The following is a 68,710-nucleotide window of genomic DNA, read 5'->3' as shown; positions in this document are numbered from 1 at the left end:
CGCTGCTCCTGTGTTCCAATCGAGACCCACTTGGCATTCTCCAATCCTGAAGCAGCAATGTTAAACGCGGCTGACACCAATTAAAACTACGGCTACGTCGCGAAATGCCTCCGTGCAGAGTCGAGTCGTCAATGCTCGGGCTACAATCCGAGTTCCCACGTATACATGCGGAAGTGCAGACGGCATTTCATGATCCACATCAATCACATTGAGAAGTTAAAGTTGTGATGTCCCGTGGAAATTACATGCCTTAAAGTTTCATTACCGCTGTAAATTTAAAATAATTTTATTAATAGTAGGAAACGTCGTGTCCTGTGTGCATTCTAAGTATACCGACTGTACAACCATTTACATTCATTTCTATGCCTCTAGGTATTATGATCTATTTAACATGAAAGGCACAATCACAAAATCATGGCAGCATACAAAATTCTCACGTCGACTCATTGCAGAGCAATTTATTCAATTCCATTCTTTGCTTTTTTGTCGCCTTGCAATTTTTACCCTTATGTCTCTTTCCAAGTCACATTCGAGACCCTTAATTGACTGTTTCCCACAGCCTTAAAACAGCGAGTTCCAGATCACAACCACTTTGCACAAAATGTTTTGCCTCACATGTCCCTTTTGACTGTTGGCTATCACTTGGAATTTGTGTTCCCTGGTCCATGAACCATCCACAAATTGGAACAGCTTCTCTTCACTCCAGCTACATCCAACATAATTTTGCACACGTCTACCACATCTTCTCTGAACCTCTTTTCCAAGAAGAACAACCCCGTTTTTGCTGGAAATCCTCAGCCCTGGAACCATTCCAGTCAATGTCCTCGGTTCTCTTCCAAGGACCATCCTAAAGTCATGGAATAATACAACGCAAAATTAGTCCCTTCAGCTGAGCCCACACTAACCATCAAGTATCCATCCTCATAATTTATTGTCCCCATATTCCCATCACGTGGTCAGAGGGAGAACATGCAAACACCGCACAGCGCACCTGAGATCTGGATTGAACCCGGTTCGCTGGGGCTTTGAGGCAGCATCTCTACCAGATTTGCCACCGTGTCACCCCAAAAATGCAGGACGAATGAATCTTCTGTATTGTTTTAGACCTGAATATTTCCATCGAGGGTCGGAGGCCATTTCAGACCATTGCGCTCAAAGTCAGCTTAGACTCGATCTCAGTCCTCCAAAAATATTCCCTCTGATATATTCGCGCACAATCCCATCAATTTACCCTCAGATTCTGTGATGACCAGAATTAGAATCACAGAATCACAGAGAGTTAATGACAGAGAAGGAAAACATTTAGCTGAGTTTTCCTGTGTTGGCTGGAAAAGAGTTATCCAGCCAAATCTCATTCCTTAGTATTTGGGTCCTGGCCCATTCTAGTCAAACCCCTTCAAGTATTGATTCAACAATTTTCAGAACAGAAGAATAATGAGCTGGAAGGGACGGCTGGTCTGCTGTGTCGTTCATCAAATGCATATCTTATCTGTTCTGAGCTCCAGTTCCTGCTCTATCCCCACATTAATTCCCTTAAAACTAGAAAATAGTCAATGTTTTGAATAACTGCAATGACTGAATCTCCACATACTTCTGAGGTAGAGATTTACTAGTCTGAGTGATAAAGGTCTTTTCGATTTCAGCCCTAGATGGACAACCACTTATTTTCAAACTGTGACCACTTGTTCCAAACTCCTCACCCATAGAATCATAGAGTCACAGTTTAACACCACAGATACAGGCTGTTCAGCCTACTATATCCTTACGAACTTTCCCCCATCTACATAGAACATAGAACATTACAGCACGGTACAGGCCCTTCGGCTCACAATGTTGTGCCGACATTTTATCCTGCTCTAAGATCTCTCTAACCCTTCCCTCCCACATAGCCCCCTATTTTTTCTATCATTCACGTATCTATCTAAGAGTCTCTTAAATATCACTAATTTTTCTGCTCCCACAACTGCTGCCGGCAGTGCGTTCCACGCACCCACCACTCTCTGTGTAAAAAAACTTACCCCTGACATCCCCCTTATACCGTCCTCCAATCACCCTAAAATTATGTCCCCTTGTGTTAGCCATTGTCGCCCTGGAAAAAAGTCTCTGACTGTCCACTCGATCTATGCCTCTTATTATCTTGTACACCTCTATCAAATCACCTCTCATCTTCCTTCTCTCCAAAGAGAAAAGCCCTAGATCGCATAACCTATCATCATCAGACATGCTCTCCAATCTGGGCAACATGCTGGTAAATCTCCTCTGCACCCTCTCTAAAGGTTACACGTCCTTCCTATAACGAGGCGACCAGAACTGAACACAATACTCCAAGTGTGGTCTGACCAGAGTTCTATAGAGCTGCAACATCACCTCGCGGCTCTTGAACTCAATACCCTGACTAATAAAGGCCAACACTCCTGCAATTCTGCACTAATCCATCTGCGCCTTGCTATTTAAATAGCTGCTTAAACATCATAATTGTATTTGGGAGACCATCCTCCCCACACCCACCCCTATCAAGCCCTACAAGAATGTTATAATTTTCAATGAGATCCCCTCTCGTTCTTCTAAACTCTGGAGTAATCAGACCTTGTCACATTGATTGTATTCCAATTGATGTCAAGGGCTGAGCGCTTTAGTCGTTTGTCAGATATTTACAGAGAGATTTGTATTTCTAATGCCCGTACTCTTTTAAGAGCTTTCGTACATACGATTGCCTCTTTTGTTCAACCTATTTTGCCTCATTTAATGATTCTAACATTGTATTCCTTCTTGAAGCTGTTTTATTAACTATTATCAGCGCCCTATCTTTCCCCTCTCGTTCTTCTAAACTCTGGAGTAATCAGAACCTTGTCACATTGATTGTATCCAATTGATGTCAAGGGCTGAGCGCTTTAGTCGTTTGTCAGATATTTACAGAGAGATTTGTATTTCTAATGCCCGTACTCTTTTAAGAGCTTTCGTACATACGATTGCCTCTTTTGTTCAACCTATTTTGCCTCATTTAATGATTCTAACATTGTATTCCTTCTTGAAGCTGTTTTATTAACTATTATCAGCGCCCTATCTTTGTTGTCCCAGCCTGTATTTTGCCTTACATTCATTGGTCTTATTCATTCTTTTGAATATATGATAAACTTCTCGTCCTGCCCTGTTCCCACCTCAGCCCACATCTCAACTCCATCAGCACCAGCGTATCTTCCCAGGGGAACACTGTTCTGGCCTGTTGCACTGCAAACCATCAGGCCTGCACAAATCCTATCTTCCCCAAAACAGTCCCGATATCCTGATATCCCAGGAAAAACATCCTTCAATTTCGGCTGATGAGCCTTGCATCAGTAGTCGGGGCATTACTGCAGAAGATAGTAACAGGACTTACTTGCACTTGGAAAGGCATGGAGAATAAGGATAGTCAGCATGGATTTGTGGGGTTGTACCGTCTAACAAATTTGAGGAGGTGACAAAGATGATTGATGAGAGGAGTGCAGTGGATATTGTCTGCATGGACTTTAGCAGAGCATCCTGCATGGTAGTCTGGTTCCGGAAGTGAGAATATGTGGGATCCAGTGTGAGTTAGCCAGCTGGATACAAAATTCGCTTGGTGGAAGGGGCTGAAAGTCGAAGGTTATTTTTCACAGTGGATGCCTGTGACAAGTGGTGGACCGAAGGGATCGGTTCTGGGTCCATGTTGTCTGTCATGTATATCAATGATTTGGATAGGAAATTATGTGGCACAATTAATACATGTGCAAGCAACACCGAAATTATTGGTATAGTTGGCAGTGAGGAAGGTTTCTCCAAGGTCAAAACAGGATATTTATCCACTGGGAAAGTGGGGAAAGAATAGCAGATGAAAATGAACTCAGCAAAGTGTGAAGTGGGAACTTAAACCGGGGCAGGACATACACGGTGAATTGCGGGGAAGTGTGGTACGACGCAGAGACCATGGGTACAAACACATGGTTCTCTTAAAGAACAGAGGTAGCCAGGATAGTGAAGAGCACAGACAAAATGCTTACCTTCATCGGCTAAGGCATTATTAAGATTTAGTTAGGCTGCACCTGGAGTAGCAGAAAACTGAACAAAAAACAGGACGGGTCATTTGGTCCATGATGTTGACACGAACTAATTACACAAGTAATTAAATGGTTAATGAAATTAATCCCTCCCATCTACACAATGTCCATATTCCTCCATTCTCTGTATATTCATGTGCCGATCCAAGAGCCCCTTATCAGATCTTCTCTCAGCCTCCGCCGCTCAAGAGAAAACAAGACAAGTTTATCTAACCTCTCCTTTTAGCCCATGCCCTCTAATCCAGGCAGAGTCCTTTAGGGTTAGAGTTAGGTTGTGAGCTAGCAGGCAGTGGGAAAATTATCCCTCTAGTGTTCATTCATCTCGTTACTGCAGATTCAGTCTCATTGGACCCTGCCACTTTGATTTGGCCCACGCCTTCATTATCCTGGTCCCACTCCACTCACTTTTATTGCTATCTGTGTCTTATACCAGACTCCATATCTTAATAAGGTGGGATAGGGGTCCCATGTATTGTAGTCGTGTATGTGAGGTGGGATCGGGGGTCAACCTGTGTTTGTGGAGGGTTTTGGCATGTGTGGGTGTTGGCAGGGGTTTGTCGAGGAGTTTGATAGGGTTGAGTGATGATAAGACTAGGTATAGGGCTGGTGGTGGTGAATTTTGGAAGTTGTGTTTGTGGAGGTTTTTGGCATGTGGGGGTGTTGGTAAGTGTTTGTTGTGGAGTTGGCTTGAGTTTATAAGGGTTTGAATGGGAGTTGGCTTGGGCTTTTGGGGAGTTTGATAGGGTTGTGTGATGTTAGTATTAGCTATAGGGCTAGGGGTGGTTGTGGTGAATTTGGGACCAGAGTCTTAGAGTTTGGGGAGAACGTGCAGGAGTGTATGTTAGATCAGAAGGGGTATCTAATTGGCTGACATGTGTGAGGAAGCTGTCTGATAGTTTTGGATATGTATATAGGGATATCAGGATTTATGTAGGATGGCGGGGTGTGTAACCTGTAATGTGCTGTGTTGGGGGAGCAGGCTGAGGCCCGGGTGTAACTGTTTGGAGGTAATGTACAGGAGTGTATGTGTGGTCAGAAGGTGTGAGCTTTTCCTGGTCTGCGTTGGATGAAAACAGTTGTCTTGGACCCTAAATTAAATATATCATGATGTATGTGTGATTAGGGGGTGGTGCATGTGAGCTGGTATATTGGGGGTGGGTTCTATCTGGGTCAGGGTGTGAGTGTGTGGGAGTATACGTTGGATGATGGGGAAGATCTTTTTTGGGTTTGGATCCCCAGTCAGAGTCAAATCAATTGGGAACGTGTGACCCTAGTCTTTCTAAGCCTAATTTACTAGGCCCGATTGTTGTTATTTAGTTTTTAATTAGTTTCTTTAGACTTGTTTTAGACAGTTTGGGGAGTGGGTTTGTAATAACTCAATGCACTTCTTCTCTGCTCTGTTTCTCTGGGAGGTTGACCAGTTCAGGTTCGTTTCCAGGCCCAGTATCTCTAAAGACTGGATCCCGTGCTGGTGGAAATACCTGCTAAAAGGTCTGCTCTGGTCTTGCCCTGTAATCGTACTGAGGTGCCTTGTGATTCTTACCCTTAGGCTGTTACCTGTTTCTCCTATGTATAAGATGTGGCATTCTTCACACACTCAGTTGCATAGACTAGATTCTGCTGGCCACAGGTTACCCGCTGCTCTATCTGTGCCTATTTTCCTGTCGCTCTGTTGTGGATGCTTTTTGCTATTTTTATATGTTTACATGCTCTACAGTGTCTCCCACCACAATTTGGAGCTGTGTACAGTTTGGTAACTAATAGGTCTCTTGGATTCTTAAGCCCTTTCAAAAGCTGACACTATTGTGTATTCTCCCAGTGAGTTCACCCGCCCCTTCAATTGTTGGATGTGGGTCTTAATTAGTGTGTGGATATTGATGCTGATCCTACCATTCCCTGTTATCAATGGTAGCTTGGATATTGCCCAATTCTTTGGCCTGGGGTTTGTGAGGCCTCACAAGATATCTGATTTGATGTGTCTGAGTCTGCGTTTACTGTAACCTCTCTGTCTAAGGTCAGTGTAGAGGAGAGTCATTGCCTGGTTGAAATCCTCCTCCCTGGTGCAAATGCGGTGGCAGTGGGTCAGTTGTGATTTGATGATGCTCCTAAAGGTGTGTCTTGGGTGAATGTTTGCTGCGTGCAGGAGCGTATTTGTGTCTGTTGGCTTGAAAAAGACTTCAGTTGCTAGTTTCTGCCTACCATTTTCTGCTGCTCATTTAAAAACGGTGGTGTCTTGGAAATCAACTTTCTCTCTACTTGTGATGGCTTTCACTTTTATAGAGGGGTGATGTGTGTTTAGGATTTGGATGAATTCTTCTAACTCTCTCTCAGAATGTGTACAGACACCCCAGATATCATCTAGATATGTAGAGGCACATGAGTTTTTTGGCACATTTCGGGAAGACTGTCCCTTCCCCCTTTGCCATGTATATGTTGGCATAGGCCAGGGCAAATTTCTTTCCCATTGCCGTGCCTTTGACCTGTAGGTAGAATTCATCATTGAATTCAAAGTCATTCTTTGTCGGGCTCAGCTGGAAGAGTTTGATTAAAGCCTCGTCTGCCCTCAGCAGGTGTGGAAATTTCTGTAGGATCTCTCTGACTGCCTCTATGCCCCTGTCTGTCTCTATATTTATGTACAGGCTTTCAATGTCCATGGTGAAAAGTATGGTGTCAGGGGGCACTGAGAGGGAATTGACTATTTGGATGAATTGGTACGTGCCTTTGAAGCAACTGGGGTGTCACTGTGACAGTGGATTGAGGAAGGTGTCAATGAAGAAGGGTCCCTCTGACTCTGCTATTCAACCTGAGGGCTTCTCATTCCATCGAATGGACTGTACAGCGTCCTCAGGCAAAGTTAAAGGCAGAGGGGTCTGCTTCTTAATTAACACCTTGTGGTGCTCGGACGTGATGCTCCTGGCGAGCTCCTGCTCATCCAGCCTGGAATATCTAACGGTGAAGTGTCGACCATTCTATTTTTAGTTGACCTGACTGTGGTGTACAAGAAGATTGTACCCCATTGTTCAAGAAATGTAGCAAGGTCCGGCCAGGGAACTGCAGGCCAGTGAGCATGACCTCAGCTGTAGGGAAGTTATTGGAGGGAATCCTGAGCGACCAGACCTACCATCAGTTGGATAGTCAAGGACTGATCAGTAACAGTCAGCTCGGATTTTTCCGTAGGAGGTCACGTTTGACAAATCTTTTGAACATTTTCGAAGAGGTAACCGAGGGATAGAGGAAGGCAGGGCAGTGGATGGTGTCTATATGGACTTTAGTAAGGCCTTTGACAAGGTCCTACATGGCAGGTTGATCTGGAAGGTGAGGTTGCATGGGATTCAGGGGGAGCTACCGAGGTGGATTTAGAATTAGTTTAATGATAGGAATCAGAGTGATGAATGAAAATCGATTCTCTGAGTGGAGGCCAGTGACGAGTGGGGTGCCCCAGTGGTCTGTGTTCGGACCTCTGTCAGTCATTATGCATGTAAATGATGTGGATGTAAATGTACATGGCAGGATTAACAACTTTGCTGATGATACTAAATTAGGGCGTCTTGTTGATAATGAAGCAGGTTACAATGATTTCCAAATGGATCCTGAGAGGTTCGGGAGATCTGCAGATGAGTGGCAAATGAATTTCAACTTAGATAAGTGCAAGGTGATTATTTTGGACAGCAAACCAGGGCAGGACTTGAACAGTGAATGGCAGAGCCCAGACGAATGTTGTAAAACAGAGGGATCTGGGAATACAAGTGCACAGTTCATTGAAAGTGGCTGCGCATGTAGACAGGGTAATGAAGAAGGCATTTAGAATGCTGGCCTTCCTCAGTCAAGGCATCGAGTTCAGGAACAGGAACATTATGTTTCAGTTGTATAAGTCTTTGGTGAGGCCGCACTTGGAGTATTGTGTACAGTTGTTGCCACCCTGTTATATGAAAGACACTGTCAAGCTGGAGATAGTGCAGAAGAGATTTACGAGGACGCTGCCTGTACCAGAGGGCCTGAGTCACAGGGAGAGGTTGGCCACGCTGGCTCTTTATTCCCTGAAGCGCTGGGGACTGAGGGGGGACCTCGTCGAAGTTGATAAAATCATGAGGGGTGTGGATAATGTGGGCGTTCGTCGACTTTTCCCCCAGGGTTGGGGGGTCCAAAACTAGAGGGAACAGGCACAAGATAAGAGGGGAGAGATTTGAAAGAGAGCTGAGAGTTAACCTCTTTACACAGAGGGCAGTGAGTACCTGGAATGAGCTGCCAGAGGAAGTTGTTGAGGCGGGTACAACTGCAACATCTAAGAGCGATTTAGACACGGGAAGGGCTTGCAGGGTTATGGGGAGAATGGTACCAGCAGACAGGGTGCTGTGATTGGTGTGGAGTAGTTGGGCCGAAGGGCCTGTTTCCATGCTGTATTACTCTGACTCCATGACTCCTGCATTTCGTTCATCTCAACTCCGCTCCTCCCTCAATCACTCTCCCTCTCTCTCTCTTCCCACCTTCCCTCCTTCCATCTCCCTTCTCCAACACTCCACGATCAATTGTGTTGCTCAGGGATCAGTGGACGGTTCTGTGTTCTTTTTGACACATCTGAAGGACTTGAATGAAAATGCAGATGGGCGGGATGGAACTTGTGCAGATGACACAGTGATTGGTGGCGTTGTGGGCAGTGTAGACGGCCGTAAAAGAAAACAGCGGGATACAGATCAGTTGCAGATAAAGGCGGAGAAATTGCAGATGAGGTTTAATCCGGGCAAGTGTGAGGTGTTGCACTTTGGGAGCTCAGGTGCAAGGGGAAAGTACACAGTTAATGGCCAGAACCTTAACAGCACTAATGCACAGAGGGATTTGGGGTTCAAGGGCATAGTTACCTGAAAGTGGCCACGCAAGCAGGTTGGGTGTTAAAGAAGCCGTATGGTATGTTACCTTCATCGGTCGGAGCGGTGAATAAAAATGTTGGAAAGTCATGTTGCTGCTGTTTCAGACATCAGTTGTGTCGCATTTCAAGTACAGTGTGTAGTTCTGGTGGTCACACAATGGGATCGATGTGGCAGCTTTAGAGATGGTGCAGAAGATGTTCGCCAGGGTGTTGCCTGGGTTGGAGAGCAATAGCGACCAGTAGAGGGAGGACAAACTTGGATTGTTTTCTCTGGAGTGTTGGAGGCTGAAGGGAGATCTGATAGAAATGTCTCAAGTTAGGAGAGGCAGGCATCATCCAGAGAGTCAGATTCTTTATCCAAGGCTGAAAATATCAAACGCTAGAGGAAATAATTCCCCAGAGCCTAATGAGATACAATCCCATGTTATTGGAGAGACAAGAGATGAGATTGAAGAGGCTTTGATCAAGATCTTCCGGTCCACACCAGCCACTGACGATGTGCACGTAGAATGGCGAGGAGTTAATGTTGTTCCATGAAGTCAAGAAGTGAAATAGCGACATTCCTGGAAACGAAAGACCGGTGAGTCTCACGTAAGTGGTAGTGAAGTGATTGGAGAGGATACTTTGGGATGGTATTTATGAGCATTTGTGAAACAGGCTTATTTGGGTTCAGACAGCGGGGCAAGACAAGTCTATGAAGTTGATTCAGTAATTGAAGGAGGTGATGAAATTCGTTGATGAAGGTAGGGATGTGGATGTTGTCTTCATGGATTTTAGAGAGACGTTTTGGAAGGTCCCTCATGGTCGATTCATCAAGAAGATTACAATGCCTGCGATTCACGGTGACCTGGCCGTTTTGATTCAGAATTGGCTTGCCCACAGAAGTCATAGAGTAGTGGTCGATGGGACTTATTCTGGCTGGAGGTCCTTGCCAACTGGTGTTCCACAAGGATCCGGGGAAGAACTGATACTGTTGTGATATATCAAAAAACCTTGGATGAATATGTGAATCGTCGAGTTAGTAAGTACGCAGACGGAACAAAGATTGGTGGTGTTGTGGATGGTGTTGAAGATTGCCAATGGATACAGGGAATACAGATCTGTTGCAGAGATGGGTGGAGAAGTGGCTGATGGAGTTTAATCCTGCAAATGTGAAGAGTAGCTCTTTGGGAGATCAAATGTAAAGAGACAATACGTTGTGACCCTTAACCGTGTTGAAGTACAGAGGGATCTGATGGTGCAAGTTCAGAACTCCCTGAAGTGGCTGCAGGGGTTGATAAGGTGGTGAGGAAGGCATGCAACATGCCAGTCTTCCTGGGTCTGGACATGGAATATAAGATGGAACGTGAAGGTGCAACCCGCATTCAGCAGAGTGTGTGTAATTCTGGTCGCCACAGTGCAGGAGGGATGCGATTCTGCTGGGAAGAGAGCAGAGGAGACTCGCTGGGATTTTGCCTGGACTGGATGGGCTGAGCTTGTTTTCCCTGCGAGGTGATCTGAAAGAAATCCAACAGATTGTGAGAGGTACAGACAGTATTGATCTCGAAAATATTTGTTCCTTTGAAGGCCTGTCAAAAACAAGATGTCATCGGTTGAAGGTGACTGGAAGGGCTATGAAACGGGATCTTACTGGTCGGACTTTACGTAGATTTGGTCCCAAATCCATATAACAAATATAACAATTTGAGCCCGCATAATTCCCAAAGTGTCTGTCACCAGAGTCTGAATCATCCACTCCAGCCCTCGCCGTCGCACTGACGTCAGATTAAATGAATCAAAGTTCAGGGTTTCTATCTCCATCCCCTCATCCACAGCAAGGATTCATCTGCATCTTTCACTTTGAGGGAACTGTTCAGAATCTACAGACTTCTGGATCACACGTCCGCACACCATTGGCACTTCAGGGAGATCCCAGACCCTCTACTGGTCCATCTCACTGAGCAGCGATAATTTGGATTATTATTGTCACATGTACCAAGGTACAGTGAAAAAAAATTGTCTTCCACACAGTTCATTCAGATCAATTCATTACAACAGGTGCTTTGAGGTAGTACAGGGCAAAACAATAATTTACTGCAGAATAAAGTGCTACAGTTGCAGAGGAAGTGCCGTGCAGGCAGGCAAAGTGGTGGAAGGTCATAACGAGGTCGATTCTGAGGTGGAGAGTCCATCCAATCGTACGTGGAAACCGTTCAATAGTCTTATAACAGCGGGATAGAAGCTGCCTTGTGCCCGGTGGTCCGTGCTTTCAGGCATTTGTACTTCTGCCCGATGGGAGGGGGAGAAGAGAGCATGTCCCGGGTGGGTGGGTATAAATCCTGGACATCAGCACGCTTTTGTCTCGGTCATTTCACGTGTTGCTCCAGCCGTCCGGCTACAGAGGATGTTTGTTCAGTGAGTGTAATTAAAGTCAGTCTGCAGGGAGCCCGATTGTGTCACCAGGGTTTACCCCACTGCTTATAAAACCTGTTCCTTTCGATGAAGTCTCACAGCGTCAGTGGGAGCAGCCCCTCCGTCACTGACAGGGAGCGGCAGCTACACTGCGGAAGAAGATAACTGGGGAGCTGCGAACATTAATGTGGGATGTTCCATGAACGGAAGGAATCTGTAAATAGTAGCGTGTGAAGTTCTGGTCACCGACGGGAATCTGGGAACAGTGGAGTGAGGTGTTACAGGAATGGGTCGGGATCTGGAAACAGGAGGGTGGAATGTTACAGCGATGGGGCGGAGTGTATTCCCATATGCTGACAGTATTTTATCGGATTCTTCTTGGATAACAGTACAATATCGGATCATCTATGTAATCCTGACAACTCAGCTATTTAATGGACATTTTTTGGTACTTTATGCTCTCAGACCGCTACACGTTCTCTAACCCAAGAGTTAATACAAAACAACTATGGTCTCATTTCTATGGTCTCATTTCCCAAGAGGATACCGAGCTTTGCCGTCTCTCCACAAGGATCAAGTAAACAAAAAAATTATTTCGGCGGTAGATTCGGTCAATAAATGAATTGGTATTAAATACTAATCCTATCTTATGTCAAATGGATCTGTAGACAACAAGCGAAAATAGCAAAGGAAAATTTGAATAAAGCGAACAGCTTTCCACATGAATGTTCAATTATTTAAATAGTTATAGGAATACGTAAATGCTTATAGAATACACATCGTGCACACATTCTGTTTCCTACTTTACACAATATACATTTGATAAATGTACGATGCGGGGAGATCAGACAATGGACTCCGTGCCGGCGTTGCGCTCGCCTCACTCCTGAGAGACGGTCCAATTCTCCTCGCTAACCATTTCAGTTTATTAAAATAATAGCTTTCTAATTTGGGGTTTGATGTGTCTGTGTCTGGATGCAAGAATATCGATGTTCATGGAGCATTTCACACTCCGTCACTCTGACACTCTTGTCCCTTTAGCAACTATTGTACAGTGATCAGTAGGTTTGCAGATGACCCAAAAATTGGAGGTGTTGTGGACAGTGAGAAGGTTCTCTGATGCTACAGCAGGACATAGATCAGTGAGAAACGTGAACAGGGCATTGGCAGATGGAATTTAATCCCAAAATGTACACAGAATGAATGCTGATGAACAGAGAGACCAAGTGTTCAAGTCCACCGTTCCCCGAAAGTGGCAACACAGGTCAATAGGGTGGTGATGAAGCCATACAGCATGCTCGCCTTCACAGGTCTGGACATGGAACATGAGGGTGGGAATGTCATTGTGTGTCTTAGCAAAATACTTTCTGCCGGATTTAGACCTGTGTGTAATTCTGGTCACCAAAGTATTGGAAGGATGCCATTGCGCTGGGGAGATAGAGGAGAAGCGCTGGGAGAAGACCATAAGACATAGCAGAATTAGGGCATTCAACCCATCGAGTTTGCTCCGCCATTCAATCATGTCTGATTTATTTTCCCTCTTAACCCCATTCTCCTGCCTTCTCCCCGTAACCTTTGACCCCCTTTCTAATCAAGAAACTATAAGCCTCCGCTTTAACTATACTTAATAACTTGGCCTCCTCCACAGCCGTCTGTGGCAATGAATTCCACAGATTCACCACCATCTGCTAAAGAAATTCCTCCTCATCTTTGTTCTAAAGGGATGTGCTTCCATTCCGAGGCTGTGCACTCTGATCCTAGACTCTCCCACTGCTGGACGCGTTCTCTCCAAGTCCAATGTCCAGGCCTTTCAATATTCGGTAGGTTTCAATGAGATCCCCCCTCATCCTTCTGAACTCCACCGTGTACAGGCGCGTAGCCATCAGACGCTCGTGCGTTAACACTTTCAGCCCACTCCCGGGATCATTCTTGTAAACCTGCGCTGGACGCTCTCCGATGCCAGCACATCCTTCCATAGATATGTGGCCCAGAACTGCTCAGAATACTCCAAATTTGGTCTGGCCAACGCCTTAAAAAGCGTCAGCATGACATCCTCGCTTTTATATTCCAGTCCTCTCGAAATGAATGCTAACATCGCATTTGCCTTCCTTACTACTGACTCAGCCTGCAAGTTGATATTTAGGCAATCCTGCACCAGGACTCCCAAGTCCCTTTGCACCTTTGATTTCTGAATTTGCTCCCCGTTCAGAAAATAGTCGACACCTGTATTCCATCTGACAAGTGCATGACCAGACACTTCGACGCTGTGTTCCATCTGCCACTATTTTTTGCACATTCTCCCAACCTGTCCAATCCATCTGCAGACTCCCTGCTTCCTCAATACCCTCCTCCACTTTACCTTTGTATTATCCGCAAACTTGGCCACAAACTCATCAACACCATCATCCAGGTCATTCACATAACGTGAAAAATAGTGGACAACACAGACCCCTGCGGAACACCGCACGTCACTGGCAGCCAACCAGAAAAGGTCCCCTTTATTCCCACTTAGCTTTCTGCCAGTAAGCCAATCTTCTGTCCTTGCTGGCACCTTTCCTGTGATACCATGGGCTCCTGTCTTGTTTAGCAGCATCATGTGCGGTATGTCAAATGTCCTCTGAATATCCAAGTAAGCAACATCCACCGAGTCCTGTCTATCCTGCCTGTTAATCCCTCACAGAATTCCAACAGACTTGTTAGGCAAGCTCTCCCATTAAGGAAACCATGCTGACTTCAGCCAATTTTATTAGGTGTTTCCAAGTACCCCGAAACCTCATCCGTAATAATGGACACCAACATCTTACCAACCACTGGACTCAGGCCAACTGACCTACAATGTCCTGTCTTTTGCCTCCCTTCCTTCTTAAATAGAATTACATTTGTAATTTTCCAGTCTTCCGGAAATATTCCTGAATCTGGTGGCCCTAGAAAGATTACGAATGATGCCTGTGCAATCTCTTCAGCTACCTCTTTCAGAACCCCCAGGTGTAGTTTATGTAGTCCAGGTGATTTACCTACCTTCAGACCGCAGAACCCCTCTGAACACCAGGAAACCACTGTCATTAACTGCTGAACCCCGACATCGGCGCAACGAATAAAAGTCACTTCACTGATTTTACAGTCCAGTGACAACAATTAAAATGTTCTGTACTCTGGAACCAGTTCCATCTTTAAGGAAACTTCCGTTTTTCACAGACATCCATGGAACAGTACTAAAATATTACGATTCACCAAAAGTCACTCAAATGGTTCCAACAACTACCTGGGGGAAAGCATTGATTTGTATCCACATGTTTCACCCCCACCCAAGTTGTACGGATGTTTGTTGTAATAAATCGTGGTAACAAATATCTAGTTCATGTTGCATCAGTCAAAAGATTCAGCCAGGCAGTCTGAGATTCACCCTTCGCAATTGCCCCACTGGGGTCAGTGGATGATGGTTACGATTCCACACTAAGAACTTGGACAACATGGTCACAGAGACGCCCCACTGTGAACTGCTGGAAACCAATGGTATTCAAATCACTGAAATTGTAGTCCTGCAAACAGTTGTTTGACTCCATCCTTCCGTCAGCAATATTAACCCTCTCCCTAAACAGAAAGGCAGCCCCCTGAACGCGTCCCAATTTGCACTTCGCCCATCTCCATCATTCCATTTCTGCAATACCTCCCCGATGAATTTACGGTCTTTAATTCCCGACGACTCAGACACCTGACCTCTGATCACAGCTCCTCAATCGCCAACACGCAACATTCCCAGACCCCAGTCTGAATTACAGCCCCGACCAGATGTTGGATTCCACGTCCCCTCTTCCGCCACCGCTCACCGACCTGATCAAGCCCACGACTGACCTCAGAGCCTGATCACAAATTGACATTTTGCCAATGAAAACGAGACACCCGATTTTCTGGCTATGAGGATGAATCTCCCTTGAGGCAGTAGTACAGCGACGAAAACATTCACCGCCCATTTCACCGGCACCAAGTCAGCTCAGCCACAAACACCTCTCACTTCTGTGCACAAAACGCTGATGGAAAGTTGAAATGTTTCTGGGTGATGGGGTGGGAAAAAAGTCTGGTGATGGGGTGGAGGCAGTGATGGGGACCAATAATTTCAGATCAAGGGCTTGGGAATTGGTAACAAGTTTGCTGCCCATCTGCCATTTCGTTCCAACATTTATTCAGCCTTCATCCTGTGTTCAGTGGCTGACACCATTCCCAGTAATGCAACGACTCAAGGCGGTGGATGTCCAGAATTCCCTACCCTGGTGTATGGAGGTACATCACTGGTAACTGAAGATTAAGCGTTGAAAGATTTTGCAATTGAGGACTGTGTGCAACGGATCGAAGAGAAGATCAGCCAGGAACTCTGAATAGTGGGGCAGACCCGAGGGACCAGATGACTCGTCCCTACTTTCAGTTGTTTATTTTGTGAAAAATTCTCATCCTCAATTAAAATTCCCCTCAAGTCTTTGCCTCAATTTTTACAGGTGCACCGGGGAAAGCATCCTATCCGGATGCGTCACGGTTTGGTATGGTAATGACTCTGCTTGTGACTGCAACGGACTGCAGAGAGTTGTAGACACAGCTCAGTGCATCACAGAATCCAGCCTCCCCTCCATGGACTTTCTACACTTCCCGTTACCTCGGTAAAGCAACCAACCACCCTCTTTCCTCCCCTTCCCATCGGGCAGAAGATACAAAAGCCTGAAAGAACCTACCACCAGGCTCAAGAACAGCTTCTGTCCCGTTGTACATGACTATCGAATAGTTCCATGTACGTTTGGACGGATTCTTGACCTCAATCGACCTCGCTATGACCTTGCAGCTTTTTGTATGCCGGCACTGCACTTCTTCCGTTACACTATCTTCTGCAGACTGTGATTGGTTTTTTTTCCTCTGGTACTACCTCCAAGCACTGCGCCATGAATTGATCTGTATGCAAGACAGGTTTCTCGCTCTACCTCTGTACAATTGACAATAATAAAGCAATCAGATCTCCATCTCCAACTTCCTCCAACCTTGCAACTTACGGTTCCTTTAATTCTCTCTTCTTGACCATCCTACCATCACTGAAGCATCAGCAGACTCAAGACCTTGAACTCAGGAAGTCCCACTCCAAACATCCTTCACCTTCAGGAAGCTCCCGACAAACTGACAGTTGATCAAGCCCAACATTACTTCACATCTTTCAGTGAAGAAACATAACTACAAAAATGCAGAAAACGTGGCTCAGGATGAGAGGGGACCTGATAGAGGTGTATAAGATGATAAGAGGTATTGATCGGGTAGATAGTCAGCGGCTTTTCCCCAGGGCTGAAATGGTTGCCACAAGAGGACACAGGTTTAAGATGCCGGGGAGTAGATACAGAGGAGATGTCCGTGGTAAGTTTTTTACTCAGAGAGTGGTGAGTGCGGGGAATGGGCTGCCGGCAACGGTGGGGGAGGCGGATACGATAGGGTCTTTTAAGAGACTGTTAGACAGGTACATGGAGCTGAGTAAAATAGAGGGCTATGGGTAAGCCTAGTAATTTCTAAGGTAAGGACATGTTCGGCACAGCTTTGTGGGCCAAATGGCCTGAACTGTGTTGTAGGTTTTCTATGTTTCTCTATCCCCGGGGGCTGAGAATAATCGGTCGGGGATTTGTTGTTGGCTAATCCGGTGGGGAGTCATGGCCGGGGAGTGTGGACGGATTCATGTGGGTGCGAGGAGTCAGTACTGAGTGGGGGGTGATGCGGACTGAATGTTAAACACAATCCTGACTCCGGGTACCTGTCCTCTCTGCACATTGAAAACATGGTGACAGTGGGTTTGGGGTCAATGTGAACCGATTTCCACAGCAACTCTCCTGGAGGAAGTGACCTGGAAATAATCTTCACTGACTCATTCCACCTGGATCACATTTCCTGCTCTCAAAGAAAACACCGACGACAATGTCAAGTATCTGAATTATTGTGTTTCACTGATGTTGAATGTGGGGTAAACATTTACCAGGGAGATCTTCAAAGTTGCACCTTACAATTAAAAACGGAGAACTATGAAGTACCAATATAACTCTTCCAATTAGGACAGAATACACGTTTCACTTCACATCCAACAACACAGCATCCCCTCAGCATAGAGTCAGAAATACAGCACCGAAACAGGCCCTTCGGCCAACTGGTCCGTCCACCCAAGCTCGTGCTGTTTGCTCATGTCTGGGCCATCTCCCTCTCAACCTTTCTTACCAATGTAGCTGGCTGAACAGCTTAAATATAAAGGTGTCCACCCTTCACTCCCAGAGTCCATTACCCTCAATCCCCACGTTTCTCCAGTAGTTGCCGATGTTGCTTCACTTCCTGTTACGGTCTGGGACCGATCACTCAGTACTTGCAGTTGCTATGACTGTTGTCTTCCCTTCCTTCAAATTACCGTTATGAAGGATCAGACCGTGGCTTATTACTTCCTGTGAACTTCTGCTGTCTTTTCATTTTGTAAACTGAAAACGGCAGTCAGTTATGTCCACCCAATGATCTACACCTTGGCTGGAATCACTTCCAGGGCCCGGTTCCAGTGTATAATATGTAGAAACAGGGTGTTGACCATGTCCTTGTTCCAACCCGTTTAATAATTGAGAAAGACGAAACTCATCAAGTCATGCCCACACCAATATACTACAGTCTCTGCATCTATTGGAAGCAGTTCCCTTCCACATGGGTTTCCTGCCAGCCATGCCAAAATAATCAGTAAACTCTGCGAAACACTATTTAGATCCAATGGGAACAAAGAATCATGCACAAACTTTCCATCGGGATTCTCCACCGAAATATCCAGCGGATCCATACCCTGCTGTATCCTTTGATAGCTCCCCCCTCACAGACACTGTTCATTTTCCGGGCAATTGTGTTTTTACTGATGTTAATTGCGGGATAAAGAGTGTAGAGACTGCAGAATTGTGCTGGCAGCTCAGCACATCATGGAACCATCCTCCCCTCCATAGACTCCATCTGCACTTCCCGCTGCCTCAGTAAAGCAACCAGCAAAATCCAAGACCCACCCCGCACATGGTCTACCACCTCCCATTGGGCAGAAGGTACAAAAGCCTGAAAGCACCAGGCACAATATAGCTTCTATCCCGTTATTATAAGATTATTGAATGGCCCCTATTACGATGATAGACTCTTAACCTCAATCTACCTCGTTATGATCTTGCACCCAACTGTCTACCCGTCCTGTGACACTATTCTGCACTGTTATTGTTTTAATTTGTACTATCTCAATGCAGTGTAGTAATGAATTGATGTGTGTGGACGTAATGCAAGACATGTTTTTCATTGTACCTCTGTATGTGACAAAAATGAACCAATTTACCAGGGATAAATTCTTCAGAGTTACATCTTACCAATAAAAAGGAGAACAATGAATAGAACTATTACAATCAATACATAATACAGCAATTTCCGTGCACTTCGCAAACTTACTGATCAGACCACCGACATTTCCATCCACCGCGCCCAGACCATATCTCCGTTAACAGTTTGAATGACGACAGGCCCACAGGAGTGACTGTAGCAGCTCTAGCTGTGGGACTGGGGGAGGTCCCTTCACTGGAGAGGACAGTGGCCAGTAGGTAAAAACACACCCATCCCAGCAAACACCGTGAGGATACAGTGAAACACAGAAGTGGTCGCCTGGTATGTAACCTCCAATGCACAGGGTGGCAAGAGCTGCAGAGGGTCAGAGACGCAGCCAGCTCCACGGACACAACCCTCCCCACCATCGAGGGCATCTTCAAGAGGCGGTGCCTCAAGAAGGCGGCATCCATCACTGAGGACACTCACCACCCGAGACATGCCCTCTTCTCGTCCCTACTGTCGGGGAGGAGGTACAGGAACCTGAAGACACACACCCAACGATTCAGGGACAGATTTTCCCCTCCAACACATTTCTGAACAGTCTATGAACACTACTTCCCTGTTCCTTTCCCTCTAGTTTTGTAATTTACATTACATATTTGCACTTTACTGCTGGCACAAAACAACACATTTCACGTCATTTTTCGGTGATAGTAAACCCGATAGTGAAACAACAAGAAAGAGCGAACTGGGGTAGGGCAGGAGAGGATGCCCAGGATGGTGGTTGTTGTTTTACAGCTCCTCGGCATGGATCCGTTGGGGTGAATGGCCTGTTTCCGTGCTATACAACTAAATGGTGGAGGGGAGAGGGAAGCCTCTTAACTCAGGTCATCTAGGGTTCCCCAACTTGCATCTTAATTTGACTTTCCTAATACCGACTTGGATTTCATTGTGTCAAGTGCTTAGATGGGGTGGAGTTTGTCAGGTGTTATCAGAATGCTTCCTCAGTCAGTCTACCGAGTACCCTACTAAAGAGGGCAAATCTCGTCCTTCCATTGGATAGATGGGGCAGGACAAGTGACCGATGTGTCAGTGGGGGAGAACTTTGGGACCAATGACCATAGTTCTATCTGTTTTAAATTAGATGTGAAAAGGGACGGATTTGGTCCACGGGTTAAAAAATTTAAACGTGGCACGGCAAATGTTAATGGTGTCGAACAGGAACTTTCAAAAGTTGATCGCAGTAGGTTGTTTGCGGGCAAAGGGACATCTGGCAAGTGGACGCTTTCTGAAAACTGCTGAGTTCAAGATCTGCACGTTTCTGTGACACAAAAGGGCTAGGCTGGCAGGAGCAGGAATCCCTGGGTGAGCGATACAAGAATTTAGTCAGCGAAAGGCAGCATGGGTCAGATACAGGCAGCTGGTATCAAGTGAATCCTGGAGTATAGGGGATTCAGGAGTGTACTGGAGGAGATCAGAAGGGCAAAGCGGGCACAAGATAACTATGGCAAACATGGAGTATCCCAAGGGATTTTAAGTACATCAAGGTTGAAGAGTACAGGGAGAGAGTGGGGCCCCTCAAACACCCAAGTGGACATTTTTGTGGAGCATCGGGAGATGGGCAAGGTCTTAGGTGCGCATTTCTCCTGCTTCTCTGTGGAGAAAGACAAGAGTTGGGAATTTGAGATAGTCAATAGCATGTCTTGGGAAATAGCTCGCTTTACAGCAGAAGTGCTGAATGTCTTAAACACAAGGTAGACAAATCTCCAGGGCCTTATCAGGTATCTCCAAGAATACTGTGGGAGGCTGCAGAAGAGATTGCAGCAGCCCTGGCTGAGATATTTGTATCATTAACCACAGGTGAAGTACCAGCAGACTAGAGGGGAGTCCACTTTGTGCCTTCAGTTAAGAAGGGCAGCAAAGAAAAACCTGGCAACTATAGGCCAGTAAGTCTAACATTTGTAGTAGGCAAGTTACTGGAGGGGATTCTGAGGGATAAGATATACACGCAGGTGAAGAGCGAGTTTGTTTAGGAATAGTCAACAGAGCTTTGTGCATGGGGGAATCATGTATCACAAATGTGATTGTTTTATTTTGGTAGCCAGGAAGATCAACAACGACAGTGTGGGAGACATGGTCTTTACAGACTTGAGGCAGGCCTTTGATAAGGTTGCACATGGCAGGCTGCTCTGGAAGGTTAAATCACATGTGATCCAGGAGGAGTTAGTAACTTTCATGCACAATTGGCTTGATGGTAAGAAGCGGGGCGTGCTGGTGGGAGGTTGTTTCTCAGACCAGACGACTGTGACTCATGTTGTTCCCCAATGGGCACTGCTAGACCCCTTGATATTTATCATCTGTATCAATGACTTGGATAAGAAGATACAAGGCATCGTTAGCAAATGTGCAGGTGACACCAAGAAGAGTGGTATTCGACAATGAAGATCGTTATCAGGATTGAGAGATTGTGATCAGCTCAATAAGTGAGCTGAGGAATGGCAGGATGGAGTTGAATTCGGATAATTTCGAGGTTTTGCATTTTAGGAAGACAAATCAATGTAGTACTTTTACAGTAGGGCCCTGGGTAGTGTTGCAAAATACATGAACCTCGGAGTACAAGTGCATTGTTTCCCTAAATTGGAGTCACAGGTACACAGGGTAGCAAGGGCAGCTTTTGGAACACCGCCCTTCATCAGTCAGGGCACTGAGTTTAGAAGTTGGGATGTCATGCTGCAGATTTACAAGACATTGGGCTGCACTTGGGGTTTTGTTCTCAGTTTTGATCACCTCTAAAATGACAATAAAACTGGAAAGTGGAGGAAAGATTCAAGAGTGCTGCCAAAACTCAACGGCCTGAGTTTTAGGGAGAGGTTGGCAAGGTGATGACTTTTCTTGATTAACTTATGTTGAGGTGTGACGTTATGGAGGCTTATAAAATCTGGCGGTACAGATACAGTCAACAAAATTTCAATCGGGCATGAGACCTAAAGCTGGAAGACATAGGTTTAAGGAGAGAGCCGAAAGTCTTAGTGATCTGAGGGGCAACTTCACGTGGACCGTGTTTAGTGTACTGAACTAGTTGCTGGAAGAAGTAGTTAAGGCAAGTACAACAGGATCATTTAAGCACTTGAATATGTACATGGATGGGCAGGGTTTAGAAAGATGTGAGCAGAACGCAGGAAATTGGGACTAACTGGGTTGGCACCGTGGTCACCATGGACTCTCCGGGCTGAAGGGCCTGTATCTGTGCTGTATTGTTCTATGAATTACTTCACGCAGCGTGCGGTGTGTATATGGAATGAGCTGCTGGAGAAGGTGTTTGAGGCTTGTACAACGTTAAGGACATGTAGATAAGTACATGGACAGAAAGCATTTATAGGTATATTGGCCAAATGGGACCAGCTTGTTCAGCAGGTCCGTGGTGGGCTGAAAGGCTCACTTCCATGTTGTACTACTTTCTGACCCCAAGTCACAGGTTAAGCAAAACCTTCTTCACCTAGACAGCCCGAGCTGAACTGGGCCAGGTATTTGGGCTGGGGAGGGATGTCACTTAGTCCTTGCGTCTGTAAGTTTGAAACCCCATTCGAGTTATCCTCTAACCTCCAATATTCTACAACACAGACACCAACCTTCCAGTTCACAGGTAGGTCTCTTCAAAAGAGAACGTCTCCCACCACCAAGGTAGAGGGGGAAACTGCAGCCAATCCCCACCCCCTCACAGATTGAAGTCAGCAGCTCCCAATTCACCAGATCTCCAATCAGAACAGTCCAATGTCTCCAGACCAGAGGGGAAAGCAGGGTGGAACCAGCAGTTTTCTCTCAGCAGGAAAGGAACCAGCCCCGCAACACAGGTTCAGCTCCCAGCAGGGACAAAAGTAACCGCACTAGGATCTTCCCTCTAATCAAAGGGCACATTCACCCCAGAATGTAGATAAGGATGGGGGAGTCATTTAGTCATTTGTTCACCTCTTCCAATTAACAGGAAAATGAGTCTTAATAACTGAAAGAAATTGGACTCAAAGTAATACCCACCCCAAGTCACCGTGGGGCATTTTATTGCAACTCATAGTCACACTAGTTTTATGAATAATTCCGCAGCAAGGCAAACTTAAAGTCAGTCTTTGTTTCTTCTATAAACTGTTTATTTAGGTACATGTTGCCTGGATACTGCAAAACAGAGTTGTACAAAGACTGATTTCTTTCAGCATAATTCTGTTGTAATTCTCAGTGAAAGTAGTTTCATAATTAATAACAATGAGATTTTTTTTGTTAATTTGAACACAAGGCTACTTCTGCTTTCGTGGAACCATACCTAAGTTCTCAGGTCAGTAACCATTACCACCACAAATAATCACAGTTCAAAGTCACAATCCAACAAACAAACACCTCAGGAGAGAAAAACGGACAGTGCTCTCACATACCTTCTGCCCTGGAGGTAACGGAAGCCAACAATTACAGGAGACAAGTGTGCCAGCACTAGGTACTGCTGACAGTCACAGGACAACTAAACCCAGACTGTACAACATCTCCCACTGAAATAACAAATGAACCAACTTGTTCCTGTCACGTGACGACAGCAACCAACCCAGCTGGTTCACACATTAACCCTTGCCGCACCGGATGTTTCTGCAATGTTTGTTCCACATGCCACAGAAGTTTGAACAAGTGAGGTGGACAGGTGCAATGTACAATCTCCAACTGGGTGCAATAACTATCTCGGTGACAATAATTATCCCTCTGTTGACGCATTACTGTTTGCATAAACTGGATGCTCGCATTTCCTTCTGTCAAGTCCAAGCTGGAGTTTATTGCCACGGGCAGACAGACACGGTGTAAATGCCGTGGAAATGAGCTCAGTACATTACAAACTTGACAATGGTCACTGAAGTTAACATAAATTATACATAACTTGCATGACAAGGTAAACAACAATAACAAACGACATTGGTGCAAGTTGAGGGAAGTCTCGTCCGAGGGAGTGTCAGAGTTTTTCATGTCGGTTCAAGAACCTAACGGCAGTGGGGAAGAAGCTGTTGTTGAACCTTGAGCTATGGGTCCTCAGGCTCCTGTACCTCCTGTACAGGAGCCTGGCAGCATCGCGAAGAAGGTATATCTCGGTAGGTGGCAGTCCCTGATTATCCGCGTCTCCGCCCTGAAACATTCACCTCTTATAGATGTCCTCGATGGTGGGGAGAGATGCACCCATGATGGAACTGGCCGAGTCCCACCTGTCTGTAACCTCTTGCGTTCCTGTACATTGATCAGAATATTTTTCACCGAAGTTTGTCAGAGTCTTCGAGGACATGCCGAATTTCCTTAAACTTCTCTACTGGCGTGCCTTCGTCGTGGTTGCCTCTGTGTGCTGCGCCCGGGCAAGGTCCTCCGCGATGTTGAGAAGTAGCAATGTGAGGTAGCATGTACAATATCGACAGCGGACAATAAATACATGGTTGGGAATATTTTGCAAGGCCACAGAGGAAGGGCTGGTGGGTGGATCTAGAGAGTTTCCTCTGAGAACCAGCATGGACACGATGGGCTAAATGTGCTTCTGATGTGCTGTATCCGTTCAGTGAATCCATGATCATTTCCCAACACCTAACACAAAGCCACGACTGAACGTCCCCTCCCCTTGCAGCAGGTGTTTACAGTGCGGAGGAACAGAGGGATCTTGAGGTCAAGGTCTATATATCCCTCAAGGTTGCCGCGCAGGTCGATAGGGTTGTTAAGAAGGCGTATGGAGTGTTGGCCTTCACTAGTCGGGGTGCTGAGTTCAAGAGCCGCTAGGTGATGTTGCAGCTCTATGGGACTATCGTTAGAACACACTTGGAGTATTGGGTTCAGTTCTGGTCGCCTCATTATAGGAAGGATGTGGAAGCTTTAGAGAGGGTGCAGAGGAGATTTACCAGGATGTTGCCTGGATTGGAGAGCATGTCTTATAAGGATAGATTGAGTGAGCTAGGGCTAATCTCTTTCGAGAGGAGGATGAGAGGTGACTTGATAGAGGTGTACAAGATGATAAGAGGCATAGATCGAGTGGACAGTCAGAGACTTTTCCCAGGGCGACAATGGCTAACATGAGGGGACATAATTTTGAGGTGATTGGAGGAAGGTATAAGGGGGATGTCAGGAGTAAGTTTTTTTACACAGAGTGGTGGGTGCGTGGATCCCACTGTCTGCAGAGGTTGTGCGGGCAGATACAGTAGGGACATTTAAGAGACTCTTATATAGACACATGAATATTAGAGAAATGGGGAATTATGTGGGAGGGAAGGGTTAGATAGATCTTAGAGCAGGAAAAAATGTCAGCACAACATTGTGGGCCGAAGGGCCTGTACTGTGCTGTAATGTTCTATGTTCTATTATACATAAGTTTTGCAAAAAAAAACACAATTGAAACAAAAAAAATTACAGTGTTGAGGAGATATTCCTTCCATTTCACAATTCCCGGCCAGGTACTACCAGTTTCCCATCCGTGTTTTGGGAGTGGGAGGGATGGGAATTTGTTCAGGTGGGGGAGAGGCGCAGATTGCTCAGCTCCTCTCCACTCTGAGTGCATCGTAGAATGAGAGTGAGGGGAGACTTCACAATCTCCTTCACTGCTCCCTGAACTTAGTCTGGGTAGGGACCTAGGGATTGCTGAGGAACAGAGGGACCTCGGTGTAGGGGGGGTAGGACACGCACCGTGAGTGGTGGGGAGTGTCGGGGAACAGAGGGACCTTGGTGTACGGGGGTAGGACACACACCGTGAATGGTGGGGAGTGTCGGGGAACAGAGGGACCTCGGTGTACAAGACGGAGGGACATTCCTATGCGTCAATGATCCCCGTGGATGGCAGTACAGGTAACTAGGACGGTAGTATTAACATTAATCACAATAATGTTATTATTTTCAGATTCTCTGTTTCCATTTCCTTAAAAATAGATCCAGCATTTCCCGCACTGCGTTCCTGCATCGTGATCCCGACCTCTGGCGCTGTGTGGAGTTTGCACATTCTCCCTGTGACCCGGTGGGTTGCCCCCAGGTGCTCCAGTTCCCTCCCACATCCCCGCGATGTGCGGGGTCACTGGGTTAATCCTCTCCCGTTGTGGGTGAGGGGGGATCCTTGAGGGTGTTGATGGAAGTGTGGGAGGTGGAGTGGGGTTTATTAATCTGGGAGAGGTGCGGGGTGGGTGGTAGAGAGAGGCAGAGGCAAGGGGCAGGTGAGTGGGAGGGAAGAGAAACCAATGCCAAAGCGAGTGAGTGAACAGGACAGGATCAGATGGGAGGGTGAGAACAAAAGGCAACGTGACAGAGAAAAAGGTGTGAGACCATGGGGGAGAGAGTGTGTGTGTGTGTGTGTGTGTGTGTGTGTGTGTGTTCGTGTGTGTGCGTGTGCGCCTGTGCGTGTGTTCATGTGTGTGTCTGTGGGTGTGCTCATGTGCCTCAATGCCTCAATGACTACCGACCAGTGGCTCTGACATCCACCATCATGAAGTGCTTTGAGAGGTTGGTCATGGCATACATCAACTCCAGCCTCCCAGACAACCTGGACCCATTGCAATTCGCCTATCACCGAAACAGGTCTACAGCGGATGCCATCTCCCTGGCCCTTCACTCAGCTCTGGAGCATCTGGACAGTAAGGACACTTACGTTAGACTATTGTTTATTGACTACAGCTCTGCCTTCAATACAATAATACCAAGCAAGCTTGTCACCAAACTCCAAGACCTGGGACTCAACACCTCCCTCTGTAACTGGATCCTTGACTTTCTAACAAACAGACCACAATCAGTAAGGAGGCAGCAATTCCTCCAGCACGATTATTCTCAACACTGGTGCACCTCAAGGCTGCGTCCTCAACCCTCTACTCCACTCCCTATACACTCATGACTGTGTGGCCAGATTCTGCTCTAACTCCATCTACAAGTTTGCAGATGATACCACCGTTGTAGGCTGTATCTCAAACAGTGATGAATCGAAGTACAGGAAGGAGATAGAGCTCAGTGGAATGGTGTCATGACAACCTTTCCCTCAATGTCAACAAACCTAAAGACTGGTCATTGACTTCAGGAAAGGGGGCGGTGTACATACACCTGTCTACATCAATGGTGCTGAGGTCGAGAGGGTTGACAGCTTCAAGTTGCTGGAGAGAACATCACCAACAACCTGTCCTGGAGAAACCACGTGGATGCCATGGCCAAGAAAGCTCACCAGCACCTCTACTTCCCCAGGAGGCTAAAGAAATTTGGTTTGTCCCCTTTGACTCTCACCGACTTTTACCAATGCACCATAGAAAGCATCCTATCTGGATGTATCACGGCTTGGTACGGTAACTGCTCTGCCCAAGACCGCAAGAAGCCACAGAGAGTTGTGGACACAGCCCAGCGCATCACGGACACCAGTCTCCCCTCCTCGGACTCTGTCTTTACCTCATGCTGCCTTGGTGAAGCAGCCAGCATAATCAAAGACCCCACCCACCCGGGACATTCTCTCTTCTCTCCTCTTCCATCAGGTAGAAAATACAGGAGCCTGAGGGCATGTCCTACCAGACTTAAGGACAGCTTCTACCCCACTGTAATAAGACTATTGAACGGTTCCCTTATACGATGAGATGGACTCCAAGCTCACGTTCTACCTTCTTGTGACCTTGCACCTTATTGCACTGCACTTTCTCTGTAGCTGTGACACTTTACTCTGTACTGTTATTGTTTTTACCTGTACTACATCAGTGCACTCTGTACTGACTTGAAGTAGCTGCACTGTGTAACGAATTGACCTGTACGATCGGTTTGTAAGACAAGTTTTTCACTGTACCTCGGTACAAGTGACAATAATAAACCAATACCAATGCCAATGTGTGTCTGTGCATGTGTTCGTGTCTGGGCGTGTTCATGTGTCTTTCTGTCTGTGTGTGTTTCTCTGTGCGTGTGTCTGTGTGCATGTGTGTGTGCACCTGTGCACGTGCCTGTGTGTCTGCATGTGCCTGTGCGTCTGAGTGTGTCTGTGTATGTGTCTGTGCGTGTGTGTCTGTCTATGTGCGTGTGCGCCTGTCTATGTGCGTGTGCGCCTGTCTATGTGCGTGTGCGCATACTGAGGGAGCGCTGCATTGAAGGGGCCCACTGAGGAAGCACTGCGCTGCCAGGGAAATGTACGGAGCATGGGCCAGATGGCACCGTTCCGAGGGAGCACCACGCCGGCAGTGAACGCACTGAGGGAGCGTCATGTGAAACCTTGGCACTGACAAAGGAAGGTAGAGTCGACGGGAAATTACCAAGGGAGCACCGCACTAACAGGCAATGTGCTGAAGGAGCTCCGCATGGACCAGCATCTCTCTGGTGATTGGCTAAGTTGGGCATCCACCAGCAGATGCGGCGCCTGCATTGGCTGTTTCACCCCGTCAGTGAAGACCAGATTTTCCACCAAGTGTTTGGAGCTTTTATTCTTGAGGGAGTCCTGGCCCCGAACCCCACCCCTGCCGACCAGCTGATGCTAAGCCACTGGCATCACAACCCGAACCAGCCCAGTTCCCTCTGTGCAGATCGACCATCTGACAACTCGCTGGTTCAGGACCTCCCCAGAGTCCGACTAATCCCGCCATGTGACCATCACATCATCTGTCCGGTACCTGCAGAGGAGAGAGCAGAGTCGGGGTCATAGAGCAGGGAACCAGACCCTCCAGCCCAGCTCGTCCGTGCTATTCGAGCGGTCAACCCTCCAAGCCCCCAGAGCGGTCAACTGTCCAAGCAGTCAACTGTCCGAGCGGTCAACCGTCCTCATCCACCGAGTGGTCAACTGTCCGCGCCCCCAGAGCAGTCAACCATCCACTCCCACCGAGCGGTCAATCATCCGAGACAACCGAGCGGTCAACCATCCGCGCCCCCCAAGTGGACAACCATCCGCACCGTCCGAGCGGTCAACCATCCGCTCCAACCTGGCGGTCAACTGTCCGCACCTACCGAGCGGTCAACCATCCACACCATCTGAGTGGTCAACCATCCGCGCCCCCGAGAGGTCAACCATCCAAGCCGACCGAACAGTCAACCATCCGCGCCCCCCGAGCGGTCAACTGCGCCGACCGAGCGGTCAACCATCCAAGCCGTCTGAGCAGTCAACCGTCAGCACCGTCCGAGCGGTCAACCGTCAGCACCGACTGAGTGGTCAACTTGAGCCAGTCCCATTTACCCGCATTTGGCCCATATCCCTCTGAACCTTCCCCGTCCACGGACCTGTCCCAGCGTCTGTTAAATGTGTTAATGTTCCTGCCTCACCTACTTCCTCTGGCAGCTCGTTCCACACACGGACCACCCTCTGGGTGAAAAACTTGCCCCTCACGTCCCCTTTAAATTGCTCCCATCTCACCTTAAACCTGTGCCCTTGAGTTTTAAGACTCCACTCCCCTGGGGAACAGACTGTGATCTATGCCCCTCACGATTTTATAAATCCCTCAGCCTCCTTCACTCCAGCGAAATCAGTCCCAGCCTGTCCGGTCTCTCCCTATAACTCCAGCCCTCTAGTCCCGGGAATGTCCTGGTGAACCTTTCCTGCTCCCTCTCCAGCTGAATCCCACCCTCCCTGTAGCTGGGCGACCGGAACTGAACACAGTTCTCCAAGTGCGGCCTCACCGACGTCCTGTACAACTGCAACATCACCTCCCGACTCCTGTCCTCAGTGCCCTGACCGGGGAAGGCCAGTGTGTCAACCTGTCTACCTGTGACCCCACTTTCAAGGAGCCATGTCCCTGTACCCCTGGCTCCCTCTGTTCTACAACACTCCCCGGGGCCCTGCCATTCACTGGGAAAATCCTGCCCTGGTTTTAACTTCCCAAAATGCAAAACCTCACACTTGTCCGAGTTAAATTTTATCTGCCATTCCTTGCCTCACTTGCCCAGTTGATCCAGATCCCCTTGTGAACATAGACAACCCTCTTTACTGTCCACCAGACCACCGATTTTGGTGTCATCCACAAACTTACTAACCACGTTAACAACATTGTCACCCAAACCGTTAACATAGATGACAGACAACAGAGGACCCAGGACTGATCCCTGCAGCACACCGCTGGTCACAGGCCTCCTGTTTGATTAATATCAGCACTCCTGCTGGCCAAAGTCTCAATACATACGTCTCAGGGGAGTGTAGAACATAGGAGCAAGAGTAGGCCACTCAGCCCCTCAATGCTGCCCAGCCATTCAATGTGATCACAGCCAATCTGCTCTTCTGTTCCTCAGTGCCAGGTCCCCAGAGTCCCCAATGCCCCACACTCTCAAAAATGTATCTCCCTTCAGTTTAGACACCCCCAGTGATCTCCCCTCCACCACCCTGTGGGGCAGAGAATTCTACAGTTTCACCACCCTCTGCTTGAGCTGTTCATTAACTCACGTCACCAAAGACAAATTTCTACAGATGTACGGTGGGGAGCATTCTGACTGGTTGCATCACCACCTGGTATGGAGGCTCCAATGTGCAGGATCACAAGAGGCTGCAGAGAGTTGTAGACTCAGCCAGCTCCATCATGGGCACAACCCTCCCCACCACTGAGGACATCTTCAAGAAGGCAGCATCCATCATTAAGGAGCCTCACCACCCGGGACATGCCCTCTTCTTGTTACCACCATTGGGGAGCAGGGACAGGAGCCTGAAGACCCACACTCAACATTTAAGGAACAGCTCCTTCCCCTCCGCCATCAGATTCCTGAATGGTCCATGAACACCACCTCATTATTTTTGTAACCTATGGTAATTTTTTTGTCTCTGCACTGTACTGCTGCCAGAAAACAACACATTTCATGTTGTCTAAGTCAGTGATAATAACGAGTTACATGATCATCGTGGTACCAAGACAACTTCAATTCCCCAGCTGCTGGCGTGGGATTCTAATTCAAGGCCTTGTCACTGGTCCAGACCTTGGCTGACTCTTAACTGCCCCCTGAAAAGGCTCAGTTGTAATGAACCCCTGCAGCGGTTCAAGAAGGCAGCTCACCAGTACCTTCTCAAGGTCAACTAGTGATGGGCCATTAACTCCTGGCTCAGCCTACAAAGACCAATCCCTTGAATATAAAAAATCTGCTGGTCCAGGCGTCTGTCACATGTGGCTAAAGAATTTACATGTGTGTCCTGTGGGTTATGGGATGAGAGTTGATCATACAGAAACACCTCAGGTGGATGTTGAGATGTTTCCAGGGGAATAACCTCGAGTGATGGGACGTGGTTACAAGATCAGGGAGGTCACTAAAACCTAAGGAATGGAGGAAGTTCTTGGAGAATCTCTGGAATTCTCTGGAATCCACAGGGGACTGGAGCCGTATCACGGGGGTATTTAAAGAGGAGGGAGATAGATTTTGGGGAACTGGTACAGAAGAGGTGAGGCCACGGTCATATTGAGTGGTGGGATGGGCTCGAGTGTATGAGTGGCCTCCTCCTGCCCCGTTCTCCTGTTTTAACCACGAGGCTCCGGCATCCGTCTCCAGTACTGACAGTCGATGTAAACTTTTTAGCACAACCTCCTCACTTTCTAATCCATGGAAATTTGAGAACATTGGATTATTCAAGATTACATTATTCAGAGTTATACAACACGGAGACAGGCCCTTCACCCACTGAGTCCACATCAACTGTCAGACACCCATCTATATGACATGGAACAGTTCCGCACAGAAACAGGCCCTTCGGCCTACCGTGTCTGTGCCGAGCAGGATGCCAGTCTATCTAATCCCATCTGCCTGCACGTGAATCATGTCCCTCCATTCCCTGCTGTTCCTGTGTCTGACACCTTGATCATTTCTGCTTCCACCCCCACCCTTGGCAGCAAGTTCCAGGAACCCACCACTCTCTGTGTAATAAAACTTGCCTCACACATCTTCCCCTCTCACCTTATGCCCTCTAGCATTTGACATTTCTACCCAAGGGAAAAGATCCTGGCTGTCTGCTCTATCTGTGCCTCTCATAATCTTATAAACCTCTGTCAGGTCTCCCCTCAGCCTCCGCCACTTCAGAGAGAACAACCCGAGTCTGTCCAACCTCTTCTTATAGCTCAGCCCTCTAATCTGGGCAGTATCCTGGTGAACCTCTCCTGCACCCTCTCTAAAGCCCCCGCACCCTTCCTGTAATGGGGTGACCAGAACTGCACACAATACTCCAGATGTGGCCTGACCAGAGTTTTATAAGGCTGCAACGTAACTTCCCGACTCTTGTACTTAATGCTCCAACTGACACTGATCCCCATGTTCCCATCAACCCCCCCCCCCCAGATTCTACCCCTCACCCACACAGTGGGGCAATTTACAGTAGCCAGTTATCCCACCAACTTTGGGATGTGGGAGGAAACCGGAGCACCCGGGGGAAGCCCACATGGTCACAGGGAGAACATGCAAACTCCACACAGACAGTGCCAGAGGTGGGGACTGATCCTGCTGGAGCCGAGGAGGTGAGATTTGCCAGGTGCCGAAATTGTGGGGACTTTTGTTGGTGAAAGGATAGATCTGACGGGCTGAATGGTCTCCACCTGTGCCGTACTAGCCCATGGATCTAACTGTGTATCACAATCCCTCTTCTTCACAGAGTCCAGTTCTCACTGAGTGCATTCCCCACCGATGACCAGAGTCACGTGGGGAGGGGAGGGGTGTTTGTACCTCTGAGTGATCCACGAATCCTCCAGCGCAGTCACATGGCCTCCTCGGAACATCTCCCAGCCGGCCTGGGCTATCATGGCACCATTATCGATGCAGAACCTGTGAAGGTCAGAGGCAGTGTTCCAGTCCCCAGCAGTGGTCAGTCCTCACACACCATGACTGGGCCAGTGGTCCCATTAACAGGGGGTCCCTGCCAGAGCAGGCCCAACATTCTGTGGGCGCAGGCAGACGTGAGCGGTGAGGCAGAGCTCAGTGTGCAGACACAAGGAAGCTCCTGATAATGGACTACCCCTGTTCTCCAGGTCTGCTGCCTGGTTAAACAGGTGCCATCAGGATCAGGAGCACTCCGAGGAGCATCGCGATGGCTGTCCGTGACTCTGGCCACAGAATGTGGATGTGCCCTCCCTGCCTCATCACACAGTGATGGACAGGGAACTCTGAGTGCAACCTTGGGATCAGGGGTGACGTTTGTGACCCAGTTCCATTACACATGTTACCACAACATGAGTGCAGTGCAGTGGATGTAGTTCACATGGACTTTAGTAACCTCCTCATCAAGGTTCTACTTGGGATACTGGTCCAAAAGGTGGTCCAAACAGCTCCTGGGACCCACAGTGGAACAGCTTGAAATTGGTCTTGAAACTGGCCTAACGTAGAACACAGAACATGGAACACAGACCCGTACAGCACAGGAACAGCCCCTCGTCCCACCACATCTGCACCGACCACAGACGAGTACAGCACAGGAACAGCCCCTCGTCCCACCACGTCTGCACCGACCATGTCACTCTCCCACATGCCTGCACATGGTCCATAGCCCTCCATTGTAGGGACTTGATGACAGGAGGTCTGTGACCAGTGGTGTACCCCAGGGATCGGCACTGGGACCCCTTACTGCTTGTCATGTACAGTTCTGATCTGGGTGTGAATGTCGGAGGTATGTTTGGAAATTGAGAGACGGCAGGAAGATTGCTGGAGCTGTGAACAGTGAGAATGCAGGGCAGTAGGATCGTTACAGGATGACATTGATCAGCCTGTAAAATGGGCGGAGAAACAGTGGGTGGAATTTAATCCTGCTAGGTGTGAGGTGTCGCAGTTTGCAAGGGCTGATAAGGTTTGGAAGTACCTGCTGGAATATTGAGGAACACAGGCTGTAGATGTCGAAGGATCTCTGAAGGCAGCAGCACAGTTAGATAAGGTGGTGAAGAAGGCGTAAGGGATATTTGCCTTCATCAGCCGGAGCATCGAACATAGGAACAGGGAGGTTATGGTCAGACCAGAGCTGGAGCACTGTGTGCACGAAGGATGTGACTGCACTGGAGAGGGTGCAGAGGAGATTCACCAGGAAGTTGCCTGGAATGGAGTGTTTCTGTTATAAGAGGCTGTGTTTGTTTTCCTCAGGACAGAGCAGACTGCGTGGAGACGAGGTAGAGGCACACAAAATTACGAGAGGCATAGAGGATGGAGGTAACAGGAGACTCTTCTCCAAACCATGGGTGCCTGTAAACAGAGGGCAGAGGTTCAGCAGACACCAGAGAATGCAGTGCTGGAATCTGGAGCAACACACGACCTGCTGGAGAAACTCAGCGGGTCAAGCAGCGACTGTGGGAAGAAGACTGATGCAGGGATTCGACCCGAAACATCGACAGTTCCTTTCCCCTCACAGACGATTCTCGACTCGCTCAGTTCCTCCAGCAGACTGTGTGCCAGCACAGGTTTAGGGTCAGGGGTAAGAGGGGGCAGGAGGAAAAATATTTTCACCAGAGACACAGAGGCTGAGGGGGTGGTGGAGGCAGAGACTCTCACAACAGGTAGTGAGATGAGCACTTGATTTGCCAAGGTAGGGACTCTGGACAAAAGGCTGGGATGTATAGATGGGTCTGTGACGGGGGAGAGGCTATGTGTACCATCTACCTCTCTCCCACAACTGACCTCTCATCGGTAGCAAACAGCTTGGCTCCTCTCTGCTCACACATCTCCCCCATCATCTCCTGCAGACGCTGGTTACCTGCAGCAAGACCAGAACGTGCCAGTTAAAGCATTTGGTGAGCACCACACATCACCCCGTTGTACCATCAAAACCCACACCTCACATCCCAGAGATTCTTCCTCTTCCCCGTCACCCGGGGCTCCTGTCCTCCCACGGAACACTGCAGAATGGTCCTCTTCCCCACAAGGACTCCTCTACCTGGGACACCCACGTTCACCCTCCCTCTTCACTCTGACCTTCAGGAACTACCTTCTGCTGCCACTGACCTCTGGAGAATCCACTCCCCTCACACTAACCCTGAGACACCTCCTTCTCCAGTAACTGTGCACAGTACTAAAGGTGTGGTCTGAGCCAGGGAAAAGGAGATGGGAACTGTGCATGGTGCTCCCGGTGTGGGTCTGACCCAGGGATACGGAGACAGGAACCGTTCGCAATGCTCCCTGCGCAGTATGACCTCGCCTGCCCCATCCCCCGACAAACGTACATCCTACCCCTCCGACGATGAGCACCTCCTCTGATCCACAATGTGCCATTGCTCGTTCCGTTGTCTCCACCAACATTGCAAATACTGTTTCCTGGAAGCACATGGACATCTTCACACCACAGTCCAACAGTCATCCCAACCATATCTTGAAATGCCCACCGAGCAGTCACTCACCAAAAAAGGTTGGTCAGCAGTGCAATCAGGCAACACCACAGTCAATGATCTTCTGTTCCCCAACACTCCCCACCATTCACGGTGTGTCCTACCCTTGTACACCGAGGTCCCTCTGTTCCCCGACACTCCCCTCCGTTCACGGTGTGTGTCCTACCCGTGTACACCGAGGTCCCTCTGTTCCAACAATTCATGGTTTACGTCTTACCCTTAAATGTCCTCCCAAAATGCATCACTTCATATTTATCAGCAATAAATTCCATTCCAACCTTGCCCGACCTTATCATCCAATGTTTGAACATCATCCAAGATGATTTATTCAGCTGAGAGATTATCTGTGGAGTTGATAGGGCTGACGTTACCCTATCACTGCATCGTCTCCACCGCTCTCTGAATCACCTGCCCTTGCCCGTTAAGACTGTGGGTGACCTGCAGTGTTCCAAGTCTCCGTTACACAGGACAGAGGCACGGTGGGTAGTGCTGCTGCTGCACAGCCCCAGAGACCCGGGTTCGATCCCAACCTCCGGCGCTCTCTATGTAGAGTTTGCACGTTCTCCGGGCGCTCCGGTTTCCTCCCACATCCCAACAACATGCAGGTCAGTGGGTTAATTGGCCGCTGTACATTGCCCCCTAGTGTGTAGAGTCACACAACACAGAAACAAGCCCTTCGGCCCAACCGGTCAGTGCCGACCCAGATCCCCGTCTGAGCCAGTCCCACCTGCCTGCATTTGGCCCGTATCCCTCTGAACCTTCCCCGTCCACGGACCTGTCCAAGTGTCTGTTAAACGTTGTTGATGTTCCTGCCTCACCCACTCCCTCTGGCAGCTCGTTCCACACACGGACCACCCTCTGGGTGAGGAAGTTGCCCCTTAGGTCCCCATTAAATCTCCCCCCCTCACCTTAAACCTAGACACAGGCGACCAGAACAGCACCCAAGTGTGGTCTCACACAGCGGTGGGTGAGGGGTAGGATCTGTGGGGAGCTGCTGGGAACGTGTGGAGAATGAAATGGGATCAGTGCAGGGTTGGTGCCAACGGATCTCGGTGGTCAGCAGGTTTCAGTGGTCAGAGGGTCTCGGTGGTCAGCAGGGACTCAATGGTCAGCATGGTCTCGGTGCTCAGCAGGGACTCGGTGGTCAGAGGGTCTCGGTGGTCAGAGGGTCTCGGTGGTCAGCAGGGACTCAGTGGTCAGCAGGTTTCAGTGGTCAGAGGGTCTCGGTGGTCAGAGGGGACTCAATGGTCAGCATGGTCTCGGTGCTCAGCAGGGACTCAATGGTCAGCATGGTCTCGGTGGTCAGCAGGGACTCGGTGGTCAGAGGGTCTCGGTGGTCAGAGGGTCTCGGTGGTCAGCAGGGGCTGGTTCGATGCTGTCTGACCCTGTGACCAGGACCCAGGATGAGCTGCTTACCTGCAGGGAGTAGCACAAATCCTCGGCTGTACATTTTCCGGCTGTAATCATCGTCTCAGCAGCGTCCTGAAACACAGGTCACTGAGGTCAAACACCACCCAGCCTTACCCCACCACACACAGCAGCAAACACTTCAACCCAAGTACAGTGACAGACACACCCTGGGACCAGTCAGGGAGGTGGAGAAGGGGATTGGGATTGGGGAACGGGAACGGACGGGGGCGGGGGTGGGGATGCCCCGCCATACCCCTGCTCTCCCCGCAATAACCCTGCTCTCCCCCACGATACCCCAGCTCTCCCGCCGTGGTAACCCCGGTCTCCCCCCCGCGACATCTAGGACTTTTCCCTGATCCTAGGATCCACACCTCGATGTACGAGAGGATTCCCGAGAAGGAGACGTCCATCCCCTTCACCGTGTAGGGCAGGTCGACCAAGGTCCGGCCCCTGAAACAAAAAGAGAGAGTCAATGGGGGGGTCACAGGAGATACAGAGCACAGCATCGGGGCAATCAGCCAGCAGGTCGGGGGGGGATTCTGTGGGTGGTTTTCTGTTTGGGGTTAATGTGGGAGGTGCTGGCGGGGGTTCTGCGGGGGTGTTGTCAGTGTGGGAGAGTTTTGTGTGGGAGAGTTTTCTGTGGGAGGGTCGCTGTGGGGGGGGTTACATTCAGTGTGAGGATCTCAAGGGGGGGCTATTCTCAATGGAGTGAGGGTGTTGAGGGTTTTGTCCCTCCCCACTGGTGGGGGGTCCTTCCCCACTGGTAGGGATCTCTCCCAATGGGTGGAGGTCCCTCCCAGGACACTGGGACACTGGGAGACACGATCCAACAGGTGCTCACCGCTTCGCCATCTGTTCGATGTTGTATCCTGGACTAGGGTCATTGGAAATCTGCAGAGAGACCACCGGACATCACAGTTTTACCCACCCTGTTCCCACCCCCCACCCCCCAGAACCCCCCACCCCGGTCCCTCCCCCCCCACCCAAATCAGAACCACCCCACCCTGGTCCCCTCCCACCCCCCTCCACCCAACCCCGGACCTCCCACCTTGGTCCCTCCTCCCAGATCCTCCCACCCTGGTCCCTCCCACCCCCCCACCCAACCCAGAACCACCCACCCTGGTCCCACCACCCCCACCCTATGACCCCCGACACATTGGTCCCTCCTCTGTCAACCCCCCCCCCCCACCCTGTGACCCTCCTCCCCATCCTGTAAACCCCCCACCTGGTCCCGCCTCCCTCCGCCCTACCCTGTGACCCCAACCCCCCAACAAGTCTGGAGGGGGAAGGGGAGGATGTCCCTGGGGAGGGTCTGGATGGTTTGGAGGGGGAGGGGGTGGGGGAGGGTGGGTCTGGGCGGGGGGGGGGGGGTTGCAGGATGTCTCAGAGGGGTGGTCCCCAGCAGGGTCTGATTCCAGTCCACAAATGAACCTTCAGCACACGTGCAAACCGGTCCAGGCAGTTCCCCACGGCGATGTCGATCGTTTCCCCGAATATCCGATACCGGTGCTGAGAGTAAGCGATCACCTGTAACACAGAAGGGAAGGTGACCCCGATACTCAACCCCGGCTCATTATCTGTCTGTGTCCCCCCTTGTCCTTCAAACCGTCCCACCAACCCCCTCAATCTGTCCCCCACCGACCCCCTCAATCTGTGACCCATGAACCTCCCAGAACACCTCACCTCACCGTGACCCTCCCAGAACACGTCACCTCACTGTGACCCGTGAACCTCCCAGAACACTTCACCTCACTGTGACCTGGGGCTGCTGTGACCAATGAACCACCCAGAACATGTCACGACACGGGGGTACCTGTGTGTTCCCACCACTGACATAGAGGACGGTGGGGTTTGCTGCTCCAGTGATCATTCTGCCCATCTCAATGTGACCGACACAGTGATTCACCCCCAGGAGAGGTCTGTTCCACAGCTGAGACAAGGTACGAGCCACGATCGCCACACAGACCAGAGGGGCTCCCATTCCAGGTCCTGTCACAGACAACGAGCAGTCAGACAAGTGGGAACATTTGGGCCAAGACCCCATCTCCCCACACCCGGCACAACGTCACAGCCCAACACAACCTGCTCCCCCAACACTGACACATCCCTGGTACGTAATGCCCCAGACTTTCCCCGGGACCCAAACCAATCCAAGCCCCCATCCGTGCCTCCAGAACGTCTACCACTCCCCACCAATCACAGCCCACCACCCACTCCCCACCAATCACAGCCCACCACGCACTCCCCACCAATCACAGCCCACCACCCACTCCCCACCAATCACAGCCCACCACGCACTCCCCACCAATCACAGCCCACCACGCACTCCCCACCAGTCACAGCCCCTCACCCACTGCCCACCAATCACAGCCTGGCACCCACTCCCCACCAATCACAGCCCGTCACCCACTCCCCACCAATGACAGCCCACCACCCACTCCCCACCAATCACAGCCCGTCACCCACTCCCCACCAATGACAGCCCACCACCCACTTCCCCCACCAATGACAGCCCGTCACCCACATCCCCACCAATGACAGCCCGTCACCCACTCCCCACCAATGACAGCCCGTCACCACATCCCACCAATCACAGCCTACCACGCACACCCCACCAATAACAGCCCGTCATCCACTTCCCACCAATCACAGCCCGTCACCCACTCCCCACCAATCACAGCCCTCCACCCACTACCCTTGCCCGGATGGTGTCCCAGGCCATGTCCTCAGATCCTGTGCTGATCAGCTGGTGGGGGTATTTGCAGACATTTTTAACCTCTCCCTGCTTCAATCTGAGGTTCCCACCTGTTTTAAGAAGACCACTATCATCCTGGTACCTTAGAAAAAACAAGGTAACGTGCCTTAATGACTGCCGCCCAGTGGCTCTGACATCCATCATCATGAAGTGCTTTGAGAGGCTGGTCATGGCACGCATCAACTCCAGCCTACCAGACAACCTCGACCCACTGCAATTCACCTATCGGCAAAACAGGTCTGCGGCAGATGCCATCTCCCCGGCCCTACACTCGACTCTGGAGCATCTGGACAATAAAGACACCTACGTTGGACTAGTGTTTATTGACTACAGCTCCACCTTCAATGCTATAATTCCAAGCAAACATCACCAATCTTCAAGACCTGGGACTCAACACCTCCCTCTGCAACTGGATCCTTGACTTTCTGACCAACAGACCGCAATCAGTGAGGATAGGTAGCAACACCTCCGGCACAATTATTCTCAACACTGGTGCCCCACAAGGCTGTATCCTCAGCCCTCTACTCTACTCCCTATACACTCACGACTGTGTGGCCAGATTCTGCTCTAACTCCATCTACAAGTTTGCAGATGATACCACTGTTGTCGGCCGTATCTCAAATAACAATGAGTCGGAGTACAGGAAGGAGACAGAGAGCTGAGTGGAATGGTGTCATGACAACAACCTTTCCCTCAATGTCAGCAAAACAAAAGAGCTGGTCATTGACTTCAGGAAATGGGGCGGTGTACATACACCTGTCTACATCAACGGTGCTGAGGTCGAGAGGGTTGAGAGCTTCAAGTTCCTGGGAGTGAACATCACCAACAGCCTGTCCTGGTCCAACCATGTAGATGCCACGGCCAAGAAAGCTCACCAGTGCCTCTATTTCCTCAGGAGGCTAAAAAAATTTGGCACGTCCCCATCAACCCTCACCAATTTTTATCGATGCACCATAGAAAGCATCCTTATATGAATGCATCCCAGCTTGGTACGGCAACTGCTCTGCCCGGGACCGCAAGAAACTACAGAGGGTTGTAGACACAGCCCAGCGCATCACGGACACCAGCCTTGCCTCCTTGGATTCTGTCTACACTTCTCGCTGCCTCGGAAAAGCAGCCAGCGTAATCAAAGACACCACCCACCCCGGACATTCTCTCTTCTCCCCCCTCCCATTTGGGGAGATAAATAATATATAACTGTTCAATATAAAACTATTGAACAGTCCCCTAGTGCAATAAGATGGACTCTTGACCTCACAACCTACCTTGTTATGACCTTGCACCTTATTGTCTGCCTGCACTGCACTTTCTCTGTAACTGTAACACTTCATTCTGCCTTCTGTATTGTTTTACCCTGTACCACCTCAATGTAGTCACGTATCTAATGAATTGACCTGTACAAACAGTGTGCAGGACAAGTGTTGCACTGTACCTCGGTACAAGTGACAATAATAAACCGATTCCAATTTCATCGCCTGTTACCTTTGGTATAAGCCACACAATCAATGTCCTCTGGCTTGATGCCTGCCTGCTCCAAGGCTTCATTCGTGAGATCCAGCACACACTTCCGGTGGTGATTTGCTGTGTCCCTTGGGAGGAAACCTTCAACAAATCATGATATTTTATTCCAGCCTGTAACCCACTCCCAGGGACCTGTTATTCGATATATAAACCCCCCCCCCCGAACCCCTGCGTGAGATCCCAGCCTGTAACCCACTCCTAGGGACCTGTTATTCTATATATAAACCCCCCCTGAACCCCTGGATCAGATCCCAGCCTGTAACCCACTCCCGGGGACCTGTTATTCTATATATAACCCCCCCCCGAACCCCTGGATCAGATCCCAGCCTGTGACCCACTCCCAGGGACCTGTTATTCTATATATAAACCCCCCCCGAACCCCTGGATCAGATCCCAGCCTGTGACCCACTCCCGGGGACCTGTTATTCTATATATAAACCCCCCGAACCCCTGGATCAGATCCCGGCCTGTAACCCAGTCCCGGGGACCTATTATTCTATATATAAACTCCCTGAACCCCTGGATCAGACCCCAGCCTGTCACCCACTCCCGGGGACCTGTTATTCTATATATAAACCCCCCCCGAACCCCTGGATCAGACCCCAGCCTGTAACCCATTCCCGGGGACCTGTTAATCTATATATAAACCCCCCAAACCCCTGGATCAGACCCCAGCCTGTAACCCAGTCCCGGGGACCTGTTATTCTATATATAAACTCCCTGAACCCTGGATCAGATCCCAGCCTGTCACCCACTCCCGGGGACCTGTTATTCTATATATAAACCCCCTGAACCCCTGGATCAGACCCCAGCCTGTAACTAGGTTTTCTTTCCATCAACCTCTTGAAGCTTTCACTGGAATCCAGCTGCAAGCTCAGTAACATAGATGGCTGCTGCTCACCTTGTCCTGGAGGTGTGATGTATGTTCTCCTTGGGTTGGAGAGCACTGTGCCATCTTTGATGATCCCAACACCTATCTTGTTGGCACTCCCCTCAAATCCGATAACAATTGTCATGGCGATTGCCTGGAGACCAACAACATTAATGGACAAAACGTTTGTCAATGTCCCATGGCTATCTGTCCTACAACCTCACAGACCTCAGTTATGTGATGATAGGCAGCAGACTGTGACGCAGTTAATACTGCTGCTGCCTCACAGCTCCAGAGACGTGGGTTCAATCCCGACCTCCGGCGCTGTCTGTGTGGAGTTTGCACGTTCCCTCTGTGACCAAGTGGGCTTCACCAGGTGCTTCGGTTTCCTCCCACACTCCAACGCCTTGGTGGTTAAATTTTCTGCTGTAAGTTGCCCCAAGTGTGAGGGTGAGGGGCAGAATCTGGGCAGTTGATGGGGAAAGTGGGGTTGGTATAGGATTAGTGTAAGAGGGCACTTGACAGTTAGCACAGACTCAGTGGGCTGAAGGACCTATTTCTGTGCAGTATCTCAATTATTCGAATACCTCAAAAATCCTCTGGGTTAAATAATACGCAATTTACCCTTTACAGTGTTTGATCAATGTGAAACATTAATTCTGCTTCTCTCTACACAGATGCATCCTTGCCCTGCTGAGTATCTCCAGCCTTGTTTCTAGTTTTGTTTCCTGTCACCTCACTAATGATCCGCTTGTATCTCTGATACGTGTGTTTTTGCACACTCCAGTGCATTCTTGCACACTCTGGCCCATAAATGTGACTCCAAACCCAACCAGTATGATTAACGTGGAAAATGAGACTCTTGCAAGTTTCTACCGATGTACAGTGGAGAGCATTCTGACTGGTTGCATCACCACCTGGTATGGAGGCTCCAATGCACAGGATCGCAAGAGACTCAGCCAGCTCCATCACGGGCACAACCCTCCCCACCATAGAACACTACAGCACAGAAAACAGGCCATTCAGCCCTTCTAGTCTGTGCTGAATCTTTATTCCGCTAGTCCCATTGACCTGCACCCAGCCCAGAACCCTCCAGACCTCTCCCAACCATGTATCTATCCAATTTATTCTTAAAACTTAAGAGTGAGCCTGCATTTACCAAGTCAGCTGGCAGCCCGTTCCACACTCCCACCACTGAGTGAAGAAGTTCCCCCTAATGTTCCCCCTAAACCTTTCCCCCTTCACCCAAAAGCCACGTCCTCTCACACTTATCTCTCCTAATCTAGGTGGGAAGAGCCTACTCACATTTACTCTGTCTATACCCTCATAAATTTTGTAAACCTCTATCAAATCTCCCCTCATCCTTCTGTGCTCCAAGGAATAAAGTCCTAACCTGTTCAATCTTTCCCTGTAACTCAACTCCTGAAGACCCGGCAACATTCTAGTAAATCTTCTCTGCACTCTTTCAATCTTACTGATACGTCCCCGTCACCGTCGAGGACATCTTCAAGAGGCGGTGCCTCTCGAAGGCCCAGTCAGTGAGGAGCCTCACCATCCGGGACATGTCCCCTTCTCGTTACCACCATCAGGGAGGAGGTACAGGAGCCTGAAGACCCACACTCAACGATTCAGGAACGACTTCTTCCCCTCCGCAGTCAGATTCCTGAATGGTCCGTGAACCCGTGAACACACCTCATTATTCCTCTTGTTTTGCACCATTGATTTATTTTGTGATTTGTAGACATTCTGTCCTGCACTGTGCTGCTGCTACAAAACATTTACACCGTCTACGTCAGTGATTAAATCTGATTCAGTGGGAGGCCATTCAGCCCTGCGAGCCTGGTCTGTCATGTCAGAGAGTCGCAGCATCCCGCAGCAGAAAGCAGGCCCTTCTGCCCCCTTCGTCCATACCAACCACTGTGCCTGTCTGCACCAACCCCGTTTACCTGCAGTCGGCCCATCTCCCTCCACACCGTACCTGTCCCCATTCCCGTCACCCACCCCCAACCCCATCACCTACCCCCCCGGCCCTGGCCCCGCCCCCCCCACCGGCCCCATCCCTGTCAACCACCCCCCCCGACCCCAGCCCCATCTCCCCACCCCCATCCCTGTCACATCCCCCCACCCCCATCACCACCCCCCCCGGCCCCATTCCCATCACCCACCCCATCCCCATCACCCCCCCCCGGCCCCGGCTCCCCCGACCATCCACTATCACCCCCCGCCCCCGCCCCATCCCTGTCACCCTCCCCGTCCCGACCCTGTGCCCCCCTGGCCCCAGTGCCGTCACACCCCCCATCCCCGTCACCACCCCCCCGGCCCTGGCCCCTTACCCGTCCCACCCCACCGGCCCCATCCCTGTCAACCCCCCCCCCCGGCCTCGGCCCCATCTCCCCACCCACTCCGGCCCATCCTGTTCAACATCCCCACCATCCCCATCACCACCCCCCCCCCCCGGCCCCATTCCCATCACCCACCCAGCCCCGTCACCCCCCACCGGACCCGGCCCCCATCTCCCCCCACCATCCCTAGTCACCCCCGCCCCCCGCCCCATCCCTGTCACCCTCCCCGTCCTGACCCTGTGCCCCCCTGGCCCCCAGTGCCGTCACACCCCCCATCCCCGTCACCAGCCCCCCAAGCCCCGGCCCCGGCACCCACCCCCATCCCCATCACCCCCCAAGCCCTGGCCCCGTCTCCCCACCCGGCCCCATCCCTGTCACCCCCACATCCCGATCCTGTGCCCCACGGCCCCAGCGCCGTCACCGCCCCCCCCCCATGCCCCATCCTATCACCACACCCCCAATCCCCATCACCACCCCTCCGTCCCCGGCCCCGTCCCCGCTCCCACCCTCCAGCCCTGGCACCGTCCTCCGTCTCCCCCCACCCGCCCGATCCGGTCCCCATCCCGCCCGAGCACCTCCCCAGGCGGCTGGTTTAAAGCCGCCGCTCACATCGACCCCCGCCCCGGCCACTGCCCGCCGCCCTGACCCGGGCAACCCCGCACCCTGTCGGCCCCCGGACCCCGGTCCCCGGACACCCCGCCGCTCACCCGCCGGTCGCGCCTCCGACCGTCCGCGTCAGGCCCGCTCTTCCGGGCGTGGCAGCGGTGCGCTCGGATGGTCCCGGGTGATGTACCGGAGGACACCGGTCGGCACGGGCGGTGCGGCCGGAGGTCCCGGGTGTGGTACCGGAGGGCACCGGGTAGCGGCGGTGCGGCCGGACTGGTCCCGGGTGTGGTACCGGAGGGCACAGGGTGGCGGCGGTGCGGCCGGAGGTCCCGGGTGTGTGGTACCGGAGGGCACCGGGCGGTGGCGGTGTCCCGGGGAGGCGCGGTCCCAGCACCTCGGTGTCCGGCCCCCGCTCCGGATCCCGGCCTCAGTCTCCAGTCTCCGGTCTCCGTTCCGCTGGACGATGCCGACAACGGCGGCGGGAAGGGGATGCAGGTGAGCGGTGGATCGTCCCGGGACCCCCCCCGTAACCGGGACACCACTCTCCGTAACCCGGGACCCCACCTCCGGGACCCACCCCCACTCCCTCCGTAACCCTTGGGACCCAGCCCCCCCCATAACCCAGGCACCCCCTCCTGTAAACATGGGACTTAAAACATGGGACCCCCCCCCCACTCTGCGTCGTGTTTATGCTTCTCTTTCCTCCCTCTCCCCCCCCCTCGCCCCACCCCTCCCCCTCCCCTCCTCCCCCTCCCCTCCTCCCCCTCCCACCCAACCCCCTCCCCTCCAACCCCCTCCCCACACCCCCTCCCCTCCTCCCCAAACCCCCTCCCCTCCTCCCCTTCCCCCAACCCCTCTCCTCGCCCCCCAACCCTCTCCCCTTCCCCCAATCCCCCTCTCCCTCCTCCCCCTTCCCCCTCCCCCCGCCCCCAACCCCCTTCCCCTCCCCCCCCCAACCCCTTCCCCTCCCCCCCGCCCCCAACACCCTTCCCCTCCCCCCCAACCCCTTCCCCCTCCCCCCCGCCCCCAACCCTTCCCCCCCTCCTCCCCTTCCCCACTCTCCCCTCCCCCTTCCCCCCTCTCCCTCTTCCCCCCCTCTCCTCCTCCACCTCCAATCCCCTTCCTCCAACCCCCGTCCCTTCCCCCAACCCCCTTTCCTCTTCCCCTCCCCCCAACCCCTTGCTCCTCCCTCTGTGTGGTATTTTACTCTGACTGACACCGAGTCTCCTGCAGAACCTGCTGCCAAGAAGGGTCGAGGTTCGAGCAAGGATGAGGCTCCCCCACCAGCGGAGGGCAGCGCCGGGTTCGAGGACTCGCCGGACCGCCTGCTGAGCGAGGGCGGCCAGCCCAGCAGCTTGAAGATCTGCTCCTGGAACGTGGACGGGCTACGGGCTTGGGTGAAGAAGAAAAGCCTGGAGGTAGCGTGTGTGTGGCTGGGGGTCACGCCCTCTCCGTCCCCAGTGTGGGGTCACACCCCCCCACCCCCAGTGCGGCTGGGGGTCACTCGTCCTCCCCCTGTCCCCAGTGTCCCCCAAATCCTGCCCTGGTTTAACTTCCCAAACTACAACACCTTGCACTTGTCCGAGTTAAATTCCATCTGCCACTCCTTGGGCTCACCTCCCCAGTTGATCCTTATCCTGCTGTCACCATAATCAACCTTCTTCACTGCCCACTTCAACCGCCAATCTTGGTGTCATCTGCAGACTTACTAACCATGTCATCCTCATCCAAACCGTTAATAGAGATGACCAATAACAGTGGACCCAGCACCGATCCCTGTGGCATACCACTGGTCACAGGCCTCCACTCAAAAAACATCCCTCTGACCCCCAGCACCAAGCCCATGTTGTATCGAACTGGCCACCTCGCCCTGGATTCCATGTGATCCAGCCTCCTGGATCAGACTGCCATGCAGGATCTTGTCAAAGGCCTGACTAAAGTCAACGTAGACCACATCTACCACCCTGCCCCCATCATTCCTCTTGGTCACCTCTTCAAAAAACTCAGTCAAGGTTGTGAGACAGTTACCCACACACAAAGCCACGCTGACTGTCCCTAATCAGACCTTGCCTTTCCAAATGCAGGTAGATCCTGTCCCTCGGATTCCTGCCCGGTAACGTTCCCACCACTGACGTCAATCTCACCGGCCTGTAGTTCCTTGGCTGGTCCTTGCACCTCCTCTTCAATAACACCCCAACGTTAGCCGCCCAGTGGGGCACCGGTACCTCACTGTGGCTGAGGACAATGCCCGGGTCCCTACGGTTTCCTCACCAGCTCCCCACAACGTCCCTGGGAGAGGGAGTGGGCATCATTCCCCACCGTCACCACCCGGAATAACCCCAGCGAAATGTCCCTGGGGTGGGGGTGGGGTCACCCCTGGGGCAGGTGGGGAGACCCCTGGGACAGGGTCACCCCCGGGGCGATGGGGACTCCTTCACTGGTGGACGGCCGATTCCACTGTGGGACTGATTTTCAACCTGGGCAGGTCCTCTGTCTGCATCTGTGACCAGCTGTCAAAGTGCAGCAGGGTGTCCGGGGTCGGATGCCCCGTCCATTGCCCAGGACGGAGCAGCCATCCAGGGATGGTGGGTGCTGGGCTCGGGCAGTGGTGGTCAGGTTATTCTGCCTCTACGCTGGGGGTCTGGTCTCAGAGTGTGGCTGCTCCCTCCCACAGTGGGTGTGCTCCGAGAGTCCAGACGTCCTGTGTCTCCAGGAAACCAAGTGTTCCGAGAAGCAGGTGCCGGCGGAGGTGAAGGATCTGGCTGAATACCCCCACCAGTACTGGGCCTCCTGCCAGGACAAGGAGGGCTACAGCGGTGTGGCAATGCTCTGCAAGGCCAAACCACTCAACGTCACCTACGGAATCGGTGAGTCTCCCAGCGACCCTCTCTCTTCTCCCTCCTCTGCCCCACCCTCCCCCTCCTCTGCCCCCACTCCCTCTGCTTCCTCGCCCCTCCTCCCCCCCCTCCCTCCCTCCCCCCTCCGCACTGAACATCTCTCTTCCTCCTCCTTGGTTCTTGGGAAGAATTGGGCCTCACGATCCAACTGCTGCCAGTGTGGAGACACGAGACTGCAGATCCCAAAAGCTGGGACAACACACAAGGTGCTGGAGGAACTCAGTGGGTCAGGCAGCATCTGTGTAGGGAGGTGGACAGATGATGGACTGATGAAGGGTCTTGACCTGGACCGTCAACTGTCCATTTCCCCTCAGAGATGTTGCCTGACCCGCTGCAGAAACCTTGGCCCCAGTAGGCCAATCACTGCCAGTGTCTCCGGTTCCAGTGGGCCAATCACTGCCATTGTGTCTATCCCCAATGGACCAATCTCTATCACTAAACAGAACCTCAATGAGCCAATCACCACCACACCATATAATCCTAATGGACCAATCAGCACAGCTATACTTACCTTAATGAACCAATCAATCACTGCCGTTCTGCATGTAACCTAAAAGGACCTTTCATCAGGTGGAAAACATGGTCAGGACGGTGTACAGGAAACTTGTCTTCATTGGTCAGGGCACTGAATCCAAGAGCAGGGAGGTTATGGCACAACTTTACAAAACATTGGGCGGACCACATGCTGGTGAGGTGAGAAGTGGATCCATGGTGCAGTTCAATACGTGGCTTCGGAGCTGGTGCAGGAGGGAGGGCCTCAGATCCATGGATCATTGGGCTTTCTTCCAGGGCAGGTGGGACCTGTACAAACAAGACGGTTTGCACCTGACCTGGAGGGGAACCAATATCCGGGAGGTTTGCTTGTGCTACTTAGGAGCATTTAAAAAGTGACAGGGGGATGGGAACCAAAGCAGCAGGGCAACGTGGGGGGGGCAGGGTTGAGGGCAAGAAAGGTGGTTTGACAAGTAAGACTGAAAGGAGGGGGACAGGCAATAAACACGGTGGGGCTGATGGGCTGAAGTGTGTTTATTTCAACGCTAGGAGTGTTACGGGAAAGGAGGATGAGCTTCGAGCCTGGATCAGTGCATGGATTACAATGTTGTTGCCATTACAGAGACCTGGTTGTGTGAGGGACAGGACTGGCAGCTTAATGTTCCTGGGTTTCATTGTTTTAGATGCGATGGGGGGGTAAAAGAGGTGGAGGGGTTGCACTACTGAGGGAGAACGTCACAGCAGAGAGGACAGTTTGTGAGGAGCTCGGAAATAAGAAAGGTGCAGTTACGCTGATGGGATTATACTGTAGGCCTCCCAATAGCCACTGAGAGGTGGAGGAACAGATATGTAGACAGATTATGGAAGGTGGAGGAACAACAGGATTGTCACAGTGGGGACTTTAACTTCCCCAGTGTTGACTGAAACTTCCTTAATACAAGAGGCTCAGATGGGGCGGGATTTCTTCAGTGCATCCAAGAGGGATTCTTGAAATGGTCTGTGGTGAGACCAACTGGAGAAAAGAACATACTGGACCTGGTTGTGGGAAGTGATCCAGGCCCAGGTGGCAGAACTGACAGTGGGGGAACATTGTGGAAATAGTGACCACAACTCATTGTGTTGTAAGCTGGTTATGAGTAAGGATAAAATGGGGCCTTGCAGGAAGGTAGTAAATTGGGGGAAGGTAAATTACAACAGGATGAGACAGGAGCAAAGAGACATTCATTGGGAGCAGCTGCTGTCGGACACGTCCACGTCCCAAGAGGTCCCAAATTTAGGAAGAGAAAGGAAGCACATGCAAGGTTTAGGAAACTAAAATCAGACTGGGCCCTTGTGGAATATAAAGGTAGCAGGTAAGAACTCAAGCAGGCGATTAGGAGGGCCAGAAGTGGCCACGAAATGTCCTTGGCAAGCAGGGTCACGGATAATCCCAAGGCACTTTATATGTGTTGAGAAAAAGAGGATAACTAAGGAGAGGTTAGGTCCTCTCAACGATAAAAGAGGGTATTTGTGTTTGGAGTCAGAGCAAGTGGCTGAGGTACTAAATGAGGACTGTATGTTGGTATTTACCGAGGAGAAGGATTTGGAGGATAGTGAAAGCAGGGTGGGGCATGTTAATGTGCTGGGACATTTTGAGATTAAGGAGGAGGTTGTGCTGGGTCTTCTGAAAAACTAAGGTGGATGAGTCCCCGGGGCCTGGTGGTAAATATCCCAGAATACTGAAAGAAGCAAGTGAGGAGATCACTGGGGCTTTGACGAAGATCTTTGTGTCCTCACGAGCAACAGCGGAGGTCCCAGAGGACTGGAGAGTAGCAAATGTGCCTTTGTTCAAGGAGGGAAATAGGGAGAATCCAGGTAATTATAGGTCAGTGAGTCTCGCGTCAGTGGTAGGGAAGCTGTTGGAGAGAATACTGAGGGATAGGATGTATGCACATTTGGAAAGGCACAGCCTGCTCAGGGACAGTCAGCATGACTTTGTGTGGGGCAGGTCATGTCTTACAAACTTGATTGAGTTATTTGAGGGGGTGACAAACAAGCTTGATGAAGGGAAGGCAGTGGACTTTAGTGAGGCAGTCGATAAGGTCCCTCATGGTAGGTTGACTCAGAGGATAAAGGCAACAAGGACAAGCCAGGGAACTACGGGCTGGCCAGCCCGACGTCAGTGGTGGGGGAGTTACTGGAGGGGATTCTGAGGGACAGGGTCTACCAACGTTTGGATCAACAGAGTCTGATTAGGAGGAATCAGCACGGCTTTGTGTACGGGAAGTTGTGCTTGACGCATCTTTTAGAGGTTTTTAAAGAAGTGACCAAAAGGGTAGACGAGGGGAGGGCGGTGGATGTTGTCTATCGGGACTTTAGCAAGGCCTTCGGCGAGGTCGCACATGGGAGGCTGGTCTGGAAGGTTGGGTCCTGTGGAATCCAGGGAGAGCTGGTTGGCTGGATTCACAATTGGCTCGGAGGTGGGAAGCAGAGGGAGGTTGTTTCTGGGAATGGAGGCCGGTGAGTAGTGGTGTGCCGCAGGGGTCGGTGTTGGGACCCTTGTTATTATATCAATGATTTGGATGTGAATGCACAAGGCTTGATCAGTAAGTTTGCAGATGATGTGAAATTAGGAGGTGTTGTTGACAGTGAAAGTTATAGTAGGTTACAGGGGGGTCTGGATCAGTTGGGGAAGTGGGCTGAGGAGTGGCAAATGGATTTCAATACAGAGAAGTGTGATGTGATGCATTTTGGAAAGTCAAACCAGCGAGGGACTTGTGCTGTGAATGGTAGGGGACTGGGGAGTGTAATGGAACAGAGGGACCCAGGGGTACAAGTGCAGAGTTCGTTGAAAGTGGGGTCACAGGTAGGCGGGGCGGTGAAGAAGGCGTTCGGCACGCTGGCCTTCACCGGTCAGGGCACTGAGGACAGGAGTCGGGAGGTGAGGTTGCAGTTGTACAGGACGTCGGTGAGGCCGCACTTGGAGAACTGCGTTCAGTTTTGGTCGCTCTGTTATAGGAGAGACTTGGTTAAACTGGAAATAGTGCAGAGGAGACCTGTAGGACTCGAATATGAAGGGATGATGCACAGGGGGAGGACATTTAGCATAAATTGGCATCAAAGTCAGCTCAGTGTGGTGGGCTGTCGAGCCTGTCCATGTCCTGTTCACTGGAGTGTGTGTGACTCGTTAGTTACAACTAGTTACTGAAATAACTGGCACAGAACTTGGTTTAAATCCTTGTCACCTCTGAATACAGATGAAGTTTCTATTGACTGTAAAGTCAGGTGTTTGGTGAGGCTGAGAGAGACATAGAAAATGACAGCACAGTACTGGCCCTTCGGCCCACAATGTTGTGCTGAACAGAAGGTAGACGGAGGTGTCAGTACACTCCGAGTGCTGCGCAAGGCTTCGAGCAGCAGGTGGGGTTGGCAGGACGGATTTTCACCGTGATGGTGGGGTTGGGTTCCAAACCTTCCTGCTACTTGGGTTAAAGGGCTGGAACAGCAAAAACTGCTCGGTTTTGGTCACCCGGCTGGAGATGCCTGTTCCTCGGCCCACTTACCCAGCTGATCAAAGTCCTCCTGTAAGTCCTGATAACTCCACACGCACGCAGAGCAGCGGAGGTCAGGATTGAACCTGGGTCCCTTGGTTCAGTCCCGACCACACTGGACCACTGTGCCACCCCGTATACCTAGTCCCCATCGTTGCCGTGGTTAATGGTCCTTAGGAACCAATCATTGCCATGGTAACGGCCCTTTGGAGCCTATCACCTTGTGTCTTTTTGCCCGGTTGCTAGGAGTCGAGGAGCATGACGGGGAAGGTCGGGTCATCACCGCGGAGTTCGACAAGTACTTCCTGGTGACTGCCTACGTGCCGAACTCTGGCCGCGGGCTGGTGAGGTTGGACTACCGCAAGACGTGGGACGCGGACTTCCTCACCTACCTGAAGGGGCTGGAGAGCAAGAAGCCGCTGATCCTGTGCGGGGACCTCAACGTCGCTCACCAGGAGATCGACCTCAAGAACCCAAAGACCAACAAGAAGTCGGCCGGCTTCACCCCGGAGGAGAGGGAGGGCTTCAGCACCCTGCTGTCTCGGGGCTTCATCGACACCTTCCGGCACCTCAACCCCGACGTCCCCCACGCCTACACCTTCTGGACCTTCATGGGCAACTGCCGGGCCAAGAACGTGGGCTGGCGGCTGGACTACTTCGTGCTGTCCCAAGTGCTGCTTCCCCAGCTGTGCGACAGCAAGATCCGGTCCAAGGTGTTGGGGTCTGACCATTGCCCCATCACCCTGCTGATGGCCCTGTGAGACCCCCAGCCCCATCGCCCCCACATCACTCCCCCGCCCCATCGACACAACATCACCCCCCCCATCACCCCTGCCCCAACATCGCCCCCCGCTCCATCACCCGCCGCCCCATCGCCCCAACATCGCGCCAGCACCCCGCTCCATCGCCCCCACATCACCCCCTGCCCCATCGCACCCCAACACCAGCCCCCATTCCATCATCCCCGCCCCATCGCCCCAACATCGCCCCCTGCTCCGTTGCCCCGTTGCCCCTCTGCCCCATCACCCCCACTTCAACCCCCCTCCTCTGTTAAAGGTGTTGGGGTCTGACCCTGCTGATGGCCCTGTGAAACCCCCCCCCCCATAAATCCCCATCCATCAATGCTGTTGGGGGTTTGTTCATTGTCCTGTCACCTTGTGCCCACCCCCCCCCCCCGCCACCCTGTGAGACTCCTGTTTCCCCCCCCCCCCCCCCCCCCTGCCAATCAGCGGGTCCGACCTGTGAGACCTTCACAGCGTTGGAAGGGGGTGGTCAAGGCAAACTTGTCAATCCTCACCCAGGTCAGGGCTGGGTTAACCTGGCATATGGTTCAGGCTATTCGGGGTACAGTTTACCCCGGGTACAGTTCAGGGTGTGAGGTTGGGGTACAGTCTACCTGGGCACAGTTTGGAGCTGGGGGGGGTTTGTGGTGGATGTGGGGTCTCCGTGTTTGGTTACAGACCAATTTCCTGTAACCAGTAACTGCCGTGTCAAATTCGCTCTCTCGAGCGCTGAATCCACTGAAAACTTTTGAGCAACGTGCAGGTTATTTTAATGTAATTTTACAGGAGCTGGACTTTCGCCACTCTGATCCAGAGGGAGGGCTGGGGAGGAGAGGCCTGGCTGAGGGGGGGGCTCACCCCCTCCCCAGTCTAACTTGACCCCAGGCATGCTTAGTCTGATGCACTGCATAAAAAACTAATGGTGCTTGAAATGTTTAGGATGCAATCATATGTTGATTCAATAAAACCCAGAAACTAGTTTATACAAACCTCTACCTCTTTCTTTGTGTTTGAGAGATGCGTGAATGAAAGTTTATAAAAAAAACATTAATTGTTCCTCTCCACAGATGCTGCCTGACCTGCAGAAGGTGTCCAGCATTCTAATTTTACATAAAATGTGATCCCAGCCACAGAGCAGCACCCAGAACTGACCAATAATGTCCACAAGCATCCCAGAACATTCCTGCTGCTTTGTCCCTGACTAGAGCTGGGAGATAGCAGGTGTGTGGGTGGGGTGGTGGGTAATGTGACTTCCACCCAAGGACAGTCTGATCCCAGGATGGTCCCAGGATCCCAGATTCACCTGTGCTGGCACCACCCACTCCGTGGAGGTGATCAGTTCAACACTGTCGACTCTGTCCTCGTGAGGGCAAGGTTGAGCCCCCTCTGCCCCTCACGACCCAGAATAAATGCTCTTGCTGACGAGGTGCCTGGTTTCAGCACCAAGTCCTGTCCCGTTCCCATGTGGGAAGGGTGGGAGCTGCCCACCAGACATACCACCTTCCCCAGGAGATAGTAACGAGGCCCCCTCCCTCCTCACACACAACTGAACGCAGTGACTGCAGCCACTGGGAAAGGGGGTGGGGGGGGATGTTATCACAACTAATTCAACAAGTTACCCGGTCAAGAATGGGGAGACACAAGTAATGGAGCAGGAGCATGCACCAGGTGTCATATTTTGTCCACCGCAGCAAGAGAGGATCCAGGGGTTTCTCGACAACATGAGACTCTGTCGACCACCAGCAGAGGCAGAGAGAGGGAAGCCGTCAGAGTCCTTTCCCCAGGGTGGAAACGTCTAATTCCAGAGACGTGCATTGAAGGTGAGAGGGGAAAGTTCACAGGAGATGTGCAGGGCAGGTTTTTTACACTGTGGGTGCTTGGAATGTGCTGCTGGGGTGGGGGTGGAGGCAGATACGATGGAGGGGTTTAAGGGGCTGTTAGACACGGATGTGTGAGGAGAGGAGGGGTGTGGATCGTGTGCAGGGAGAAGGGGTTGGTTTCATTTGGCACCGTGGGCAGCACAGACACGGTGGGCCAAAGGGCCTGTTCCGTGTTCCAACAGAAGAAGCTCCAGTCACCAAGGCAGGAACAGTGAGCCACACCAGGACTAAAATTGTTTATCCTTTATTGTTAAATCAACATAAAATTAATTTTCATCGATAAATAGAACACATGATACAGCAAGCGTTGCGATTAGTGTGATCCTGCGGGGCCAGGAGCTGTGCCTGATCCCACACCTGCAGTTCAGTCCTGTACCAGCAGAGCGCGCCGCCTCGGGGGACACCCAGCCAAGGGGGACAACACCGACCCACCAATGGGTGGAGGGCGCACTGACCCACCAATTGGGTACCGCCCACCCTCACAGCAGGGATGGTCAATTACTCATGACCTGACCCACTGACCAAGGCCAGACAATCCCAGACACACCACCAGGGGGCATTGTGCGTGCACAGAATGACCCCACCAACAACAGTCACTGTCAGTGGAGCAGAGACATTCCCTTGAATTCAGCCCAGTGAGTGACGAGCAGTCACTGACGAGTGACCAATACTCCCCGTACACGGCCAGGGAACAACCTCCAGTGGCCCCGTTCACCAGGGAAACACGTCAGCAGGAACCTCGAGGTGCCCGTTCACCAGGGAAACACGTCAGCAGGAACCTCGAGGTGCCCGTTCACAGTTAGCAGCAGCCTCCCCCTGGCAAGGACAAACCAGATGCAAAGTGCAATGCAGGCAGGAACATTACCCCAGTAAACAATTAGTGACAGAGAAAGGGTCCTCAGTGAGAGAGATGTGGTCAGAGGGACACAGATGTGTAGTGAGGGAGTTACTGGTCACGGGGGGGGGTGGGGGTAGTGAGCAAGTTACTGGACACGGGCTAGTGAGAGAGTTAGTGGACACGGGGGTCAGTGAGGGAGTTACTGGTCATGGGGGGGGTAGTGAGGGAGTTACTGGATGCAGGGGGATACTGAGGGAGTTACTGGACACGGGCAGCGGGGTTAGTGAGGGAGTTACCGGACACGGTGGGGGAGGGGGGGGTGTAGTGAGGGGGTTACTGGACACAGGGGTTAGTGAGGGAGTTACCGGACACGGGGGCAGCGGGGTTAGTGAGGGAGTTACCAGACACGGGGGTTGGGGGAGGTAGTGAGGGGGTTACCGGACACGGGGGCAGCGGGGTTAGTGAGGGAGTTACCGGACACGGGGGTTGGGGGGGGGGTAGTGAGGGGGTTACTGGACACAGGGTAATGAGGGAGTTACCAGACACGGGAGTTGGGGGGGGGGGTAGTGAGGGGGTTACTGGACACAGGGTAATGAGGGAGTTACCAGACACGGGAGTTGGGGGGGGTAGTGAGGGGGTTACTGGACACGGGGTAGTGAGGGAGTTACTGGACACAGGGGTTGGGGGGGTAGTGAGGGGGTTACTGGACACAGGGGTTGGGGGAGTAGTGAGGGGGTTACTGGACACGGGGGTAGTGAGGGGGTTACTGGACATGGGGGTTGGGGGGGTAGTGAGGGGGTTACTGGACACGGGGTAGTGAGGGGGTGGACAGACTCAGGCCCCTCCTGGAGAATCGATGGGTGGTCCCAGGGGTCCATCACTCCAGCTCAGTGCATTAAGTGGCTCCATCTCGAATGTGCAGTTTTCCCTCTGATTCCCGGGTGCCAGATCGTCTGCTGGTCAGGAGAAGTTCTGAATGGGGTGACTGACCCTCATACAGGCCCAGTAGCAGGCTCGTGCCATGCAGCAGACACTCAGGGTTATGGTCACTGCCCAGGCAGCGTAGATCCCATGGTAATGCTTTGCATTTTTCCATGTCGTCACCTGAAGGGAGAGTCACAGAGTCACAAAGCAGGGAAACAGGCCCTTCAGCCCAACCGGTCCGTGCCGACCCAGATCCCCGTCCCAGCCGGTCCCATCTGCCTGCGTTTGGCCCCTATCCCCCTGAACCTTCCCCATCCACAGACCTGTCCGAGTGTCTGTTAAATGTTGTTGACGTTCCTGCCTCACCCACTCCCTCTGGCAGCTCGTTCCACACACGGACCACACTCTGGGTGAGGAAGTTGCCCCTTGGGTCCCCATTAAATCTCCCCCCTCTCACCTTAAACCTGTGCCCTCTGGTTCTTGATTCCCCAACCCTGGGGAAAAGACTATGACCACTCACCCTATCAATGCCACTCATGATGTTATACACAAAATCAGATTTAATATCACTGACTTAGATGGCGTGAAATGTGTTGTGCTGTAAGGTCACCAACCTGCCGAACCTCTCTCCATAACTCATTCCCTCCAATCCCATCAACAATCCTCGTAAATCTCCTCTGCGCTCTTTCCAGCAGCCTCCCTACAGCAGGATGACCAGAACTGAACACAGTTCTCCAAGTGCGGCCTCACCAACGTCCTGTACAACTGTAACATCACCTCCCGACTCCTGTCCTCAGTGCCCTGACCGGTGAAGGCCAGTGTGCCGAACGCCTTCTTCACCACCCTGTCTACCTGTGACCCCACTCTCGGGGAACTGTGTCCCTGTACCCCTGGGTCCCTCTGTTCTACAACACTCCCCAGGACCCTGCCACTCACTGGGAAAGTCCTGCCCTGGTTTGAATTCCCAAAATGAAACACCCTGCACTTATCTGAATTGAAAGCCATTTACTATTCCTTGGCCCACTTACCCAGCTTATCAAAATACCCCCAGAATTTTTGATAACTTTTGTTCAGTCGACAACACCACCTATTGTGGTGCCGTCTGCAGACTCACTGACCGTGCCTTGTCCATCCACATCGTTGATCCAGATGTCAAACAGCAACGGGCCCAGCACCGAGCCCTGGGGAACACCACTAGTCCCGGGCCCCAGTCCGAGAGACAACCCTCCACCCTCCCCCTCTGCTTCCTGCCGTCGAGCCCACTGTGGGTCCACTTAGCTGGCACCCCCACGGAGCGAGGGTCAGTTCCATCTGAGCAGCTTCACCTTGCCCCATTCCCGCTGCAACATCCCCTCTTGCCCTCAATCACCTCCCTCAGCTGCAGGGTATCTCCAGTGCCTCCCGATAACTGAGACCCTTCACAGGCAACAGCTTGGTGAACCTCCACTGCATCTGCTCTGGCTCAGAGAGTGTATTGATCAGTGGGAGGTGGGGTCAGAGTGCAGAGTATTGATCAGACACCTCACAGAGAAAGGGTAGTGATACCAGATCATTGACTGGATTTCGACACCGAACATGAGCAGAATATTGATCCGACCCAGTGTTGACCAGAAACTTACTGCAACTATGGCTGATATGACAGCAAGCACAAGTCCAAGGCTGAATATCCAAAGGCACCTTTTGCGGGGATACCTCCGCCCTATCGAAGATCTGGGAAGTGAGAGGGTACATTTAGTGATGGGGTCGGCAGAAGCTGGGGAATAACCGTGCGAAGCGTTGATGGGGTGGAGCCGGTGGGCTCAGGTGTGGAGTGGGACTCGGCAGGAACTGGGACCTGTGATACCTGCCCCAGCCGCTCGCCCCTCCACCTGCCGAGAGGCAGGGCAGAACCAGAGGTCCAAGGGCAGATGGTGGTTTGCTCAGTTTCAGAGGGAGCTCAGGGCCTGGTCGAATAATCCTGGGCAGGAGGGAGGCTGCAGCAGGCTTCGTCAGGACAGGACAGGACAGGGATCAGGAATCAGGAAGGGATCTGGATACTTCCCACATTATCTCACATTTCCAGAAGACAGGAAAGGAGGCTGTTCAGCCCATCTATGCCGGCTCTCCGAGAATTCCCATCGATCCCACTCCCCGTAACCTTTCCTCACTCAATTCCACAGACTCAATGAGGCACCCGGGGCAACGTCCGTCTGGCAATGAACTGACCCCGCACGTGGTCGGGATGTGGGAGGGAACTGGAGCAGCCGGGGGAGGGGGGGAGCCCACCCGTCACAGGGAGAACATGCAAACTCCACACCGACAGCACCAGAGGTCGCGATCGAACCTGGGTCTCTGGGGATGGGATACAGCTGAGGGTGCTGACACCAAGTGAGGCACAGGGAGGAGGGAACTACAGCTCCACCGGGCGAGGGGAGGGGAGGGCGAGGGGAGGGGGTGGGGAAGGAGGAGCGGGGAGGGGCAGGGAGGAGGGATGGGGAGGGGAAGGGAGAGGGGAAGAGAGGAGGTGGGGAAGGGGGTCGGGGGGGTGGGGAGGGGAGAGGAAAGGGAGGGGGATGGGGTGGGGTGGAGATGCAGAGGGAGTGGGGAGGGGGTGGGGAGGGGGAGATGAGGAGTAAGGGGTTGTTACTCAAGAGCAGTCGATCAGGACTGAAGTTATACTCACACATGGCGGCAGTGAGGACACCGGGCCAGGGTCCGGTCCGTGAACTCCCTCCACTGGAACACAGAGGTAATGTCTGAGGCTCGCTCTGGACACTGACCCCCACCAACCCATCACCTCTGACCCCCCACACAGACATCGTGACCCCTAGCCCCCCCACACTGACCCCCTGCACAGACACCCTGACCCCTAACCCCCTACACAGAGTCACCGATACCAACCCTCTGCCCTGTCGACCCAGAAATTGCAGGGGCCCTGGCAGCGATATTGAGAATGTTCTCAGCCACGGCTGAGGTGTTGGACGGAGGAAAGCTAATGTCGCTCCCTGAGCTCTGAGAATAAGCCGGGAATTTATAGGCTGGTGAGCCTGACGTCAGTTGTGGGTAAACCATTGGAAGGCATTCTAAGGGACAGGATATATTGTATATTTGGGTAGACAGGGCCTGATTGGGGACAGTCAACATGACTTTGTGCTTGGCAGGTCACGTCTAACCAATCTTATAGAGTTTCTGGAGGAGGTTACTAGGAAGGTTGATGAGGGAAAGGTGGTGGACGTTGTCTACATGGACATTAGCAAGGCCTTTGACAAAGTCCTGCATGGGAGGCTGCTCCAGAAGGTCAAGTCGCTTGGCATTCAGGATGAAGTAGTCAACTGGATTCAACATTGGCTTAGTGGGAGAAGCCAGAGGGTGGTAGTAGATGGCTGTCTCTCTGACTGGAGGCCTGTGACTAGTGGTGTGCCGCAGGGATCAGTGCTGGATCCGTTGCTGTTTATCATCTATATTAACGATTTAGATGATAATGTGGTAAAATGGATCAGCTAATTTGTGGATGACACCAAGATTGGGGGTGTAGTGGACAGCGAGGAAGGCTATCAAAGCTTGCAGCGTGATCTGGACCAGCTGGGAAAATGGGCTGAAAAATGGCAGATGGAGTTTAATGCAGACACGTGTGAGGTGATGCACCTTGGGAGGACAAACCAGGGTAAGACTTACACAGTGAATGGCAGGGCTCTGAGGTGTGCAGTAGAACAAAGGGACCTGGGAATACAGATCCATAGTTCCTTGAAAGTGGCGTCACGGGTAGATAGGGTCATAAAGAGAGCTTTTGGCACATTGGCCTTCATAGATCAGGGCATTGAGTTCAGGAGTTGGGATGTTGTGTTGAAGTTGTACATGACGTTGGTGAGGCTGAATTTAGGGTATTGTGTGCAGTTCTGATCACCTACCTACAGGAAAGATATCAATAAGCTTGAAAGAGTGCAGAGGAAATATGCAGGTATAATATGATTAGGAATAGTCAGCATGGCTTTGTCAAGGGCAGGTCCTGCCTTACGAGCCTGATTGAATTTTTTGAGGATGTGACTACACACATCGATGAAGGGAGAGCAGTAGATGTAGTGTATATGGATTTCAGCAAGGTGTTTGATAAGGTACCCCATGCGAGGCTTATGGAGAAGGCGAGGAGACATGGGGTCCAAGGGGACATTGCAGTGTGGATCCAGAACTGGCTGGCCCACAGAAGGCAAAGAGTGGTTGTCGAAGGGTCATATTCTGCGTGGAGGTTGGTGACCAGTGGTGCACCTCAGGGATCTGTACTGGGACCCTTACTATTTGTGATTTTTATAAATGACCTGGATGAGGAAGTGGAGGGGTGGGTTAGTAAGTTTGCGGATGACACGAAGGTTGGGGGTGTTGTGGATAGTTTGGAGGGCTGTCAGAGGTTACAGTGGGACATAGATAAGATGCAGAGTTGGGCTGAGAAGTGGCAGATGCAGTTCAACCCAGATAAGTGTGAAGTGGTTCATTTTGGTAGGTCAAATATGTTGGTGGAATATAGTCTTAATGGTAGGACTCTTGGCAGTGTGGAGGATCAGAGGGATCTTGGGGTCCAAGTCCATAGGACGCTCAAAGCGGCTGCGCAGGTTGACTCTGTGGTTAAGAAGGCATATGGTGTATTGTCCTTCATCAATCGAGGAATTGAATTTAGGAGCCGAGAGGTATTGTTGCAGCTATATAGGTCCCTGGTCAGACCCCACTTGGAGTATTGTGCTCAGTTCTGGTCACCTCACTACAGGAAGGATGTAGAAGCCATAGAGACGGTGCAGGGGAGATTTACAAGGATGCTGCCTGGAATGCGGAGCGTGCCTTATGAAAGCGGGTTGAGGGAACTCGGCCTTTTCTCCTTGGAGGGACGAAGGATGAGGGGGGACCTGATAGAGATGTATGAGATGATGAGAGGTATTGATCGGGTAGATAGTCAGAGGCTTTTCCCCAGGGCTGAATTGGTTGCCACAAGAGGACATAGGTTTAAGGTGCCGGGGAGTAGATACAGAGGAGATGTCCGGGGTAAGTTTTTTTACTCAGAGAGTGGTGAGTGCATGGAGTGGGCAGCCAGAAACGGTGGTGGAGGCGGATACAATAGGGTCTTTCAAGAGACTGTTAGATAGGTACATGGAGCTGAGTAAAATAGAGGGCTATGGGTAAGCCTAGTAATTTCTAGGGTAGGGACATGTTCGGCACAGCTTTGTGGGCTGAAGGGCCTGAATTGTGCGGTAATTGTTCTATGTTCTAGAAAACTTACAAGGATGTTGCTGGCACTTGAGGACCTGAGTTACAGGGAAAGGTTGAATAAGTTAGGACTTTATTCCCTGGAGTGCAGGAGAATGAGAGGAGATCTTATAGAGGTATACAATGTTATGAGAGGTATAGATAGGGTGAATGCATGCAGGCTTTTTCCCCTTAGCTTGGGTGAGACTAGAACTAGAGGTCATGGATTTAGGGCGAAAGGTGAAATATTTAAGGGGAATCTGAGGGGGAGCGTCTTCACTCAGAGGGAGGTGCGAGTGTGGAACAAGCTGCCAGCGAGAGTGGTGGATGTGGGTTCAATTGTAACATTTAAGAGAGGTTTGGATAGGTACACGGATGGGAGGGGTTTGGAGGGAGATGGTCTGGGTGCAGGTAGATGGAACTAGGCAGAAAACCAGACCAGCATGGACTAGATGGGCCAAAGGGCCTGTTCTGTGCCATAGTGCTCTATGATTCTATGACCCCCAGGCCACTGATAACCCTCAACACCCAGGGGTCAGAGTTGTCAGCCTCTGCCCTCACAGAACCCCCTCCCCTCAGCTTCTGCCCTCACAGTGTCCCTCCCCTCCCCACAGAGCAGCCCTCCCCTGCCCCGACTCACCAGGAAGGTGTGCTTGCAGTGCCCACAGATAACTCGGACTCCAGGCGGCTGGGCATCTGGTTCTGGGCTGCTGGGTCCTGGACGTACAGGCCCCAGGTTGATAATCCGTTTACTGAGGGGAAGGAGAGACAGGAGAGAGGGTGACAGAGGGGGCTGCCAGACACAGGGGACTCTGCACCCCACACACAGGGGTCTGTCAGACCTCCCTGCCCCACTCACAGGGGTCTCCGCGCCCCACACACAGGGGTCTGTCAGACCTCCCCGCCCCACACACAGGGGTCTGTCAGACCTCCACACCTCACACACAGGGGTCTCCGCACTTCACACACAGGGGTCTGTCAGACCTCCCCACTGCACACACAGGAGTCTGTCAGACCTCCACACCCCACTCACAGGGGTCTCCGCACTTCACACACAGGGGTCTGTCAGACCTCCCCGCCCCACACACAGGGGTCTGTCAGACCTCCCCGCCCCACACACAGGGGTCTGTCAGACCTCCCCGCCCCACACACAGGGGTCTGTCAGACCTCCACGCCCCACTCACAGAGGTCTCCGTGCCCCACACACAGGGGTCTGTCAGACCTCAACACCTCACAACACAGGGGTCTCCGCGCGCCCCACACACAGGGGTCTCCCGGCCCCACATACAGGGTCTGTCAGAAATCCGCACCCAACACACAGGGGTCTCCACACCCCACACACAGGGGTCTGTCAGACCTCCGCGCCCCACACACAGGGGTCTGTCAGACCTCCGCGCCCCACACACAGGGGTCTCCACACCCCACACACAGGGGTCTGTCAGACCTCCACACCCCACACACAGGGGTCTGTCAAACCTCCACACCCCACACACAGGGGTCTCCGCGCCCCACACACAGGGGTCTGTCATACCTCCACGCCCCACTCACAGGGGTCTCCGCACTTCACACACAGGGGTCTGTCAGACCTCCCCGCCCCACACACAGGGGTCTGTCAGACCTCCACACCTCACACACAGGGGTCTCCGCGCCCCACACACAGGGGTCTGTCAGACCTCCACACCTCACATACAGGGGTCTGTCAGACCTCCCCGCCCCACACACAGGGGTCTCCACGCCCCCACACACAGGGGTCTGTCAGACCTCCACACCTCACACACAGGGGTCTCCGCGCCCCACACAAAGGGGTCTCCGCGCCCCACACAAAGGGGTCTGTCGGGTCTCCGCACCCCACACAAAGGGGTCTGTCAGACCTCCGCGCCGCACACACAAGGGTCTGTCAGACCTCTGCGCCCCACACACAGGGGTCTCCACGCCCCACACACCGGGTCTGTCAGAAATCCGCGCCCAACACACAGGGGTCTCCACACCCCACACACAGGGGTCTGTCGGGGTCTCCGCACCCCACACACAGGGGGCTGTCAGACCACAGGGAGCTGCCACACACAGGGGGCTGTCAGACCACAGGGAGCTGCCACACACAGGGGTCTCCCTGCCCCACACACGGGGGCTGTCAGACCTCTGCACACCACACACAGGGGGCTGTCAGACCTCCGCATCCCACACACAGGGGTCTCCGGACCCCATACACAGGGGTCTCCGCACCCCACACAAAGGGGTCTGTCAGACCTCCGCGCCGCACACACAAGGGTCTGTCAGACCTCTGCGCCCCACACACAGGGGTCTCCACGCCCCACACACAGGGTCTGTCAGAAATCCGCGCCCAACACACAGGGGTCTCCACACCCCACACACAGGGGTCTGTCGGGGTCTCCGCACCCCACACACAGGGGGCTGTCAGACCACAGGGAGCTGCCACACACAGGGGGCTGTCAGACCACAGGGAGCTGCCACACACAGGGGTCTCCCTGCCCCACACACGGGGGCTGTCAGACCTCTGCACACCACACACAGGGGGCTGTCAGACCTCCGCATCCCACACACAGGGGTCTCCGGACCCCATACACAGGGGTCTCCACGCCCCACACACAGGGGGCTGTCAGAACAGTGGACCCCATTCCTCTGTACATTGACCGGTGTCTCTCAGTCCCTCTCCCTCAGGGGGAGATCTGTACACTGACCGGTGTCCCTCAGTCCCTCTCCCTCGGGGAGATCTGTACACTGACCGGTGTCTCTCAGTCCCTCTCCCTCAGGGGGAGATCTGTACACTGACCGGTGTCTCTCAGTCCCTCTCCCTTAGGGGGAGATCTGTACACTGACCGGTGTCTCTCAGTCCCTCTCCCTCAGGGGGAGATCTATACACTGACTGGTGGCCCTCAGTCCCTCTCCCTCGGGAGATACTCGTACAGTAACAGTGCTCTCACCAGTAAGGTCGGGGACAAGCGATCCTCTGCGAGGTGACTTTACAGATGAGGAGACAGTTGCAGGGGCACCGGACGTACTTCTTCCCCACAGGTGCATTCTTTATGGGCTGTGCAGAGAGAGAGAGCAGGGATGAGGTTGGGGAGATGAATCGGTGATGTGCACACCCTCCCCTACCACCACCACCGTGAGCACAGGCCCTCACCGTGGCTTCATTGCACACTCCACACTTCACCACGTGCTGCTGCATTTTGCCCTCGACGTTGATGAGGGACTGACAGACTCTGCAGTTGATCATCGGGGTGCTGCCGCTCTCTGGGCTGGTCATCGGGGAGTAGGGTGGTGGGTCCTCACCGGGCAGGACTGCGGGGGCAGGAGTGGGAGTTTCGGAAAACTCCGGGAAACCTAGTCAACAACAGGAACACAGAGCGTGCATCAGTCACAGTACACAACAATCTCCATGCAATACAGGCAGAGGGGATGTCAGTCACTTCGTGCGGTACAGGCGGAGGGGATGACAGTCACTCCGTGCGGTACAGGCGGAGGGGATGCCAGTCACTCCGTGCGGTACAGGCGGAGGGGATGTCAGACACACTGCCCAACAGTCTCTGTGCGGTACAACAGAGGGGATGTCAGACACACTGCAGTACAGGTGGAGGGAATATCAGACACACTGCCCAACAGTCTCTGTGCGGTACAGGCGGAGGGGATGTCAGTCACTCCGTGCGGTACAGGCGGAGGGGATGTCAGTCACTCCGTGCGGTACAGGCGGAGAGATCAGTCACACTTTACAACAGGCTCCATACAGTACAGGCAGAGCGGGCAGCAGTACCATCATCCCTGCTTGCTCCCAGAACAGAGGTCCTCCCGTCCAACCCTCTGCCCCTTCCGCCCTCGTCAGGTCCCAGCCGTTCACGCTCACCAACCAGGGAAAATCCCATGCCGTCTCCTCCAACCCCACATGGGGAGGTGGGGAGGTGGGGACTACCCCACCACCCCCGTCATACACACTCACCCCCAGCACCCACCTCCACCCCCACCTCCTCATACACATCCCAACCCCACCACCCCCATACACACCCCACACCCACCTCCACCCACCCCCCATACACAACCCACCCCCACCACCCACCTCCCTAATACACACCCCACCCCACACCCACCTCATACACACCCCACCCACACCACCCCCTCATACACACTCCAACCCCACCACCTCCTCATACACACCCCACCACCACTACCCCCCCATACACACTCCAACACCACCACCCCCATACACACCCCACCCCCACCACCCCCCGTACACACCCCACCCCCACCCCGGACACACCCCAAACGCCCGTACACACCCCACCCCGACCACCACACTGTACACACCCCACCCCCACCCCCCGTACACATCCCACCCCCACCCGTACACAGCCCAATACCCCCACCCCCGTACACACTCCACCCCCAACCCCACCTGTACACACCCCACCACCCCCCCGTACACGACCCACCCCCACGAACCCCGTACACACCCCACCCCCAACACACCCCGTACACACCACCCCGTACACACCCTACCCCCACCAAACCCCCACCCCCAACATCACCCCATACACACCCCACCCCCACCCGTACACACCCCCATACACACCCCACCCCCACCTGTACACACCCCACCACCCCCCCGTACACGACCCACCCCCACCTGTACGCGCCCCACCCCGACGCGTACACATGCCACCCCCACCTGTACACACCCCACCCCCAGTACACACCCCACCCCGACCCATACACAACCCCCGTTCACACCCCACCCCCACCCGTACACACCCCCATACACACCCCACCCCCACCTGTACGCGCCCCACCCCCAGTACACACCCCACCCCCAGTACACACCCCACCCCCACCCGTACACACCCCCATACACACCCCACCCCCACCTGTACGCGCCCCACCCCCAGTACACACCCCACCCCGACCCGCCTGACCCCCCAGCAGTGAGGGGAGGGCGACGGGGGCGGGGCCGCGGGAGGGGGCGGGGCCGTGGGAGGGGCGGAGCTTCGGGAGGGGGCGGGGCCGCGGGAGGCGGGGCCGCGGGAGGGGGCGGGGCCACGCCGTCCCGTTTCCCGGGCGACGAGCGGCGCCGGGAACCCCGCCACCCACCGCCCACGTGACCCGGCCCCTCCTCACCTCCCGGCTTCGGGACGTGCACGTAGGGCGGGGCGGCGAGTCCGAGGCCGAGACCGGGGCCCGGACCGGGAGCGGGACCGGGCCCAGACCCCGAGCCCCCGCCCGCGACCCCGCCGCCCTCCTCCGACCCGCCGCCCGGCAGCAGCGGCGACCGCTCCCCGCTGCCGGCCATGGCTGCTGCCGTCTGACGTCAGCGCGGCGCCGCCGTGACGTCACGCGCCGTGGCCCCGCCCCCCTCCCGACGCCTTCCCTTTAATGTGGGCGGGGCCTGGCCGGCGATCGGTTTAATGTCGGCGGACAGAAAATGACCGCCCTCTGCCCCGTTGACCGGGCGACGACCCCCCCCCCCCCCCGGCTGCCTCCCCCCGGGCCCAACCTGACCCCCCCCAACCTGACCCCCCTACTAACCTGACCCCTCCCCCCAACCTGACCCCTCCCCCCCAACCTGACCCCACCCCCAACCTGACCCCCCAACCTGACCCCTCCCCTCAACCTGACCCCCCTCAACCTGACCCCCCTCAACCTGACCCCCCCAACCTGACCCCCCTCAACCTGACCCCCCCACTAACCTGACCCCTCCCCCTAACCTGACCCCCCCAACTTGACCCCTCCCCCTAACCTGACCACCCTCAACCTGACCCCCCTCAACCTGACCCCCCCCACTAACCTGACCCCCCCCAACCTGACTCCCCTCAACCTGACCCCTCCCCCTCAATCTGACCCCCCCAACCTGCCCCCCTCAACTGACCCCCCCCCCCAACCTGACCCCACCCCTCCCTCCTGCAGTGACAACAGGCCACTCGGGCCCTCTAACCTAGCCCGCAGGGGACCGTCCGCCGGGAGAGCCCGGGACTGGGGTCCGGAGCTACATGAGAGCCCAAGCGGGCTGGGACTCTCACCAGTGAAGGAGGCTGGGAGGGGGAGAGGGAGAGGGGAGGGTGGAGGTGGGCGGGAGGGAGGTGATTGGGGGGGTGATGGGGAGAGGAGGTGGGGGAGGGTGTAGGGGGTGATGGGGACGGAGAAGGTGGGGGGAAGTGGGTGATGGGGAGGGTGGTGATAGGGGAGGGGAGAGGAGTTGGGGAGGGTGTGATGGGGAGGGAGGAGGTGGGGGGAGGGGGGTGATGGGGGGAGGGGGGAGGTGGGGGGGACAGGGGGACGTTGTGCAGGTTTATCAAATCATGAGGGGTGGTCACAGCCTTTCCCCCAGGGAAGATGTAAAGGGGACCTGAGGGGTTCACCCAGAGGGTGGCGGGGAGCCGGACTGAGCTGCCGGAGGAGTCAGACGCAGGTCCACTGATACAGACGTTTGGACGGGTCGGTGGATGTGGAGCGAATGCAGGAAATGGGACTCCCCCCTCTCTGTAACCCCCTCCGACCCCTGCACCCCTCCCGCTCTCTGTAACCCCCTCCGACCCCTGCACCCCTCCCCCTCTCTGTAACCCCTCCGACCCCTGCACCCCTCCCGCTCTCTGTAACCCCCTCCGACCCCTGCACCCCTCCCCCTCTCTGTAACACCCCTCCGACCCTGCACCCCTCCCGCTCTCTGTAACCCCCTCCGACCCCTGCGCCCCTCCCCCTCTCTGTAACCCCCTCCGAACCCTGCACCCCTCCCCCTCTCTGTAACCCCATCCGACCCCTGCGCCCCTCCCCCTCTCTGTAACCCCCTCCGACCCCTGCGCCCCTCCCCCTCTCTGTAACCCCCTCCGACCCCTGCGCCCCTCCCCCTCTCTGTAACCCCCTCCGAGCCCTGCACCCCTCCCCCTCTCTATAACCCCCTCCAACCCCTGCACCCCTCCCCCTCACTGTAACCCCCTCCAAACCCCATGCAACCCCTCCCCCTCACTGTAACCCCCTCCGACCCCTGCGCCCCTCCACCTCACTGTAACCCCCTCTGACCCCTGCGCCCCTCCCCCTCTCTGTAACCCCCCCCTCTTCTCTCTCCCACCTCTCTAACCTCCCCCCCCCTCCCCTCCCTCTCCCCTGCCCCACCCCAGATCGGTGAGTGACCGTTCCTGGCCCAGACGTTGGAGCAGGTTTACGAGCCCCTCGAGCGCGGTGGGCAAGGTGTGGCCGACCCTCCTCTTCGTGTTCCGGGTGCTGGTGTTGGGGGCGGGGGTGGGAGTCAGGCCTTGGGCGACGAGCAGTCGGGCCTCACCCACGACACCCATCAGCCAGGCTTCCAGACCAGGCCTCCCCCCTCCCACCCCCAGACCAGGCCTCCCCCCTCTCCCACCCCCTCCCTTGCCCCTCTCCCACCCCCTCTCCCACCCCCACCACCAGGTCCTACAGGTGCTCTCTGTCTCCAGCCCCTCACTGCTCTTCATGGCCCAGGCCCTGCACCGCGGGCGGCCAGGAGAGGCCCGGGGGGGTCCGGGGGGGGTCTGGGGGGTCCGGGGAGGAGACCCGGGGGTCTGGGGGGTCCAGGGGTCCCTGCTCCACACCTGCATCCTTGCGGTCCGCTGCCTGCTGGAGCTCAGCTGCATCCTCCTCCACGGGATCTTCCTGAGCGCCCTGTACAAGTGCGACCTCTGACCCTGCCCCTGCCCCAACCCCACCGACTACTTTGTCTCCCACCCCCGACGAGAACACCTTCATCGGCTTCGTGCAGGCCGGGGGCTGG

General features: G+C 52.9%; 3 protein-coding genes across 4 annotated transcripts; 1 reads left to right on the top strand and 2 right to left on the bottom strand.

The window, feature by feature from the left end:
* Positions 1-28,055: 28,055 nt before the first annotated feature.
* osgep (O-sialoglycoprotein endopeptidase) lies at positions 28,056-44,611 on the bottom strand. Of its 2 annotated transcripts, XM_052009850.1 has the most exons (12): positions 44,514-44,611; positions 41,495-41,618; positions 40,555-40,674; positions 38,131-38,306; positions 37,749-37,844; positions 37,159-37,208; positions 36,689-36,767; positions 36,324-36,389; positions 34,746-34,836; positions 34,204-34,279; positions 32,272-32,370; positions 28,056-28,268 (listed from the first exon to the last, which is right to left on the bottom strand). In XM_052009850.1, the coding sequence occupies exons 2-12, from the start codon at positions 41,607-41,609 to the stop codon at positions 28,229-28,231; spliced, it is 1,008 nt and encodes a 335-aa protein (XP_051865810.1). In that variant the 5' UTR covers positions 41,610-41,618; positions 44,514-44,611; the 3' UTR covers positions 28,056-28,228. The 2 variants fall into 2 exon arrangements, 1 of the variants encoding a protein (XP_051865810.1); XR_007955848.1 differs by lacking the exon at positions 28,056-28,268 and having other exon boundaries at positions 34,753-34,836.
* apex1 (APEX nuclease (multifunctional DNA repair enzyme) 1) lies at positions 41,608-53,102 on the top strand. The gene is made up of 6 exons (XM_052009851.1): positions 41,608-41,648; positions 44,065-44,648; positions 44,710-44,907; positions 45,646-45,830; positions 47,087-47,279; positions 51,578-53,102. Exons 1-6 carry the CDS (start codon positions 41,608-41,610, stop codon positions 52,090-52,092), a joined length of 1,716 nt encoding a protein of 571 aa, XP_051865811.1. The 3' UTR covers positions 52,093-53,102.
* Positions 53,103-54,956: 1,854 nt separating this feature from the next.
* pip4p1a (phosphatidylinositol-4,5-bisphosphate 4-phosphatase 1a) lies at positions 54,957-66,285 on the bottom strand. Its single transcript, XM_052009853.1, has 7 exons — positions 66,091-66,285; positions 64,109-64,308; positions 63,906-64,012; positions 61,604-61,715; positions 58,418-58,470; positions 57,375-57,465; positions 54,957-55,935 (listed from the first exon to the last, which is right to left on the bottom strand). The coding sequence occupies exons 1-7, from the start codon at positions 66,260-66,262 to the stop codon at positions 55,792-55,794; spliced, it is 879 nt and encodes a 292-aa protein (XP_051865813.1). The 5' UTR covers positions 66,263-66,285; the 3' UTR covers positions 54,957-55,791.
* Positions 66,286-68,710: the final 2,425 nt, after the last annotated feature.

This window comes from Pristis pectinata, unplaced genomic scaffold (assembly GCF_009764475.1).
Source record: "Pristis pectinata isolate sPriPec2 unplaced genomic scaffold, sPriPec2.1.pri scaffold_144_arrow_ctg1, whole genome shotgun sequence".
NCBI classification, from domain to species: Eukaryota; Metazoa; Chordata; class Chondrichthyes; order Rhinopristiformes; family Pristidae; genus Pristis; species Pristis pectinata.
The sequence above is the reverse complement of the archived record's forward strand: the minus strand, read 5'-3'. Positions and strand labels throughout refer to the sequence as shown.

What these genes read in the sequence shown, in the direction of transcription:
- apex1 (XM_052009851.1), top strand. Translation starts at nt 41,608, where the DNA reads ATGGCGATTGCCTGGAGACCAACAACATTAATGGACAAAAC. An exon ending in ACAACATTAATGGACAAAAC is followed by an intron (nt 41,649 to 44,064) that starts GTTTGTCAATGT and finishes CCTGGCCCCCAG; the next exon opens with TGCCGTCACACCCCCCATCC. An exon ending in GCGGCGGGAAGGGGATGCAG is followed by an intron (nt 44,908 to 45,645) that starts GTGAGCGGTGGA and finishes AGTCTCCTGCAG; the next exon opens with AACCTGCTGCCAAGAAGGGT.
- osgep (XM_052009850.1), bottom strand. Translation starts at nt 41,609, where the DNA reads ATGACAATTGTTATCGGATTTGAGGGGAGTGCCAACAAGATAGGTGTT. An exon ending in GGTTTGCACGTGTGCTGAAG is followed by an intron (nt 37,209 to 37,748) that starts GTTCATTTGTGG and finishes GTCTCTCTGCAG; the next exon opens with ATTTCCAATGACCCTAGTCC. An exon ending in CTGTTTGCTACCGATGAGAG is followed by an intron (nt 32,371 to 34,203) that starts GTCAGTTGTGGG and finishes TGACCTTCACAG; the next exon opens with GTTCTGCATCGATAATGGTG.
- pip4p1a (XM_052009853.1), bottom strand. Translation starts at nt 66,262, where the DNA reads ATGGCCGGCAGCGGGGAGCGGTCGCCGCTGCTGCCGGGCGGCGGGTCG. An exon ending in GCACGTCCCGAAGCCGGGAG is followed by an intron (nt 64,309 to 66,090) that starts GTGAGGAGGGGC and finishes GTTGTTGACTAG; the next exon opens with GTTTCCCGGAGTTTTCCGAA. An exon ending in ACTGCAAGCACACCTTCCTG is followed by an intron (nt 58,471 to 61,603) that starts GTGAGTCGGGGC and finishes TCTGTGTTCCAG; the next exon opens with TGGAGGGAGTTCACGGACCG.